Source organism: Salvelinus alpinus, chromosome 17, assembly GCF_045679555.1.
Source record: "Salvelinus alpinus chromosome 17, SLU_Salpinus.1, whole genome shotgun sequence".
NCBI classification, from domain to species: domain Eukaryota; kingdom Metazoa; phylum Chordata; class Actinopteri; order Salmoniformes; family Salmonidae; genus Salvelinus; species Salvelinus alpinus.
Genome location: NC_092102.1, coordinates 1,794,303 through 1,866,391, shown reverse-complemented (window position 1 = coordinate 1,866,391; position 72,089 = coordinate 1,794,303). Strand labels below are relative to the sequence as shown.

The 72,089-nt window shown below is 44.1% G+C and overlaps 2 protein-coding genes and 1 pseudogene across 4 annotated transcripts; 2 read left to right on the top strand and 1 right to left on the bottom strand.

The window, feature by feature from the left end:
- Positions 1 to 5,176: 5,176 nt before the first annotated feature.
- LOC139541949 (leucine-rich repeat-containing protein 3B-like) lies at positions 5,177 to 12,010 on the top strand. Its single transcript, XM_071346875.1, has 2 exons — positions 5,177 to 5,622; positions 9,896 to 12,010. Exon 2 carries the CDS (start codon positions 9,979 to 9,981, stop codon positions 10,774 to 10,776), a length of 798 nt encoding a protein of 265 aa, XP_071202976.1. The 5' UTR covers positions 5,177 to 5,622; positions 9,896 to 9,978; the 3' UTR covers positions 10,777 to 12,010.
- Positions 12,011 to 27,769: 15,759 nt separating this feature from the next.
- Positions 27,770 to 61,242, bottom strand: LOC139541947 (mediator of RNA polymerase II transcription subunit 24). Of its 3 annotated transcripts, none has more exons than XM_071346872.1 (26): positions 61,115 to 61,242; positions 60,232 to 60,362; positions 60,047 to 60,129; positions 50,452 to 50,490; positions 50,246 to 50,319; positions 49,716 to 49,939; positions 48,213 to 48,324; positions 47,957 to 48,107; positions 47,691 to 47,804; positions 47,502 to 47,555; positions 43,269 to 43,354; positions 43,084 to 43,170; positions 42,734 to 42,833; positions 42,292 to 42,434; positions 42,033 to 42,070; positions 41,827 to 41,909; positions 41,279 to 41,457; positions 40,887 to 40,986; positions 40,366 to 40,541; positions 37,940 to 38,204; positions 33,780 to 33,961; positions 30,660 to 30,753; positions 30,411 to 30,510; positions 28,866 to 28,946; positions 28,426 to 28,574; positions 27,770 to 28,238 (listed from the first exon to the last, which is right to left on the bottom strand). In XM_071346872.1, exons 2-26 carry the CDS (start codon positions 60,359 to 60,361, stop codon positions 28,122 to 28,124), a joined length of 2,961 nt encoding a protein of 986 aa, XP_071202973.1. In that variant the 5' UTR covers position 60,362; positions 61,115 to 61,242; the 3' UTR covers positions 27,770 to 28,121. The 3 variants fall into 3 exon arrangements, with proteins under 3 accessions (XP_071202973.1, XP_071202974.1, XP_071202975.1); XM_071346873.1 differs by having other exon boundaries at positions 47,508 to 47,555; XM_071346874.1 differs by having other exon boundaries at positions 43,269 to 43,351; positions 47,508 to 47,555.
- On the top strand, positions 36,173 to 36,938 carry LOC139543190 (cyclin-dependent kinase 5 activator 1-like; annotated as a pseudogene).
- Positions 61,243 to 72,089: the final 10,847 nt, after the last annotated feature.

Here is a 72,089-nt window from a genome sequence, read left to right as displayed (position 1 = left end):
GACAACAAACACATCCAGAGAGAGAGAGACAACAAACAGATCCAGAGAGAGAGGGACAACAAACAGATCCAGAGAGAGAGGGACAACAAACAGATCCAGAGAGAGAGGGACAACAAACAGATCCAGAGAGAGAGGGACAACAAACAGATCCAGAGAGAGAGGGACAACAAACAGATCCAGAGAGAGAGGGACAACAAACAGATCCAGAGAGAGAGAGACAACAAACAGATCCAGAGAGAGAGGGACAACAAACAGATCCAGAGAGAGAGGGACAACAAACAGATCCAGAGAGAGAGGGACAACAAACAGATCCAGAGAGAGAGGGACAACAAACAGATCCAGAGAGAGAGGGACAACAAACAGATCCAGAGAGAGAGAGACAACAAACAGATCCAGAGAGGGAGAGACAACAAACAGATCCAGAGAGGGAGAGACAACAAACAGATCCAGAGAGGGAGGGACAACAAACAGATCCAGAGAGGGAGGGAGGGACAACAAACAGATCCAGAGATAGAGGGACAACAAACAGATCCAGAGAGGGAGGGACAACAAACAGATCCAGAGAGAGAGGGACAACAAACAGATCCAGAGAGGGAGGGAGGGACAACAAACAGATCCAGAGAGAGAGGGACAACAAACAGATCCAGAGAGGGAGGGACAACACACAGATCCAGAGAGAGAGGGACAACAAACAGATCCAGAGAGAGAGGGACAACAAACAGATCCAGAGAGGGAGGGAGGGACAACAAACAGATCCAGAGAGAGAGAGACAACAAACAGATCCAGAGAGGGAGGGAGGGACAACAAACAGATCCAGAGAGAGAGAGACAACAAACAGATCCAGAGAGAGAGGGACAACAACCAGATCCAGAAAGAGAGGGACAACAAACACATCCAGAGAGAGAGGGACAACAAACAGATCCAGAGAGAGAGGGACAACAAACAGATCCAGAGAGAGAGGGACAACAAACAGATCCAGAGAGAGAGGGACAACAAACAGATCCAGAGAGAGAGAGACAACAAACAGATCCAGAGAGAGAGGGACAACAAACAGATCCAGAGAGAGAGGGACAACAAACAGATCCAGAGAGAGAGGGACAACAAACAGATCCAGAGAGAGAGGGACAACAAACAGATCCAGAGAGAGAGAGACAACAAACAGATCCAGAGAGAGAGAGACAACAAACAGATCCAGAGAGAGAGGGACAACAAACAGATCCAGAGAGAGAGGGACAACAAACAGATCCAGAGAGAGAGAGACAACAAACAGATCCAGAGAGGGAGGGACAACAAACAGATCCAGAGAGAGAGGGACAACAAACAGATCCAGAGAGGGAGGGACAACAAACAGATCCAGAGAGAGAGGGACAACAAACAGATCCAGAGAGAGAGGGACAACAAACAGATCCAGAGAGAGAGAGACAACAAACAGATCCAGAGAGGGAAAGTAGTCAAGTCGCTGCAGCAACTCCTGATTTAGGTGACAAAGACATTGGGCCCCGACAAGTGAAGCTGAATAGCTACCCACACTAAAGTTTTGGTACACAGAAAAGGGAATTTCAGCAATGCTGGTTTGAGAAATACAATTGGGTAGAGTACTCTGTCCACAAAAATGCAGCTTTTTGCTTTCCATGCAGAGTTTTTGGCAAAAACATTCAATTGGATTATTTTGTCAGTGATGGCTGCAAAAATTGGGAAAAAGCTTTGTTTATTTTCGGTAAACATGAAATGGCATGAACACACAGAGCCAGTGTTGTGGCATGGCAAAGCTACCAGGCAACTGGCAGTAATGGGAACATTGCTCAGATTTTAACATCTGCCCATGCTAGTGATATTGCAGAGAGAAGGAAGTATCTGAGGAGAAATGTTAGGAAGACAGGGACTCTCTTTCCGTGCCAATGATGAATCTAGTGAAAGCACAAATAGAGGGAACTTTCCTGAATGCATGGAGCTTTTGAAGGAGTTTGACCCTTTCCTGCAAAAGGTACAATACTCCATCAAATGCAACGTATCTCTCTCCAGAATCTCATAATGACATGATCGAATGCTGTGCTCAAGAGATTATGGACGCAATGGTCTCTGAGATGTCAACGTCTGGAATGTATGCCATTCTGGTGGATGAGGCCAGGGATGGGCAGTCTGAACAGTTGGCTCTGTGTGTATGTGACAGAGGGGACAGTTAAGGAGCGTTTACTAGCACTAGCAGAAGTCAAGTCATTTGATGACCAATCGATAGCAAATGAGTTGCAACAGCAGCTCCAAATGAGAGGGGTAGCAGGTCTAAAGTGGGTTGCACAGACCTATGATGGTGCTGCTGTCATGAGTGGGCCCAAAGGAGGTGTGCAAGCACATTTCAGAGTGCTGCATCCGGAGGCTATTTATGGACATTGCTATGCTCATGAGCTTAATTTGGTGTTGTGTCATACTTGCAGGGCTATTCCGGAGGCTTGCTGAGTTTTTCAGTTTCTTGGAGAATGTGTATTTGTTTATCAGTACATCCCTAGTTAACCACCACAAGTTCAAAGAAGCTCAGTCCAAACTTGGAAAAGCATCAGCTGAACTTGTACAGCTCTCAAACACTCGCTGGGCATTTCAGTTGCAGTCCTGGACACTTTAACTGCTATTTTTGATTGTCTATCTGCCATTGGATCCCCCATGGCTGTTTGTCTAAGAGCCACACAGATGCATTTGCCACAGAACTTTATGACAGAACCAAAGCACTCTGTGAAATTCACAATATTCCAGAGGCAGATGCAGCAAGAAAGTGCAAACAAAGGAAAAATGGGAGATTTTGTGGTGGAGACCTCCTTGGGTTTAGGCACAGAATTGTCATGTTCCCAAACAATGAAAACAGAGTTGTTGCTCCCCTGCTTGGACAGGATGGTTTGTGAGCTTGACCAGCGATTCTCGACTGTAGATGCTGGTCTGCTCAAAGGCATACAGGCATGCAGCCCCAACTCAAACTTCCTAGACATGCTTAACTGAGTTTGCCAAGCACTACGGTATTGATATTAAAACAGAAGAGATGTTGGCGGCCAGAAACTTTCTTGCCCGGAAAAGAGAGGCTGGACGTCCTCCCAAAGATATGCTTGCTGTGCATAACCTCCTGGATGGTGAAGTGTTTCCTTCTCTGAAGGAAATCATTCAGGTTGTCCTCACAGTTCCTGTGATCAGCTGCTCCTGTGAAAGGTCCTTTAGTGCCGGCTGCACTCCTGGTTGCGTAAGACAATGGGTCAGAAAAGGCTTGCAAGTCTTGCAGCCATGTCCATTGAGGGTGAAGTGCTTGGGGAAATAAGCCACAATAGTGTTATTGACCACTTTGCCACCTTTAAAAATAGGAGGTACACTTTGATGCGTCCTCCCACAAAATAAGCATCAAAAGAGAGAAGCAGGAGGAGCAGTTCTGTAATATAGGTTGTAATATTTGTTTAGGATCTTACTTTTTTATCAGATTTTATTCCTAATTTTTATGTTTTTTTAAATGTTATTTAGCTCATTAGTTGAATTTAGTTTTGCCCCATTGTGGATGATACTGTTTAAGATGTTCCATGTGTCTGAATTGGGCTAATTATTATTATTGGGTTAATTTTGAGCAACAATTAACAAAAGGGTGAAATTTAAATAAAGATGTTTTTCTACTGGTATAATATGACCTGCATGTCTTTACATTTTTCTCTCTCTCTCAAAATAACATCCAAATAGTATTTTTTGTGCCTTTTGTTGGTGTTGGATGGATGGGGACAAAGTGGACTTTAATTTCTTTATTTGGATAGAATTGAAGTAAGTCATATTAGATCAGTGTCTAACACAAACTATGAGACAGGTATACTTTTAGCCAACCTTGACCAAAAATAAGCTTATTTTGATCGATTATACACCCGTTGTTACACTAAAAATACATGACGAAAAGACGTTTTGGGGGCTTTAAAACAAATCCTGGGGGAGTATGCCCAGACCCCCCTAAAAGAGGCTTAGCCCCCCTATCCATGAATCTCTAGTGACGTCCCTGATACATGGAATTGGGTGCCATCTGGGACGCCGTCCCGATCGTCTCTCGACGATGAGAAACTAGTCACATTTTCTGCTCTTTCAGCTTCATATGCTTCATGATCCAGCCTCAATGATGTGTCCAATACATCACAATAGCAACTGTAGTCTCCCCGGGGGATTAAATACAAATGAAGTCCATTCTTGATCTATTTCACAAACACAAATACATTCAGTCCATTATTCAGTCACACACACATTCTGTCATTAACATTGATTTGGTGGTTTGAGGGGACATTGTGGGGAAGTTAGTTTCTATTGATTTAAATTCCATTTAATACCTTCTGACTGCTTGCTTGGCAGCCACTCTCGGGCCCCAGCCTATGTCTGTTATCACGGTGTGCTTTTGATTGGACGGCGTCCTTATCGGTTGGCAGCAGGCAGGAAGAGACCCCGGACACAGCCAAATATCCACAGCCCTGGCAGCGGCAACGCAGTACTGAAACAACAACCTGCAGATCAAACATGATTAGTCAACCCCACTTTCTTAAAGGTGCAATCTGCAGTTCAAACGATGACAAAGCAGGTGCCTCGACACTGTTTTGGTAAATAGCTGGGGCTGGAGAAATGTTACCACTCTCAAATTCATAGGTGGAGCTATAGATGCAAGGACTGAATCGAAATGACAGTTCGAACCATGTTTTGCTACGCTGTTTGTTTACAATGACATTGTTTATAGTTATTGGAGTAAAGCAAGCTACATGGAGAATGTAAGGTAGTTAACTGACTGGTGATGCTCTCTCGTCCTCTTCCTTACTGCCTCCCAAATGGCTCCATTTTCCCTATACACTGAGTGTAGAAAACATTAGGAACAAATTCCTAATATTGATGAGAGACAACAGTTGAAATAAGCTCTTGAGGCATGTATAAATTATAGTATTCAAGAATCAATGGCTGTGTGTATGTGTGCAGTGTGTTCTAATACAACTCCCATATCAACGGTGTCATAACTCTTCTGAGAATGTTGAATAATCTCAGTTTACTATAGAGAATATATGGGAGCACAGGTGGGGTACTTGAAATCGGTAAAGCTGTTGGTCAAAATACAAGCTTTTGGAAGACGAGTTATAATACCAAACAAATGGAGTTTCATTATTATGTAGGGAAAATGATTTCAGATGTCAGTAGCCTATGTCCTTTCCGTGTGTAAATGCATTGCGCTCCGTGGCTGCCGCTTGCACTATCATTATTTGTCGTAATTGGCAGGATCACACACTTGGATGAAGCCATTCATAGGCGGCCTCACCTTGCGCGTCGTGTCCCTGCCAATTTCCGATTGCTACGGCAGTGTTGCTTAGTTTTCTGGTTGCGTGGAAACTAAAAGGCTGCATTGAGCGAGCACCCAAGTTAAGGTACATTACTGTGTGCTGTGCGCACCGTTGTCAGTGTGGTTCTTCGCACAAGTTGGCCGAATTGCAACAGAGGACCTCATTGATGCGATCGAAAATATCGGCGAATTGCAGTTCGGAGTGGAATGAATTCTGATATATTTTGACCATTTGAAACTGTCTTGAAACTAAAGTGATTATGTTGTGTGCCACCCGCCATGCGAAGGAGAGGAAGAATGCTAAAGACGTAAGTGATGCTTGTGCATGTTCTTATTCAAAATGCATGCATTTTACTGTGACATCAATATACAGACATTAACATCTACTTTTAAATACAGTATGCAGTGTCTTGTAGGCTATTTATTTGAGCTACACTTAGCCTATAACGGGAAATAAATAACCGCGGCGTATTTAATGCATTCAGGCTCAGAAAAGTATTGTTTAAGAATCAACCAAACAGTATTAGCTTATCAAAAAGCTATAAATTCCTCAAGAGGCATTGGTGACACGCTTTTTGCTTACAATGACATTTCTGAATATTAAAGCAGAGAAAAGGAGTAGGTCAAGTATTTGTGAGTGTGTAAATAACAGTAAAGAATAGCTTAATAATATCCTAAGTGGTAATCATGTCATTATTTATGATTAAGTCATTTTATGTATGAATGTATTGTATGTCTGAATACCCTTCAAAGTGAACGATTTAATAAAAAACGTGATCAATCCTTAAATAATTCCTTCATTGCTTTCATTTGAATTGATAAAACATTTCAAAGGCAGGGGTAAACGTTCAAAATGTAAATTCATTCCTGCAGCTGTACATTATTATATGGACTAATACATCTAAATTATGCTCTGCTTAATCTGCGATTATAATTTTTTTTAAACTATTCAATTACTTATATGTATGGTACCCATTGATTCTTGAAGAATATAACTTATAAATGCCTCAAGCTTACCCCATCACAACCCAAAATATAAGCTTGTTTTACTCCATTGTTTGTAAACAATGTAATAAAAAAAACACTAACTTTATAGCCCTATACTTGTATATATAATAGCAAGTATGGTCAGTCCTTGTATCCATAGGTATGTCTATGAATTTGTGAGTGGTTACATTTCTCCAGCCTTATCCCTTAGCTGTTTACTTAAACAGTAGCGTGGTGACTCTTTATCATAGTTTGAACTGCATATTGCCCCTTTAATGAAAACGTGTCTTCCTGTTTCTCTACCAGAATATATTATTCTGTAAATAAATGCACGAGAGCTTCCAATGGAAATCAGGCAGGCATTCAACAACCATCTGAGGCCCTAATCAGACACAAATGTTTTCCTAATTTGGGTGGATAGGGACCCGAAGAGTGGTGTTGGAAGAGCATGGTAATAAGGTTAGACTCATATCAAAGTGTCTGCATCTCAAAATAACATATTGATATTTCCCTCAAAGCTGGTTCTCTCTCTCTCTCTCTCATGACCTGCTTAGACTGGTTCGGCCTATCATTGGTTGTCTGGGCAGAAAGATAATACAATTAACAATCACCCCAAATCATACATGAACACCTTTGACAACCCTTTGCGTTGAGGACTTCGTAGTTTAATTCCTCAAGGATTATTATGTTGATTAATAATGAAAAGGGAACCTATATCTCATTCGGCTCAAGCTGTTGTTTGGCTGAGTGACGGAGCAAATTTAGGACCTGTTTAAATGATTGCTCTTGCGCACTTGGCGCCTGAGATGTGTTATTGTACTATTGACTGCAGTCAATTTATGAACTGCCAAAACTGACCTGTGGGCTCTTGTCTTGTCAAATGAAATGATGAATCAACGATGTTTCCACTTCACTTCAACCAAAAAACATTCGATGTGATGACGTTGAATTACATTTCCGTAACTTAGCAGACGCTCGTATCTAAAACGAATTACAAGAGCAGTTAGGGTTAAGTGCCTTGCTCAAGGGCACACTGACCGATTGTCCACATTTTTTCCTCACCAAACTTTGGACCTAAATCCAATGGCATGGTGACAATTTCTGCTGATTTAACGTTGAAGTCACCTTAGTTGACAATTCAACCATATGTAAATCAAAACTAGACGTTGAAATGACGTCTGTGCCCAGTGGGTTGTGGACAGAATGAACTTAACCTGACTTATTGATCTATTGATTTAAAGTCCCAGTGGAGTCAAGAACGGGATTTACCTGTGTTTATAGATCTATTTCCACACTGAGGTTGAAAGTGAAAATGATGATAAGGCCCTTTTAGTGTAAGAGCTGTTTGAAAAATTGTTTTGGTGGGAGGGAATTTTGACCATCCATGGTGACATCACCATGTGTTAAATTAGTTAACAGACCAATAAGAAAGAGTTCCAAAAGTCACTGCCAATTATTTGATATTGAGATAAACGGATTGGACCTTTAATGAGGTTGTTGTTGCTCTCTTTCTCTCCTGTTGTCCCATAGCTTCATCCCGCACTCACTCTTATCTCCCCCATCACCATATCCATCCCTCTGTCATCCATCCTCCACCTTTCACTGACAGCTATCCTCCTCAGCCCATGACATGCAAATATTTCCCTCTTTCCGCTATACATTTCATTCATCTCTCTTCAGTGTTCCTTCCTCTGTGTTCTTCTCCGTTGTCATTGTAATGTTACCTCCTCTCCTCAGATCTCTCCCTCTCTCTATGTCATTCTCTCTCTTTGGACTCTCACAACTCTGTCCTCATGTGTCCAATTTCCTTGGGTCTCCATACCTCCGCCCCCTCCCTCCCCCAGTCAGTGAAATGTCAGGGCAACATGGAGCATGATGGGAAAACGACCACTTGTCTTACACAGGAACAGCGTGTTACAACCCCATTCAATTTAGGCAGCCTTTTCATATCCTTGGTCATTTGGTGTTATCTGTAGTCAGTGCTGTTCCACTATATCATACCCTTTCAATAAGTGCAGACTGCAGAGTAAAATACGTTGGGCTTCTTTGTTTAGCACTAAGGAAGATTTGGGGATAATCATGTGAGTTGGTCTTTGTGAGGAGGAAGTACAGGGCAGGGCTGATAGGGCCTTGATCTACTCTGGGTGCTTTGGGTATATCTCTCTTTCTCCCCAGACTCATTACAAGGGCTATTGCCCTGGCATTCCTTCAACTGGTCTGGTCTATTGCGATGAGTCTTATTAGGATGCGTCCCTCAGGCGGCTCCCTCCGTCATGTGATACTAAGAGGTACTTAGAGATCGATTTCATTTTTTTAATCTGGGTAAGTGGATCTTGCCCGGGTCTCCGGCCATTTTGAAGAACCGGCCAAAGTCAGAGAGTTTAAGTTCTATTGTTTTTACAGGAGAGGATGTGGCTGCTAGCGCCACATGCTAAGGCTGTCTTGATTGCCGTTGATGCTGTTTTAGCATTAAGCTTTACAATGGTGTTGGATGGCCAACATACAATGACGTTCCATTGACATTACGTTTGTTTTTCCCTAAGAGGATTAGTAATGGGATAGCAGATGGTTGGTGTTCAGGAATTAATGAAGTGTGTTAAGGTGGGAGGACAGACTATTTTTAGAGGCTTACATGCAAAATAAAAAGTGTAAATTACAGGACACACAAACAAGTTGTCACCTCAGTGTTACTTGCACTTCAGACAAAATGACCCTGGTTCCGAGCGCATAAGCAGTTGATTGATTAGCCTCATGAACACAGTGGGGGCACTGAATGACCAAATGGCCAAACGGCTCTGACAATGTTACTAAATACGGTAAACAATTTCGTCATCGCACAAAGAACATACAAAGCTCAAAGAGAATGATAGATTCTGGAGTCCTTGTTGGTAGAATGTTAGAGGTATAGTACAAACGGCATTCCCATTGTTTATAATACAATGTGGCGGGTATTTTTGTGAAATATGTCTAAGGACGAAGACATTTTGTTCATCTCCCTGTCACTGTGGTGCAGACATGGATTATGTTAATGGTATCAGCAGCTCTGCACTGAAATAGGCCAGCACTGCAGGGATGTCAATTATCATAGACTCACGGTGACACCAAAGCTCTCTTTGCTTGATGCTTGTTTTTGCCAGTGTGATTTTTGATTTTGATCCTCGTCCTTTCCCTAAAGCTAGAAGTATAAACACGGTCTAGTCAACCAACTGTGCTGAAACAAGACTGCGAGATCCCCTCTGCCTCTTCACCGCGGGGCTAGTTATCCTGCATCTGTGTATGAAATAACTTTCTTGAGCACATCTACTTTTAACATTTTTACATTTACATTTTAGTCATTTAGCAGATTCTCTTATCCAAACTGACATAAAGGTGCAATAAGGGTTCCTTGCTCAAGGGCACGTCAACAGATTTTTCACCTAGTCAGCTCGGGATTCGAACCAGCAACCTTTCGGTTACTGGCCAAACACTATTTATCATAGATTTTTTGCATGGTTGGTGATAAATTGCAGCTACTCGAGGGTGTTCATTTGTACCTCTCCTGTCAGTAGGTTGTGTTGTCTCCCTCCACCAATCCTGCTTCCTGTTTCTCTATAGGCTTGACAGCTATTGGGGAGGTTGACACTGGCTCCGCCCCTTCTCCCAGGTTGGTCTTCTCTGGAACATGCCCATATCGCACCATGCCCCTTCTGGAGAGTGGCTGGCTACTGCGCCACTCGGTGGTCATGTGTCTGCTGCTGCACAGCCTGGTGCTGATGACCTTCTGCTTCCACCACGCCGCCACCAGCTGCTCCCAGGGCTGCTACTGCTCTGAGAGCGACGGCCGTGGCAAGACGGTGCGCTGCAGCAACCTGCGTCTCACGGAGATCCCCCAGGACCTGCCCAATGACACGCAACGCATCTACCTGGACTTCAACCTGCTCACTGTGGTCCCCAGCAACGCCTTCTGGGACCTGCCCATGCTCAGCGAGCTGGACCTTTCAAACAATGAGCTGGCCCAGCTGGAGCCAGGGGCCTTCAGGGGCCTGGGGCCCTCGCTCACCTTTCTGGACCTGTCCTCCAACAAGCTGGTCAACTTTAACCCAGAGGCTTTCGAGGGGCTGCGGGCGCGCACCAACCTGACCAACAACCCGTGGCACTGCGACTGCAACCTGCAGCTGGCCATGCCCCTCATCGACCTGGAGCCCCTGTCGCTGACGGGCATCGTGTGCGAGACGTCAGAGCCGCCCGACGTGGGGGCAGAGGGCGTGCCCTTCCTGCTGGCCCAGGACCTGGACCTGTGCGTGGTGATGAAGAAGACCACGGACGTGGCCATGCTGGTCACAATGTTCGGATGGTTCACCATGGTCATCTCCTACCTGGTCTACTACGTCCGGAACAACACAGAGGACGCCCGCCGCCACCTGGAGTACCTCAAGTCTCTGCCCACCAAGCAGGAACAGTCCGAGGCCTCTTCTACCATCAGCACTGTCGTATAGCCCAGGGCCAGGAGAACCCCGAGGGGAGCTAAGGCTGGAGGGATAAGCCTGGAGGGCTAAGACAGGTGGTTATAGGGCCGTATGTGGAGGCGAAAGCAACCGCACACCTGTTTAGGCGAGGTGCTGGCTAGCAGAGTAGAACACTTCAAAAAGAAAGGAGAGCCGCACACTCGTATAGAGCCGTAAACTAGCTATAGGGCCGTAACCTAGCTGCACCCACAACCCCAGGCCATTCAGTGCAAGCCAAGGACAGTTCTGCCTGGCTGTTACGTGGGTGCCACAGCGGCTACAGGATTTGTGCCCATGTATGCAGGAAGCCTGTCCAGACCTGAGCACCATCCAGTACGTAATCCAGATGAATAATTCAACCAGAAGTGGCCCGTGAAAAGTTTCTGTTGGCTGAGTGGATAGTCTGTCTGGGATTTAAAATGGATTAAATGGGATTCATCCAGTGGTGCATGCACCTTGATGCACTCTTATCAAAAGGGGGCCACTCAAGGGGCCTGTGATGGGTCCTTTGGACACGTCAAACAGCAATAACAACAGTATAGCAACAAGCAGCAACACAAACTCTATTAACAACTCTGTCACTCATATCCTTCCATGTAGTATTATTGTTTTACGTACAACATCCATGCAGTATACAGAGTCTCTACACAGGGAAATGTGGTTATTTTCAATTAAATCATGTATTTTATGGGTTTCATTTTTTAAAATTATTGTTGGTTCTAAATTTGATTGGTCTATTTCTACCTCAAGAAATTCAGCAAATGTATGTGCATGTGTGAACTAGACCATCAATTGAATCTGCCTATACTGTATTCAGGCCAATGTACTAGAATCTGCCTATACTGTATTCAGGCCACTGTACTAGAATCTGCCTATACTGTATTCAGGCCACTGTACTAGAATATGATGCACATTAATAATGAATCAATGAAACACTCATACCGGTAAAAGGCTTAGAGATCTGATTGATGTACTGTACTGTGCATCATTTTACACACATGCATGCTCGCTCGCACACACACACACGCACACACACACACATTAAACAGTACACCTACAAGCTGCATTTCTGTTATGTACTTTGCAGTGGAAGGTCTGTACAGGAAACCCCTCCTAGCTGTACTGTAAGATCCTTTATTATTCTCACCAAGACAAAGAAACCGCCATCCCTACGTACTACGACACAATGATCCTTCATGCATAAATAATCCCTGCTGTGTTCCTACTGTGTTCCTTTTAGTTCGCTTCTGTTTCCTCTTGTTCCTCGTGATGCTTCAAAAACTGTGGTGCGAGTCCGCCGGGACTAAAATTGTCCGAAAGAGCTCATACTCACACTCATTAGATAGAATATTTGAAAACAAAGGCTTACATTTTTTTTTAAATAATTGAATGTTTCGATTTAAAAAAAATATTCAGCAGAACATGGTGGGTTCCAAGAAACAGAAAGAAATGAGATATGAGATTGTACTTTATTCATCCCCAAAGGAATTAAATTAGCTTGTCATACCCTGGTGGGAAAAAAGCTTCTGGGACACTCAGGTAGTCCTCGTGAGAAAGTTTGGGAACCTCTGAGGTAGTGGTAGTCCATCCCTCTGTGGGGAGGGAAACACCATGACTGACTTATCATTACCTAGGGGTGAAGGGCGTAGTCAGTCTGCCGGTAGCTGAAAATACACAAACGTCACACTACTGGCAGCCATGACATTAGTGGTCACATGATCAGGAAAACATCCCAGACATATAACAAATAAAAGGAGAAAAGGAATAGGAAGATTTAGACTATTGGGACGTCTCCTGCCCTCGTCTTCCCCCTAGTGTCTCTGAGAGGTGACCTGGGGTCATGGTGGGAGCCAAGCTGTCTGCCGAGGCCATTCCCCTGGGTTTTCTCAAACTGCATTGCAGGGTTCCATGTCCTGCCGGTCCATTTGCTGCCACGGTAGATATGAATTGCCTAATAAGACAGACTCGAGCATGCATGTCCATTTCCCCTCAGTGTATTCTGATAGGAGAGGAAAGAGAAGAGAGGTAATAGGGAAAGGGGAGTGAAGTAGAGTGAAATAAAACAAAATGAACAAGACAGCAGTGAGCTCCCGAGTGGCGCAGTGGTCTAAGACACTGCATCTCAGTGCTAGAGGTGTCACTACAGACCCTGGTTCGATCCCGGGTTGTATCACAACCAGCCGCGATCGGGAGTAGTATAGGGCAGCGCACAATTGGCTCAGCGCCGTCCGGGTTAGGGGAGGGTTTGGCTGGGGTAGGCCATCATTGTAAATAAGACTTAACTGACTTGCCTAGCTAATTAAAGGTACATTAAAAAAAAATACACCAAGAGAGAAAACTCCTTATTCATTCTTGTTCCGAGGGCAGCTCTGCCTCCAGAGCAGATTGGTTGAATGAAAGCTCAACAATCAGCACACTGAGATTGAAATAAACAATTTGCCACACACAAGGACAGGTTGCCACACACAAGGACGCTAGTTAAAAGCCCACCCCAACCCCTAACCCTAAACTTAACCAAATGAAGTTACCTGCCCTCGAGGCAGATGGAATAAGGAAAACTCCAATCTGCATTTAATAACTTTATGATTACTAGGCAGGTTACAAAGGACACAAAATACTGTACATACGTTAATCTCTTATTAGAACAAGTAAAGGAACACGTAAAATGCTGCATTTGTGTCTATTCTACATGAATTGGTGAGATTCAACACAGGACACGATGATGAATAATGAAATTGGCTGTTAGAGCAGTATACCCTACAACTGGGTTTGTCAACAAGGGTATCCCTGCATCAAAAATACAAAATGCCTCCAGAGCAGAGCACGTCGATAAACTATGTATGGTGGCCATAAAAAGACTTGAGAGAAAGTCTGGGAAGGAATCCATCAACTTGGGTGACCCAGTTCTGGTGGTGAGGAGGGAAAAGCGTGACCACCTGGCCCTCTCCGTGTTGCCTGGCCAGGAGATGACCTGCCTGGGTAGAGCTCTCTCCGAGTGACCTTCAGCTGCCCAGCAGAGCGGCCGCCATCCATTGTCACATCCTTCTAACTCTTCCCTAGTCCCCAAGGCAACACCTCAGCTTTAAGGGTCCTCTCTCTCCGGTAGCTTGTTCATCCATTTCGCATCCTCTTACTATAGAGGGTCATCTCAAGGACACTCTTAAGACAATCTTTAATAAGTGCCTTTGTCATTTCTTTGTTGTGATGCGAGCACATGTAGTATATTCTCTTAGGCATCAGCGTTTCTCCGCATCACTGCTCCTCCTGGCTGCTTTACAGGGCAGTATTATTGATCCTAACAGAGCTTACCTCAAGGAAGCCCAAATACAGCAGGAGGTTCAACAGCACTGAAATATAAAGGGTGAGCCTCCCTCGCTGACATTTCCTACCACACACACAGCTGGATGGCCTGTCCCGCCCTCCCCAGTAAGCATGCTTGTCTGTCTGTGTGTGTGTGTGTGTGTGTGGGGGGGGGGGGGGGGGGGTAGAGGAGAAATAAATTCTGTGTGTGTGACACAAATGAGTGCGTGACACAAATTAGTTCTGTGTTGTGTATTTGTGTATCTGCATGTATTTCTTTGTGAGTATGTGGGGCGGCACACGTGTAATGTAACACCCCCTGTTCCCTAGCTGTCGCTGTGGTTAATTTAAATGTACATTTCAGGCCAGCTCAGCTCACCTTGCCCGCCCGCTACCCCCAGACACGTCACACTGGTGTGAGCATTACAACTGCTGGGTAATGGGACACAAAGTGGGGGATAGGGTGACACATCCAATCCCACAGAGCGCAGCTCCGCAGCCCCACTTGGCATTGGGTTGCAGATTAAAATGTGTCCAGCGGGGGCCTGGTAGCACGGGGGCTCACAGTGAGGGCTTGGATGGACAGATTGTTTCCTCTTCCGGCCTGAAGTGAAGACTATTGATGAACAGTGAGTGAGGATGTGCCTGGGTACAAATCAATAGTGTAAAGTTTATTCCTGTCCTTGTCTGCTTTCCTTCGCCTACAGCACCAGTCAAAAGTTTGGACACACCTAATCCTTAAAGGTTTCTCCTTTTATTTTTTACTATTTTCTACATTGTGTAATAATAGTGAAGACATCAGAACTATGAAATAACACATATGGAATCTTGTAGTAACCAAAAAAAAGTGCTAAACATATCAAAATATATTTTATATTTGAGATTCTTCAAAGTAGCCACCCTTTGCCTTGATGACAGCTTTGCACACTCTTGGCATTCTCTCACCGAAGTTGCGTAGGAAACGCCTGTAAAAATGGGCAAACCTGAGGAACTGCTGGACCTGCTTGAGTTTTATTATAATTCATTTATTTCACCTTTATTTAACCAGGTAAGCTAGTTGAGAACAAGTTCTCATTTACATCTGTGACCTGGCCAAGATAAAGCAAAGCGACAAAAATAACACTGAGTTATACATGGAATAAACAAGCGCACAGTCAATAACACAATAGAAAAAAAATAAAGTCTATATACAGTGTGTGCAAATGGCATGAGGAGGTAAGGCAATAAATAGGCCATAGTAGCAAAGTAACTGCAATTTAGCAGATTACCACTGGAGTGATAGATGAGCAGATGATGATGTGCAAATAGTGATACTGGTGTGCAAAAGAGCATAAAAGTAAATAAAAACAATATGGGGATGAGGTAGGTAGATTGGGTGGGCTATTTACAGATGGACTATCTACAGCTGCAGCGATCGGTTAGCTGCTCAGATAGTTGATGTTTAAAGTTAGTGAGGGAAATGTAAGTCTCCAACTTCAGCAACACTGAACTCTGTCTGCGAAGTAGTTGGTGAACCAGGCGAGGCAGTCACTTGAGAAACCAAGGCTATTGAGTCTGGTAGAGATAGAGATAATGTGACCCAGGAAGGAAACTTGGAACTCACACTTCTCTATCTTGACATATAGTTGGCTCTGCAGGAGGCGTCTCAGGACTTGGCGGACATGCAGTATGTGTTCCGGAAGGATTTTGGAGAAGTCCAGGATGTCATCGAGGTAAACAAAGACGAACAGATTCAACACATCCCTAAGAGTGTTATTGAGCAATACTTAAAAGACTGCCAGTGAGTTCGATAATCCGAAGGGCATGAGTAAATACTCATAGTAACCACTGGTGGTGTTAAAGCCAGTTTTCCACTCATCTCCCTCCCTGATTCTCACCAGATTGTAAGCATTGCGGAGGTCCAGTTTGGTGAAGAATTTGGCTCCTTGAGCCAACTCCAAGGCGGCGGACATCAGGGGTAGGGGGTAACGATTCTTGATCGTAATCCAGTTCAGCCCTCTGTAATCGATGCAAGGATGCAGGCCTCCACCCTTCTTACCCACGAAGAAGCAAGCACCAGCTGGGTAATGTAGAGGGGTGAATGAAAGCTGCCTCCAGCGACTCCCGGGTGCATTTGTCCATGACTGCTGCTTCAGTGGTCGAGAGGGAGTACAGACGGTCTCGGGGAGGTGTGGAGCCGGGTAGGAGTTATATGGCACAGTCGTATGGACGATGGTGGGGAAGGGTGGTGGCTTGCCTCTTACTGAAGGCTTCCCTGAGGTCTAAGTATTTGGGAGGGATAGCGGAGAAGTCTTGGTCTTCAATGGATGCAGGAGAACACGGCAAGGCTCTTGGTGGGGATCTTAGACATTTAGTCTGGCAGTCCTTGCCCCAGTCTAGTAGGTGTCCTGCGGACCAGGAGAATAGTGGGTTATGTAGCGCTAGCCAGGGGTACCCTAGAATGAGGGGGTTCTCAGGAGCAGTGATCAAAAGAAAACTCAAACTCTGAGTGGTTCACACCGAGCTGCAGTAGAATTGGCTTGGTCTGATATTCCACCTGACCAGAGCCAATGGGCCATCCGTCGAGGGCTCGAATCTGTAGGGGATTTCTAATTCTCTGGCGAAGTCCTGATCAATGAAATTATCTGCAGCCCCGGAGTCGACGAAGGCTTAAATCTGGTGCTGACGGTTGTACCAGTGGATGATTGCGGGTAGTGACAGACGGTGACAGGGTAGCCAGGGGGTAACTGCACAGTTCGTCAGGGTCTCCCCTTGTCCTGGCGAGCCCTGGCGTTTCCCATCTGCTCTGGGCATGTGGCACAGAGATGGCCAAGACCTCCGCAGTAGAGGCATCAGCCTTCGTTCATGCGCCTGTCACATACCTGTGGGCTCAGACGTGTGTGTCCCAGCTGCATGGGCTTCTCAATGCTAGGGTCGGGGGGTTCCTGGAGTGGTGTCAAAAAGGCACTGTCTCACGCTCTCTAGGAGGCGGTTGTCGATACTGATTGCAAGCGTTATCAGGGACTCGAGGTCCTCTCCCTGTTCCCAAGAGGCCAGTTCATCCTTGATGGAGTAAGACAAACCCTGGTGGAAAGCGGTGACCAGGGCCTACGTATTCCACCCATTTTCGGTGGCGATGGTGCAGAACTCAATGGCGAAGTCAGCCTCTGGTCTGGCCCCTTGGCGGGTGTTGAACAGTCGGCTGGCCGCTTCTCATCCGTCGACTGGCTGGTCGAAGACTCGTCGCAGCTCGGCAATAAAGGCTAATATGGAGCTACGTGGTGGCTGCTGTGTGGAACCCCTTGCTTCCTCCTGGGTGGCCGTCATACCGCTCGGGGGCAGGGATCTTGGGTTCCCAGTGCAGGTTCCCTGGAGGAACTACGGCAACGGCTATAGCACTGGGCGAGGTTGGACTGTGGTTGGAGGGAGTCGGTAAGTGCCCGGAGGGTCTCTGATATTTTGGAGAGTTGTTCTTGCTGCCGCTCCAGCAGTGCTCCTTGGTGGGTTTCAACATTCTTGATCTGGGCTATCTCTGCTGGGTCCATGTTTAGGCAGAAGCTTGCTGTGACGTGGTAAGGTTGGACCCAAATGCAGAGAAGAGACAGACGAGGAATCAGTGGTTAAGGATAAACATAATACTTTACTGAGAAACGGTAGTCGCAGAATCACAGTACACTTAATAATATATCTTTTTTTTAAGTCTCGACAACTCAATCAGGAAAACAATTCCAGCTTCTGCAAAGGACAACAGAAAACACACTTTGGACACACCTGAGTGTCGTTAATGTCTCTAGGGCGGTCTCTGTCCTCCTCTGGTGACAGGTGGAACCATGACTCTTTTCTCTTCCCATTTCCTTACTCTCTCTCTGTTCTATTGGTGGACAACAGCTCCCCCTGTCCCCGAGGAGTATGTGTAAAATGAGGGCAGAGTAAAAAGACTTCCCCAGTTTTGATCAACATTTCCAAACCCCAACTGTGTGATCATCTAAGCCAAACACCGACACTTACAACTATACCAGTCATGTTGCTCACAGCAGGGTCAATTTCGCAACTAGATAGATAGCAATTCATTTTGATCAGTTTCAACAAGGCTTTCGCCAGGTTATGCCACAGTCTACTCAGATGAAGTTGCACATACAGCATACAGTATAAATGCATGAAAAATATGGGTCAGTTGAATGTTTTTGAGGGAAAAGAGGAAGGAAGAGTGGGGATAAACCATCTGCTTCAGAACAGACCGATTCAAGGTCTACTAAAAGGATGACATTTGATCAGAATAGCGAAGCCCATGGGTAGTGCCTGCCATGTTGTCTCCCATTTCAAGAAGTCGATGCCATCGTTTTGCCCAATACACTCCACAGTAACCAATTCTTCTTGCTCAACTCCTCCATGCCTCCCCAGCAAACCGGGAATATTCCCAGAACATTAGCTAAGATTCCCATGAAGTTTTAGTTAGGGTTTTATCTCACATTAGGATGATAACACCCCCCCCAAAATTTTTTTTTTACATTTTTGGGGTTTTAAATGAAATATCCTTGGAATATTCTCCTAACATTCACTAAAATGTTGTGCACAACATCTGTAACAGCCATCACAGAACATTCCCCAAAAGATCTCATTAGGTATCCAGGTAATGTAATACGTAGGAGGTTGGTGGCACCTTAATTGGGGAGGACAGGCTCGTGGTAACGGCTGAAGTGGAATGGTATCAAATACACGAAACACGCGGTTCCCATGTGTATGATGCCATTCCATTCACTCCTTTCCAGACATTATTATGAGCTGTCCTCACCTCAGCTGCCTCCACTGGTGTAATAACACAATGTACCAGCACAATTGTCCTAGAAAAGCCATAATGACAAAGCAAAAACAGATTTTTAGAAATTTGAGTGACCATCGGGTGCTTGGTCACCTCCCTGACCAAGGCCCTTCTCACCAGATTGCTCAGTTTGCCCGGGAATCTTGGTGGTTCCAAACTTCTTTGCTTTAAGAATGATGGAGGCCATTGTTTTTTGGGGGGACCTTCAATGCTGCAGATATTTTTTGATACCCTTCCCCAGATCTGAGCCTTGACAAAATCCTGTCTCGTAGCTCTACAGACAATTCCTTCGACCTCATGGTTTGGTTTTTGCTCTGACATGCACTGTCAGCTGTGGGACCTTATGTAGACAGGTGTGTGCCTTTCCAAATCATTTCCAATCAATTGAATTTACCGCAGGTGGACTCCAATCAAGTCGTAGAAACATCTCAAGGATGATCAATGGAAACAATGAATTTCGAGTCTCATAACAAAGGGTCTGAATACTTATGTAAATAAGGTATTTGTGTTTTTTATTTTTAATACATTTGCAAAAAAATACGAAAAACCTGTTTTTGGGGTATTGTGTTAAAAATTATTTAATCCATTTTAGAATAAGGCTGTAACGTAACAAAATCTGGAAAAATTCAAGGGGTCTGAATATTTTCAGAATGTGCTGTATAGACACACATGACATTATACACTGAGTTTACCAACATTAGGAACGACTTCAGGATTTCCATTCTTTTCAGCCTATGCTCTGTGCCACTAGGGTGCTTCTTTTGTCAGTATATAGCCATGGCAGTATGATCAATCAGGAATTACACGCTTTCTTTCTAGCCTACTTAGACATAAGTAACCCAGGGATATACTGGTAACTGAGTTGTTCATCATCAGTTCAACCATCCTCTTTACATGCTGCATACTTCTGGACCATGTCAAGTGCTTCAAAGTAGGAATTACTATGGGAGTGTTTTATTAAAAGTACATTTTTACACGTTACATTTTTTTACAGTAAGTCTAAATTCTGAATTTCTGACTGGACATCTGAACAAAATAAAGACATCCTGTCTTTTAGTAGTGTACTGCATCAGCCTCAATTTCTCAAGGTTTTTTTTTTTCTCTCAAAATAATCCCACATGGTTAAAGAATATGTGAGAATGAACCTGCAGTCTTTGGAAATGCAAACAGATCATTAACCAATCTGCACCACCAGGGAATAACTGTGACCTCATGTTTTTCTAATATGCTCAATCAGGACACAGAACGCAATTTCGTAGTTATTAAAATGTTCCCGTCCTCTTCATATGCTGTGTACTTGTAACACTGTATTTTATGATTTTGCTCTTTGCTATTGCGCTTCTTTTGTTGTTTTCAATAAAAATTGGTCAATCACAGTAAGGTACTTAATTGTTACCCATAAATTATTTGTGGCTCTATTCAATCTGTAACTCTGAAGAGTTACAGACTGCGCAATAGAAATTTAAAGGTAATTTCCGGTTGAGCCGAAATATGCAGCATCTACCATGAATGCAGTCTACGCAAACACGGGGACGTTGCCTTTAAATTTCAATCACGCTGTAACGCTGAATTCCTGCAATACGGATTAAATAAATCCCTTGATATTGAGATAGAAACAGATGCATTGGATCTTTAAATCAATAAAATATTATTGAATTGAACCTGAGTAGTTTTTTGTATATTTATTGTGTCCTCATTTTTCAGAATGGGTTTGCGTGCAGTTGTATGTATTTTGATTGAAAGTGATAAAAGGTCAAATTATTTTCTTATTTACTTTGAAGGTTCTGTGCCTGTATTTAAGAAGCATATGAATACACAGGAATACAAGTTATTTAAAGGAAGCTCTATCCAACTAAAAATCACATTTCACAAGACTGTGATGAAGAAAGAAAATCCTCAAATATAGTGTTACAAGTACACAGCTGTAACGGCTTTCTTCCTGGGATGAAGGAGAGGACCAAAACGCAGCGCGGCTAGTGTTCAACATGTTTAATAAAGAATAAGTGAACACTACAAACAGCAAAACAATAAATGTAAAAACCGAAAAACAGTCCTATCTGTTGCAGAACACAAAGACAGAAGACAACCACCCACAATCCCCAACACAAAACAAGCCACCTATATATGATTCTCAATCAGGGACAACGATTGACAGCTGCCTCTGATTGAGAACCATAGTAGGCTGAACACAGAAACAGACAAACTAGACATACAACATAAAATGCCCACCCAGCTCACGTCCTGACCAACACTAAAACAAGCAACACACATAAGAACTATGGTCAGGACGTGACAGTACCACCCCCCTGAGGTGCGGACTCCGAACGCACCCCTAAACCTCAAGGGTAGGGTCTGGGTGGGCATCTGTCCGCGGTGGCGGCTCCGGCGCAGGACGAGGACACCACTCCACCATTGTCTTTGTCCCCCTCCTTAGCGTCCTTTGAGTGGCGACCCTCGCCCCCGACCTTGACTTAGGAATCCTCACCAAGGTCCCCACATAATTGATGAGACAGCTCAGGACAGAGAGGTAGCTCAGGACAGAGATGTAGCTCAGGACAGAGAGGTAGCTCAGGACAGAGAGGTAGCTCAAGACAGAGGGGTAGCTCAGGACAGAGGGGCAACTCCGGACTGAAGGGCAGCTCCGGACAGAGAGGCAGCTCCGGACTAATGGCAGCTCATGACTGGAAGGCAGCTCATGACTGGAAGGTAGCTCATGACTGGAAGGCAGCTCATGACTGGAGGGCAGCTCATGACTGGAGGGCAGCTCATGACTGGAGGGCAGCTCATGACTGGAGGGCAGCTCATGACTGGAGGGCAGCTCATGACTGGCGGGCAGCTCATGACTGACGGGCAGCTCATGACTGACGGGCAGCTCATGACTGGAAGGCAGCTCATGACTGGAGGGCAGCTCATGACTGGAGGGCAGCTCATGACTGACTGGCGGCTCTGGCGGCTCCTGACTGGCTGGCGGCTCTGGCGGCTCCTGACTGGCTGGCGGCTCTGGCGGCTCCTGACTGGCTGGCGGCTCTGGCGGCTCCTGAGTGGCTGGCGGCTCTGGCGGCTCCTGACTGGCTGGCGGCTCTGGCGGCTCCTGACTGGCTGGCGGCTCTGGCGGCTCCTGACTGGCTGGCGGCTCTGGCGGCTCCTGACTGGCTGGCGGTTCTGGCGGCTCCTGACTGGCTGGCGGCTCTGGCGGCTCCTGACTGACGGACGGCTCTAACGGCTCGGGACAGACGGGCGGCTCTGAAGGCTCGGGACAGACGGATGGCTCAGATGGCGCTGGGCAGACGGATGGCTCAGATGGCGCTGGGCAGACGGATGGCTCAGATGGCGCTGGGCAGACGGATGGCTCAGATGGCGCTGGGCAGACGGATGGATCAGATGGCGCTGGGCAGACGGATGGCTCAGATGGCGCTGGGCAGACGGATGGCTCAGATGGCGCTGGGCAGACGGATGGCTCAGACGGCGCTGGGCAGACGGATGGCTCAGACGGCGCTGGGCAGGTAGGCAGCTCAGACAGCGCTAGACAGACGAGCTGTGCAGGCGGCGTTGGGCAGACGTCCGACTCTGACCTGCTGAGGCGCACAGTAGGCCTGGTGCGTGGTGCCGGAACTGGTGGTACCGGACTGGAGACACGCACCTCAAAGGTAGTGTGGGGAGCAGGAACAGGGCACACTGGACTCTCGATGCGCACTATAGGCCTGGTGCGTGGTACCGGAACTGGATGTACTGGGCTGGAGACACGCACCACAGGGAGAGTGCGTGGAGGAGGAACAGGGCTCTGGAGACGCACTGGAAGCCTGGTGCGTGGTGTAGGCACTGGTGGTACAGGGCTGGGGCGGGAAGGTGGCGCCGGATATACCGGACCGTGCAGGCGTACTGGCTCCCTTGAGCACCGAGCCTGCCCAACCTTACCTGGTTGAATGCTCCCCGTAGCCCGTCCAGTGCGGGGAGGTGGAATAACCCGCACCGGGCTATGCACACGTACAGGAGACACCGTGCGCTCTTCTGCATAACACGATGTCTGCCCGTACTCCCGCTCTCCACGGTAAGCATGGGAAGGGGGCGTAGGTTTCCTACCTGCCTTCGCCACACTACCCTTTATCCCCCCCCCCCCCAATAAATGTTTGGGTGAGCCTCTCGGGCTTCCAGCCGCTCTGCCTTGCTAGCGCCTCATAATGCCGCCTCTCCACTTTCGCTGCCTCCAGCTCCGCTTTGGGGCGCCGACACTCCTCTGGCTCTGCCCAGGGTCCTTTACCGTCTAGGATTTCCTCCCATGTCCATTCCTCCTGGTACCGCTGCTGCTGTCGCTGCTGCCCGTTTCCACGCTGCTTGGTCCGGGTTAGGTGGGTGATTCTGTAACGGCTTTCTTCCTGGGATGAAGGAGAGGACCAAAACGCAGCGCGGCTAGTGTTCAACATAATTTAATAAAGAATAAGTGAACACTACAAACAACAAAACAATAAATGTAAAAACCGAAAAACAGTCCTATCTGGTGCAGAACACAAAGACAGAAGACAACCACCCACAATCCCCAACACAAAACAAGCCACCTATATATGATTCTCAATCAGGGACAACGATTGACAGCTGCCTCTGATTGAGAACCATATTAGGCTGAACACAGAAACAGACAAACTAGACACACAACATAAAATGCCCACCCAGCTCACGTCCTGACCAACACTAAAACAAGCAACACACATAAGAACTATGGTCAGGACGTGACAACAGCAGATGAGGATGGGAGAGGATGGAGGATGGGAACAACAACCAATTTTGGTTTGCTGGATCTTATCTAACCAACATCAGAGTCAAAGGATATTACACCAAATTATGTCACATACAGTTGAAATCGGAAGTTTACACACACTCAATTAGTATTTGGTAGCACTGCCTTTAAATTGTTTAACTTGGGTCAAACGTTACACACACCTTAGCCAAATACATTTAAACTCAGCTTTTATTTCAGCTTTCATCACATTCCCAGTGGGTCAGAAGTTTATATACACTCAATTAGTATTTGGTAGCACTGCCTTTAAATTGTTTAACTTGGGTCAAACGTTTCGGGCAGCCTTCCACAAGCTTCCCACAATAAGTTGGGTGCATTTTGGCCCATTCCTCCTGACAGAGCTGGTGTAACTGAGTCAGGTTTTTAGGCCTCCTTGCTCGTACACGCTTTTTCAGTTCTGCCCACACATTTTCCATGGGATTGAGGTCAGGGCTTTGTGATGGCCACTCCAATACCTTGACTTTGTTGTCCTTAAGCCATTTTCCCACAACTTTGGAAGTATGCTTGGGGCCATTTTCCATTTGGAAGACCCATTCGCGACCAAGCTTTAACTTCCTGACTGATGTCTTGAGATGTTGCTTCAATATCTCCACATAATTTTCCTCACTCATGATGCCATCTATTTTGCGAAGGGCACAAGTCCCTCCTGCAGCAAAGCACCCCCACAACATGATGCTGCCACCCCTGTGCTTCATGTTTGGGATGGTGTTCTTTGGCTTACAAGCCTCCCCCTTTTTCCTCCAAACATAACAATGGTCATTATGGCCAAACAGTTCTATTTTTGTTTCATCAGACCAGAGGACATTTCTCCAAAAAGTACGATCTTTGTCCCCATGTGCAGTTACAAATCGTAGTCTGGCTTTTTTATGGCGGTTTTGGAGCAGTGGCGTCTTCCTAGCTGAGCGTCCTTTCAGGTTATGTCGATATAGGACTTGTTTACCTGTGGATATAGATACTTTTGTACCTGTTTCCTCCAGCATCTTCATAAGGTCCTTTGCTGTTGTTCTGGGATTCATTTGCACTTTTCGCACCAAAGTACATTCATCTCTAGGAGACAGAACGCGTCTCCTTCCTGAGCGGTATGACTGCTGCGTGGACCCATGGTGTTCATACTTGCGTACTATTGTTTGTACAGATGAATGTGGTACCTCTAGGAAATTGCTCCCAAGGGTGAATCAGACTTGTGGAGGTCTACAATTTTTTCTGAGGTCTTGGCTGATTTCTTTTGATTTTCCCATGATGTCAAGCAAAGAGGCACTGAGTTTGAAGGTAGGCCTTGAAATACATCCACAGGTACATCTCCTATTGACTCAAATTATGTCAATTAGCCTATCAGAAGCTTCTAAAACCATGACATAATTTTCTGGAATAATCCAAGCTGTTTAAAGGCACAGTCAACTTAGTGTATGTAAACTTCTGACCCACTGAAATTGTGACACAGTGAATTATAAGTTAAATAATCTGTCTGTAAACAATTGTTGGAAAAATCTATTGTGTCATGCACAAAGTCGATGTCCTAACCGACTTGCCAAAATTATAGTTTGTTAAAAAGAAATTTGTGGAATAGTTGAAAAACTAGTTTTAATGACTCCAACCTAAGTGTATGTACTTCTGACTTCAACTGTACATCATTCCAATTGGGGTGTATGTTGTTGTATCTTCCAGCACAGAGCAGTAGCTCCCCTATCTACTCCGTCTTTACCGTAAGACTGCAGGAAAGCACATTCTAATTCTCACAGAATATGTCACAGAGATCAAAGTTTATGTGGCTGTAGGAATTGAAAATTCCTAAGTTAAAGAAAACCTGAATCCCAACATTTGAGTTTTTGATTACAAACTGGTTGGACCATTTTTTCACGTTACTTGTGTTGCTATCAGGGAGCACATTGTATAGGCCTACTGGGAGACCAATGTTTCTATACCCAGACCCTATGTCCTGGGGGCCATCGTGTACATCAAGCTGCTTCACCCTGCATACACTCAAACAGGGGAGAAATGGCAACCTCTCCATGCTGCACACTTCCTGTAGAGTTGTATCCACCAAGATTACCCATTTACTGTAAGTACATCAAGTGTAACCAGTCCTTTGATGTGTGATGAGTGACCTTGCCTAAGAAACTAAAGATTCATGGTAGCTCCCGGAGCTAAAACCCTAGACAATAGCTTGGTGTGCTAACACAGTCTTGAATGGAATGGTATCAACCATTCTTCTGATTTCATTTATTCAAATCCAGCCAATGCTATGAGCTTGTCCTTCCCAATTAAGGTGCCGGCCTCCTGTGCTACCAACCATGGCCAGATGTAACGATCCACAATGACTTATCAAGGGGTTAGTTTTAGTGACAAAGCATGAAGATACATGCTTTTGTCACTTCTAGATTAGACTACTGCAATGCTCTATTTTCCGGCTACCCGGATAAAGCACTAAATAAACTTCAGTTGGTGCTAAACACGGCTGCTAGAATCTTGACACGAACCAAAGAATGTGATCATATTACTCCAGTGATAGCCTCTCTACACTGGCTTCCTGTAAAGGATAAGGCTGATATCAAGGTTTTACTGCTGTTCACCAAAGCATTACAAGCATTACATTACAATACTCCTACCTATCTCTCCAATTTGGTCCTGCCGTACATACCTACACGTACGCTACGGTCACAAGACGCAGGCCTCCTTATAGTCATTAGAATTTACAAGCTAACAGCTGATGACAGGGATTTCTCCTATAGAGCTCCATTTTTATGGAATGATCTGCCTATCCATGTGAGAGACGCAGACTCTGTCTAGACCTTTAAGTCTTTATTGAAGACTCATCTCTTCAGTAGGTCCTATGATTGAGTGTAGTCTGGCCCAGGGGCGTGAAGGTGAACGGAAAGGCATTGGAGCAACGAACCGCCCTTGCTGTCTCTGCCTGGCCGGTTCCCCTCTCTCCACTGGGAATCTCTGCCTCTGACCCTATTACGGGGGCTGAGTCACTGGCTTACTAGTAGTGCTCTTCCATCCCGTCCCTGGGATGGGTGCATCACTTGAGTGAGTTGAGTCACTGATGTGATCTTCCTGTCCAGGTTGGCGCCCCCCGCGGGTTCATGCAGAGGGGGAGATCTTCGTGGGCTATACTCGGCCTTGTCTCAGGGTAGTAAGTTGGTGGTTGAAGATATCCCTCTAGTGGTATGGAGGCTGTACTTTGGCAAAGTGGGTGGGGTTATATCCTGCCTGGTTGGCCCTGTCCGGGGGTATCGCCGGACGGGGCCACAGTGTCTTCCGACACCTCCGGTCTCAGCCTATAGTATTTATGCTGCAATAGTTTGTGTAGGGGGGGCTATGGTCAGTCTGTTATATCTGGAGTATTTCTCCTGTCTTATCCGGTGTCCTGTGTGAATCTAAGTATGCTCCCTCTAATTCTCTCCCTCCCGGAGGACCTGAGCCCTTGGACCATGCCTCGGGACTACCTGGCCAGATGACTCCTTGCTGTCCCCAGTCCACCTGGCCGTGCTGCTGCTCCAGTTTCAACTGTTCTGCCTGCGGCTATGGAACCCTGACCTATTCACCGGATGTGCTACCTTGTCCCGGACCTGCTGTTTTCGACTCTCTCTCTCTACCGCACCTGCTGTCTCTAACGGCTATGAAAAGCCAACTGACATTTACTCCTGAGGTGCTGACCTGTTGCACCCTCTACACACCACTGTGATTATTAATAATTAGACCCTGCTGATCATCTATGAAAGTTTGAACATCTTGGCCATGTACTGTTGTAATCTCAACCTGGCACAGCCAGAAGAGGACTGGCCACCCCTCAGAGCCTGGTTCCTCTCTAGGTTTCTTCCTTTTCTAAGGAGTTTTTCCTCACCACCGTACTTCTACATCTGCATTGCTTGCTGTTTGGGGTTGTAGGCTGGGTTTCTGCATAGCACTGTGACATCGGCTGTCATAAAATTTTTGTTATAGCCAGTCAAGGCAGGACGTCACTAACAATGATACTGGTAACCTATTACTCTCTTACGAGTGCTGAAGGTCAATTAACTTATATTCAACTTTGTGTTTACGTGAAAATAGAAATCTGAAAAATATCAGCATAAATTAACATCCAAAAGTACTTACATTTTACATGATTCTTTATTATAAAAAGACATTATGTACATTGTATCGATAGGATGCCAGGGGAGTAAAACTGATATAGCAACCATAGAGATCAAAATGAAAGAAAAACTACATTCGAATGAATGATGGATGCAACCATGGTTTAATAACAGAACTATTTGGTCACCAACTCAGGAGTATGCTGAAACAGGCATTTCTATGCCAGGGTGATGAAACTAAGATAGCAGGGGCCAAGTTTAGAGGAGCAAAAATTTAAGTGGAAGTTGGGTTCGGCCCTGAGTGACTGGTGGAATAGAATCCATGGAGAAGGCGGCGGTGAGTTCCCGTGCAGTGGACACCACTAGGGGTCTATAAGGCTGAGATGGCCTTGGCTGCCACCCTCCTCCCCAGGGGCAGAGTCAAGTCTGTAATTCCCAAGACCACCTTGGGCTTGGCCAGCGCAGGAAGTTTCACCAGCTCTGAGACCTGGGGACAGAGACACACATCAACAGCTGTGGCATTCCACATTCTTCAACACCACTAAAACCCATCATGGCAGTAATCTAACTTGTATTCCGTAAACATCTCATGGTGGAGGTCACAATTACTATCAAAGTGGTTCATCACCAACAGCCATCACACGGATAACCCTAGCTTCCCTCTCACTACTCACCATGGTGAAAGGCATGAACTGCAGAATGCTTCCGCGGCTGCCCTGCTCCAGACACTCCACACACTCCTCCATGAAGCTCTGCACGAACTGGGTGTGTGGCCCTGCCGTCTTGGAGCCCAGGATGGATGAGATCAGCAGGAAGAGGTTGGCTTCAGAGGAAAAGAGCATGGCAGATGTAAGAGAGAGGGACAACTAGAGACAAGGGGACAGATTTATTAAGCATTTTTTTTTTTTTTTTTAATTAAACAGAAGTTAGAATTAAATCGTAAAATGATCATTACATAAAGGCACATTTAAAATTGTGAAAATATCAAAAGCGGGGAAAACTATCAATTGCTTAGTAAGAGAACATGCCCTGGTAAGCCATACTGGTAAGCCATACTGGTAAACCATGATGCCTGCGAGGTGCTAAAGGTTTAAGACCGGTGCGTGGTTCTAACCTAGGACGCGGTTGAGAGGGTCCCTCATGTTGACCGTGTGGAGCTGGGAGGCCGACAGGGAGGTGGACATGGACCGGTCACCTAACACAACCACAGGAGACAAGGTAAAGATCAAAGGTCATTATAGTGACAATCAATAGGAAAGGAGAAGGGGAAAAGGTCTTCAATAGCAAAGTCAAGAGAGTAGGGGGTTATAGGCAGCCAAGGTTAAAGACCCCATATGGAAGTTGTGTCAATGTATCAATACACGTCACTGCTCTGATAACTTCCTTATTCAAAGGCTATCTCCTTACGTCTCAAATCCATAACCTCCTGCTCTAAGTTGGCACTGGTCCACTTCCCTTAATGGATTTCAAAAGGAAAGGACGGGAGTCAGAAAAGGAGGGTGTAAAAGGACCGGTGTCAGAAATGAAAGGAAGGACTGGGGGAGGGGAAATGGGGATACCTAGTCAGTTGTACAACTGAATGCCTTCAACTGAAATGTGTCTTCAGCATTTAACCCTCTGAATCAGAGAGGTGCGGGGGCTGTATTAAATCGACATCCTCGTCTTCGGCGCCCGGGGAACAGTGGGTTAACTGCCTTGTTCAGGGGCAGAACGACTGATTTTTACCTTGTCAGCTCGGGGATTCGATCCAGCAACCTTTTGGTTATGGCCCAATAATCTAAGCACTAGGCTACCTGCCGCCCTGGTGTAGGAGACAAAGGGTAAAAAGGACTGGTGAAATGAGTCTTTAAAAGGACACTCCTTCCTATTTCAGGGAAATGGCAGAGGAAGACAAATGTCTAAATAACTGTTCTCCATCCACTACTCTACACATTACATCCCACTTCAGTTAAAGTGTGCGTTTGCCCAAAATGTCCCTCTACACCCCCTTTTTGCACATTGGGTTTCTACCAGACACTAATTAGTTTAATTACACTAGTGGTGTTTTTACTAATGCACCCATCACCCTAGTGACATGAATTGTTTCAATGTTACAAAAGCCTTGATGAACCATGAGCCATGCAAGCGTCAACTTGTTGACAAAGTGAGTTCCCGAAGACAGTATTTCACAAAAGTCTTACACTGCTTGGAAGGCTCAGGCGCAAGCTCATTTGCGTTTGCCTGTCATTTGGTTGAGAGAACTTGTGTCTACTTGCTGTTGACGGGGGTTCAAAACCTTACTCTGTCTTAACCTTCATAGAATCTGGGTGAAGGCATTCATCCCGAGGCAATTGGGATGTCACATGAAAAGATCGTATATTCACAACGTCACAGTAAAAAGCCACGTAAGAAATAAAAAGAGACTTTTGACATTTGCGCTCTCCTGCAGTGAGCAGAATATAACAATAATACTATCAACTATTATCGTTATATGCAGGGCTGCATTCAGCAGGCACAACGTTGTGGAACATTTCAAACAGAAATATATTATGCTGGGAACAAACACGCCTCTCTGACAAGAATAAGGAACCATATCAGCTCTATTCATAACATTTTTACGTACAACGTTTGTCCACTGAACCTGCCGCTGACGTACTTTCTTCGACACCAGAAAACTGACCTGGACTAGAAAGGACCACCGGCTCGTCCTCGTTGGAGCTGAGCAGACGCATGAGCTTGGAGGGTTGCGTGTCGTCCAGAGGGAACAAGCTACTGTAGTCCTGGGGTTAACAAGAGGCATGTTAGACTACATTACCCATAGCACTGAGGAAACATGACAATATAGTTTGTGTGCGCATAAAGTGTGTTGTAACTTCATTAAATGTAAGTTTAAATAAATTGTGATTTGATTTTTGGTCTGTGTTGTTACCTCGATATCCTCCCGTTGCCTCTTGCGTTGTCGAGCTGAGGCCTGGCCTTTGTGGTGAGTGGAGAAGGAACTGAGAGCACACCATACAGACAGCCTGGAGAACAAGAGGACAAGACTGTCAACAATGGAACTGCCAAAACCAACAGTAAAGATGCAGAGATGAGGAATATATTTGTTAAAATAAGATTCAGGAAAAGATAACCAATGTATTCAGTAATTCATTACATGTATACTGTACAGGGAAGATACATAACTAGGGCCTGCTTCACAGGCAAAGATTAAGCCTAGTCCTGGGGCCGTATCCACAAAGCATCTCAGAAAAGGTCCTAGGAATACTGTTAAAACCTGTTTTAAGACCATAACAAAAACTCCCAGCTCAGAGTAGGGTTTAATTCAGTCAAAATTGTGATAACTGAAAAATCTGGATAATGCCCTTTTAGTGTAATAGCGGTTTGAAAAGACCGCCTGAAATTTGCACCAGTTTTGGTGGGATTAAATTTACCTATTTTGGTGACATCCCCAGGCAGTAAATTAAATAAGCCAATAAGAAAGAGATTTCCGACCTCTGCCAATAACAGCCAGTTCAGTTCCCTTGCTCACTCAGACCACTCCCATATAGTCATATCTAAATTCTTGCTTTGTTACTTTGACCATTTTAATTTAAAACAATCATAGTAAGGTACTTAAAAGGGAGTGTAGCACCCATTTCTCAATGCCAGAAACACATATAATAGTAACTTAGAGCACCGCAAGAAAACATTCTCAAATTACAATCACTTGTTATATACCATAATGATGTTCTAAAAGTTGGGTTTGAGATTTTCCAACTTCGGAAACAAGCCAACACCCCGCCGACAGCATCACACAATGAATGAAAAAACACTATACATGTGAGAATGAGGCGTCTACTCGTCAAGCATCTCAAACAGCCAGAAGCACCAGCAGAGACCGAGCATTATCATGGGCTTCAGTGAGCATGGAAGTGTACCGGGTCAATGAAAGGGCTAGCTTGCTATCTCTATGCCAACTTTAGCTAGCTATAGCGCATTTAGCTCATGTCTTCCATCTAAATAACACAGTTTAAAATGTAAACATGACTGCTAACTGTTGGTGGCTAACTGCTGATGCTGCCATACTATAGATAGGCGCGTACAATGGGAAAGAGTCGTTTTGGCCGCGATGGAGGTCACTAGGCAGGTTTCCATGTAATTCAGCCGTTCTGTGGCTCAGGAGAAGTTTTATATACAGCCCACCGAGTGTGGGCTCAACTGAAATGCCAGACTTCGGCCATGGATTCGATAACAGAAGCGTATGGTGAAAGCTTATGGTGAAAAATTGCAAGATTATGTTATAATACTTTAATTGCATCAAATGGTTGTTTTATGCAACAGAATAGAGGATTCTTATAACTATTGTATATGTGTGTTCTACTGAGGATGGACCTCTGGGAGATAACACTGACAGGAGATTTACAATGTCTTTTGGGTGATAAAACCTAGAGATATCACATTCCAGAGCATGAGTTAATGTTTCTGTTATATGGTACCAGGGAGAGATGAGCCCAGGGGCAGACCCTGGTCTGTACAATGAAAGATACCTGAATTATAAGTATCTGTCATACAAATCTTAACCTTGTGACCCATTCTATACATCTGTTGTTCGTCATGTAGGTTGAAAGGGGTGTAGGGCTTCAGGGCTTTCTGGCAGTCAGTTCCCCCCCCCCCCCTCATTCGGGAGCATAAATTGTACAATTATAAACCAACAAATACTTCAAGTTAGAACCCATGTACTGTATATTAGTTAATATACAGCACCAACACCATAAATATCTGTTAGGGTCCATTATCTGCTACGTTAACTTTTACCCAGAAATTATTTGACATTGAGATAAAAACAGCTGCATTGGACCTTTTTAAGCCACTGCTCAGACAAACTGAGCCAGGAGTAAAATCAATTCATAAAAGTTTCTCAGCTGGTAATCACAACAGGTACCACAAAGCAAAGACGGTGATGACGCTCATTAACATTGTTGCACATGGGGAATAACCAATCGTGATGAGGCACCGCCAGCTGTGAACTCTTACAGCATGCTTCAGACAACCACGGTGAATGTGACTGTACATTAAAATGTTGCAATGGTGAAACATTTGACAGAATTTTCCCCGTTGCCTAATATATTAGCACGCATAACCGTTTTCTAACCAATTCTGATGGTTGTTAAAAGCAGAATTTTTATAACATCACTGTTATATCAACACACTCGTCATTCCCGTTTAACAACTAAATCGCTTTGGCACAGTAGGCGTCAAGTCACGAATGTTGCATAAAACGTTTGAAAGGTCTATCATTTTCATCGAACACAATCAACGTTAACATAGGCCCTAGATGCCTTCAATTGCTTAATTTATTGTCACGGCCAATTTAGGCATCTTTTTTAAAAACTAAGATGTAGGTTATTTATTAGCCGAGTGGTTATAAGTCTATATAGGCACCTCGTGAAATTATTGTCAAAAGCGCTGAATGTAGGTCTAGATTTATTTTTATTTAACCTTTATCTAGGCAAGTCAGATAAGAACAAATTCGTATTTACAATGACGGCAAAATCTGGACGATGCTGGGCCAATTATGCCCCGCCCTATGGGACTCCCAATCACGGCCGGATGCGATACTGCCTGGATTCGAATCAGGGACAGTAGTGACGCCTCTTGCACTGAGATGCAGTGCCTTAGACTGCTGCGCCACTCGGGAGACGCAATTTATGGATTGATCATATAGAAATATCAAAAGTCACTCAACAACTCCAAAGCAAATTGCATGTGGCGCAGGAACCACTTAAATCACTGCCCTTTATCATTAACAAGTTACCTGGTGGTTACACTTAAGTGGTTAGGACAGCTCATGAGGTCTAAAAAGCATGCTCAATGAGGAATCTCAATTGAAAGTGATTTTTTGTCCAGGACTAGGCTTAAAATCAGTGTTCTGGAAACTGGCCCCTTCAGTCACCTATTAAGCCAGGTAGCTAGCAATATACAGTCCCTATGACTTAGCTAGCTAGCACATGGCACAGACATCACATAGTCACTGAGAACCAGAGAGACTACACTAGGAGGACTGTCTTACTTGGCCAAGGCCTTGCCGGGCGGGTCTGCCAGGCTGTGCCAGTGGGCTGAGTCTGTGAGCAGGTTGGGCAGGATGTGGCCCAGCAGGGTGAGAGTGATCTGCTGGGTGTCCAGGCAGAAGATGCTGTAGAGCAGTTCCACCACCCGGTTGGCCCACTCCTGGCGAGTCTCCTTCAGCAGCTCCTGAGTCACACACAGAAATTAGGAATGGATTGCTACACACCCTATACCCTCCATACTCAACTGGCGGACTGGATCTGGACTCGGTCGGGCTTCGACCCCTGGTATCATATAAACACACATAAGACATGGAAGAATGTACATAGTTGCAGGAAATTAGCTTTAAAAAAACAGCAAAACAAATCTCTGCCCCATGTGAAATGTGTAGAATTGTGGGAAATTAACTTTAAAACAGCAAAATTCTCTCCGCCAACAAGAGGGGTGTGAACAGTTTGGGGTCACATGGGTTGCGAGGTGGGGGTTTGTTATTACGCCGATAAATTACATTATCCATCCGGACCTTTCCCACCTAGGAAATGTCTGTTACCGGACCTTCTCAAATAGTAGTTGAGTATCCCTGCCCTATACAGTTAGAGTAAATGCTCACATACACACAACTTGAATATTCAAATCACTATTGAGTAGTCAGATTTGGGGGGAAAAGTGACGTTTTTTTTTTATGTAAAGGTTTGGTCTAAATTGAAAAACAGCCATGTGACTTTTGTTACATGCAAGGATATACCATCACATTACAGTTTTTAAATAAAAACACATTGAAATGTAGTTATTTGAGATTGAGCAACTGCGGCTTTAGACAACAGGTGGCTTTGTTTACAATAAGGCTGCATCTTTTTGGCGGTTTTAGTGAGCACAAAGTGATCGTCATTTTCTTTCTCTCATGTTGCGTTTCACATGAAGAGGCAAATGTAATTTGGTAGCGCGCATTTATCCCTCTCTGGCCTGACGCACTACAACTGTTTGCCATTTCCCCCACTTCAAATAGAGCGATTATTATCTGACACAGATCCAAATTCAGCAAACCAATTATAGTCCAGTATGAAGATGCACAGAAACTGCTCCACCAATAGAAATCCCCGATCACGCATGTAGGCGATGTCATGGCCACGTTAGCTAGCTAAGCTCATGCGCAGAAAAACGTTGTCAGGTATAACGGTCTGTCGCGCGAAACTGCGCATGTGCAGTGCATCAAATCAAGGCACCCCTTCGATATAAAGCTGTTTTTGATGAAAATGAAAAGGTGTCAGTTACAACCTTGTGAAAGTGACAACAATTTCAGCTAATTAAGACATTGGCTCGAATCTAGGTTTTGCATTTAGACTGAGAAAATTAACATCTAAGGAAAATGTTTCACTTCCCCATTGACTTTCCAAACCCAAGTCTGGTCGGACGAGTCTGCTTCCCATGCGTTCCCAGAAGTCTCGCGAAGTTGCGTCACTGGGTTTAGAAACTGGGGGCAATATTTTATTCGTACTTGTTCTCAACTAGCCTACCTGGTTAAATAAAGGTGAAATAAAATACGCTGCCGACTGAAATGCAACGCTATAGGCTTGCTAGTGTAACAGTATAACTTTAGTACGTCCCCTCGCCCCGACACGGGCGCGAACCAGGGACCCTCTGCACACATCAACAACGGTCACCCACGAAGCATCGTTACCCATCGCGCCACAAAGGCCGCGGCTCTTGCAGAGCAAGGGGAAACCCTACTTAAGTCTCAGAGCAAGTGACGTAACTGATTGAAATGCTAGTAGCGCGTACCCGCTAACTAGCTAGCCATTTCACATCCGTTACACTAGCACTGGCAGCCACCCAAAAGTCATTTAGTTAACCAAGACAGGAACATAGCAAAATGAGGCAAGAACACATGGCGTACAAAAATTATTATTTTCAGACAGTGCGACATGACGTTAAAAGGTTTTTATCATAGCGAACATCGGCTTCATCTTTCACAGCAACGCTATACCATGCTCCTTTATTACGACGGGACGCTCGATTTCAGAACCCTGGACAGCAGTTGATGTACACAACAATAACAGCCTTAAACTCAATGCTTACAGAGAAAGAAAAACAACCCGTCTGTCTTTTAAAATCAACAAAGAAACGACTGATACATCTTTGGATTTTTTACATCGACTTGAAATCAGTAAGTAAAATGAAAAATCACAACCAAGACATCTTAAAATCAAATCAATAAACACACAAACCTATTGTCGATGCACAATGCTGTTGAATGTGGGAAAATGTAGTCCGGCTATACATTTCATTTTGCAAAAATGTACCATTTAGTTTTCCACAGGCATTATTGGCGCTTATGATGAGAGCTAAGTTCCGAGAGAGAACCTACTCGAAAGGTCTCCTGATCACTACCCAGTCACCATGGGAAATGTGTATTCTCTCTCGCCCAGCTATCAGAAGGCGGCTGGAGATGGGCCCGCAACGTTGGGCAACGACACAACAGTTCAGAACAGCAAGAACGCCAGAGTGAAGAACCTGAAGGATCGCTTGCTCATCAAAATAAAGCGAAAGAAGGGCTCCAAGGCGACGCAGCCTAACGGGAACAACCAGAACAGTGTGACCCACCTCAACAATGAGCACCTGGGGAAGTCTCAATCCCGCACCAACCTGTACACCCACACCCAGGACCAGAGCACCCCAGACCTCGTCAAGAGCTCTGACAACGCCTCCTAGCCGGACAAGAAGGCCCCCCTGACGCGCCCAAGAGGGTGATGGTCCAGGCCTTCACCGGCGAGCTGCTGCGCTTCCTGTCCCTAACGACCTAGGGCTGTGGCTGCAGAGCGTAGCCCGCTTCCTGCTCAACCACGGCTGGGGGAACCAGAGCATCCTCACCCCAGCCAATGTGGTGTTTGTCTACATGCTGTGCCGCAAGGTGGTCTCCTCCGAGGCAGTCACCGAGCACCAGCTGCAGGCCATGGTGATCACCTGCCTCTACCTGACCTGCTTCTACATGGGAAACGAGAACTCCTACCCACTGAGACCCTTCCTGGTGGAGAGCTCCAGGGATATCTTCTGGGAGAGCTGCCTGTCCATCATCAACCTAATGAGTGCCAACATGCTCCAGATGAGCACGGACCTGCATTATTTCTTCCAGCTGAAGAACGAGAGCCAGATAGAAGATGAGTAGCCGCTTACTCAACATTAGCTCATCTGATGTTGTAACTTTAGCTACCGTGAACATTAGCTGTCTGACTTTATTAGCCAGCTAATTTTCACACCATAAACTCAATTATTTAAATCCGTTAAGCTGGCTAATGTTGCTCAACATTTCTCTGGCTAGCTAATGGAGAATTCGATCCAGCTAGCAAGATACTTAATGCTAACAATACTTCTTCCACCACACTTTCTCCCTCACCTCAAACTTTCCAAATGCCAGTTTTCAGTTATAGCTCATGAAGTACGCTTCATCACCTTGTCACCCCCGTCTCTGTGGTCAGGCTTCTCACGTAACGTTACCTCTTCATTATCATTCAGGGGACGCGCTGCTGTAACTGAAAAGGCAGATTGCCACTCTCCGCTGTCTTTCCAGAGCGTGCGCTGATGCTGTAACTAGCAAATTGGCTGTCTCTTCTCTCTTCAGTCACGTGCTGCATTCTGTTATGTGAACGATTGGCTGAATCTTGGATACAGCCAGTATTGCTCCCAACGTGCATCACTCGTTCACTTACAGCCAGTAGTGATCCAAAGCCCCCCCCCCCCAACTTCTCATCGGATCTACATGAATCACGTAGGTCACCTATTTTGGATTCAAAACGGCAAATTTTGCAGAAAGGTGACTAGTTTGCATCCCTGTTCTTTCCATTTGATTTGTAAATTAAGTGCATCTGCATTAGTCAAAACTAGTTTAGATATGCTTGCTAATAGGCCATTTGATTACCAGGGAATTACTAGAAATTAGAAGTAGAAAAAAAATACATCTAATTCATATTGTGCTATAAGACATTAAGCATAAAAATGTTTAACTAGTACTATATCTTTGATAAATCTTGTAGGCGTGAAAACACATCAAAAGAAATCGTAGCCAATAGTCACCTTGCAAGGTTTCCAAAAGACCAAAGTACAGTAACTCCACTGTTGTATAGGTCAACCGCCCCTTTACCCCCACCCCATCTCATAACATTCACTAACCTTGACCAGGTTGTTGGTGAACCAGAACACCCCTCCTGTGTGCAGCAGGCTCTCAAAGAGGTGTAGCGCGCCGCTGTCCACCCAGCCCTTCCACAGCACCGAGCGGAATTGCTTGCGGAGGGCCTCGTGGATGGGCTCCTTGGCCGAGAGCAGGTTGCGGTAGGGGATGGGCTCCTGGCCCTCCATGGGCGGCCGCAGGGCCAGGCCTGTCTGCTGGAACACGTCAGCACACATGTTCTCCAGGATGGAACTCATGATCACCACCCTGAGGGAGAGATGAAGGGTTAATGGGCTTGTGCTTACGTGATTTTCAGTCTGGTTGCTATACACTGGTGGTGAATTATGGGAGATGCCTGATTACAATGTGAAACGGGTTGAACACTAAGGAAGGTGATACAAACCATTAAATCTGTCGTCATCATCGTCGGCTGACCCACCTTTTAAAACGTCAGTGTCAACTAGAATTTGTCTGGTTGATTAGACATCTGCTCAGTGGCTAAATAATCAGGCTAATGCTTTGGTTGTTGAAAACCATTGTCCAGCGGCAGTGCATGTGTAGAGCGAGCTGTGTGCGTGTCAGACCCTGGTTAAAATACTATTTCAAATATATCAATTACTTTCACATACTTTTCAAAGTAAGTATTGTGTTGTTATATTTGAAAAGACAAGTAGTTGAATATTGGAATGCATTTGGAAATACACTTGGACAGTATTGGCATATATTTGAAAATATACTCCCATACATTTAACAAGGGTTTTGAAAATATTATTTGAAATAAGTATTTGAAAATAGTAGGCTATTTATAGGACATTTGAAAATTCTTCCAATATAAAAGTAGTTGATTCAGCCCAGATAAGAAAACACTAATAAACAGAAAATAAGTATTTAAATAACAAATACATGTACAGTGCCTTCGGAAAGTATTCAGACCCCTTGACTTTTCCACATTGTTACGTTACAGCCTTATTTTAAAATGGATTAAAATGTTCCCCCCCCCCTCAATCTACACACAATTCACCACAATGACAAAGCAAAACAACTTTTTTTTTGTTGAAATGTTTGCTAATTTATTAAAAAGAGAAGTACTCAGACACTTTGTTGAAGCACCTTTGGCAGTGATTACAGCCTCGAGTCTTCTTGGGTATAACGCTACAAGCTTGGCACACCTGTATTTGGGGAGTTTCTGCAATTATTCTCTGCAGATCCTCTCAAGCTCTGTCAGGTTGGATGGGGAGCGTTGCTGCACAGCTATTTTCAGGTCCCTCCAGAGATGTTCGATCGGGTTCAAGTTCAGGCTCTGGCTGGGCCACTCAAGGACATTGTCCCGAAGCCACTCCTGCTTTGTCTTGGCTGTGTGCTTAGGGTCGTTGTCCTGTTGGAAGATGAACCTTGACCCCAGTCTGAGGTCCTGAGTGCTCTGGAGCAGGTTTTCATTAAGGATCTCTGTACTTTGCTCCATTCATCTTTCCCTCGATCCTGACTAGTCTCCCAGTCCCTGCCGCTGAAAAACATACCCACAGCATGATGCTGCTGCCGCCACCATGATTCACAGTAGGGATGATGCCAGGTTTCCTCCAGACGTGACGCTTGTCATTCAGGCCAAAGAGTTCAATCTTGGTTTCATCAAACCAGAGAATCTTGTTTCTCATGGTCAGTCTTTAGGTGAATTTGGACAAACTCCAAGCGGGCTGTCATGCACCTTTTAATGAGGATTGGCTTCCGTCTGGCTACACTACCATGAAGGCCTGATTGGTGGAGTGCTGCAGAGATGGTTGTCCTTCTGGAAAGTTCTCCCATCTCCACAGAGGAACTCTAGAACTCTGTCAGAGTGACCATCGGGTTCTTGGACACCTCCCTGACCAAGGCCCTTCTACCCCGACTGCTCAATTTGGCCGTGAGGCCAGCTCTAGAAAGAATCTTGGTGGTGATGGAGGCCACTGTGTTCTTGGGGACCTTCAATGCTACAGAAATGTGTTGGTACCCTTCCCCAGATCTGTGCCTCGACACAATCCTGTCTCAGAGCTCTACGGACAATTCCATCGACCTCAAGGCTTGGTTTCTGCTCTGACATGCACTATCAACTGCAGGAACTTATATAGACAGGTGTGTGCCTTTCCAAATCATGTCCAATCAATTGAATTTACCACAGGTGGACTCCAATCAAGTTGTAGAAAGGATGATCAATGGAAACAGGATGCACCTGAGCTCAATTTCGACTCTCATAGCAAGGAGTCTGAATACATACGCAAATATGCTTTTTTGTGTGCAAAGTTTACTTTGTCATTATGGGGTAGTGTGTAGATTGCTGAGGATTTGTATTTATTTAATCCATTTTAGAATAAGGCTGTAAAACGTAACAAAATGTGGAAAAAGTCAATGTGTCTGAATACTTTCAGTATTTGACACCCAAGTTTAGTGTGTGTACCGTTCATTGTAGAACTGCAGCGTGTTCTCCCCATACAGCGGGGTCATGAGCTGGCGGATCATGGTCTGGGGCTTCTCCCGCTCATCCAGCCCCAGCATCCTCACATGGGCTACCAGCCAGGCCACAGCACAGATAGCCATGCTGCATACCTTGCCCTTGATGTTGTCTGTTATCTTCTACACTCGGGAGGGGAGTGGGGTGAGCGAGAGAGAGAAGAGGAGAAAGAAAAAGGAGAAGAGGTGAAGATGAGTGAGTGTGTGTGAACTCTGCGCATGCTTCCGGGCCACTTGTACGACAAATTAATTCACTTTATGAATGGTTTAAATGAGGAAGAGACCAAAAATTAAATACATGCAAGCTCTAACCATTACGTCAGCAGAGCCATTTAGACCTACACGCTATGACCAATCATTTCCCACTATGTCAAGAGCAAGTTCACTTCTGTGATTCAACAGTTCACTGTCTACGTAGTATTGAGCTCAAAGCAGGACAAAATAGACGACACATAATACGGGACTCACCTGTACAGCCTCCACAGACAGCACGCCATTCTCCCAGGCATTCAACACCTCCAAGATGGCCGCCGGTGTGCTGAGGCAAATCTCGTGCCACTTCATCTGACTGACACAGTGGTATATAAATCGGTACGGCTTCAAGAAAACAATGCCAATAAATAGATTTATGGATGGATAAGAGATGGTGCAGAAAGGACTCCAGTTTAAAGAATGTTTCTTTTTCCCCCACTGGTATAAATTATGCGCCTCAAAGAGAAATTTGAACATGGCGGACAACATTTCAACCATAGCCTGGACTTCTTCCTCTGTTCTTTTTTTAACCCAGCAGCAGAGAAACACTGAGTTCCAGTCTGATTCTGACCCTAGAGTGAAAAGATAGTAAGTACGCCATCACTCACACTAGCTTCATCTCAGAGGAGTTGTTGAGGAGGGCCACTAGGCTCTCCACCTTGCCAGACTCGGGCCTGAAGCAGGGGTGGTCTGGGTTCAGGGTCTTGCCCTCTTCTGGCATGCAGGTCTGCAGCCACGTCTCAAAGAACGGGGTCTCCCCCGAGGGGCTGGGATCCGAGAGGATCACCTGGAGGGGTCACAACAGAGTCATATGATATAATAATATGGAGCGGGGGATATTTCTTAAATACTTTTTTGTTTTATTTAAATATGATATAAATCTATATGAGGGACAGGTTCTGACCATGAAACGTATGTAACATGAGTCATTTTACCCATCATAGAAATGTGGCAAAGACATCACAGCTGTGCCATGCAGAAAGCTATTGTGTGTTTTGGCCACCTAGTGGGAGCTGTGCTGAAAGAGCAGGACAATGATGAAAAATCTACAGGAGAAGTGAGCCTGACCCTAGTTCAGCTCTCCTGCTCTGAGACCCTTTCTGAATACGGACCTAGATCACTTATAGATAGCGTTAGTACTAGGTCTGAGACCAACCTCTGATCCGTAGGTCTGCACCACGTGACACAGCATGAGGAAGGATATGTCAAACAGCAGGGCTCGCACTGAGGCCGACTTGGCTGCAACAAGGTAGAAAAAAACAAGACTCAATGTCAAAATCAAATCCGTTTCAAAAAGTCCCACACTCGTAATGTTAAATGTTCTTCAAAAAGTCCCATACTCAGCAACACTCATGTACTCACATCCTTCTCCACTGATGTGCTTCGGAAACTCATTCAGCCTGAGAAGCAAAGACAGAGCATCAATAAATAATTGCCTTTAAACACATACATCATGTATATTTTTTCCCCATCATGTATATTTTTCCCCATCATGTATATTTTTGCCCTTTAGAAAAAAACTCCACAGTAATATGGTTGGAGTCTGTCAATAAATTGTATTGAACAGTCCTGATGGACTGTTGGGCACACTGTAGCTAAAGTGGCTTGATGCGCGTCTCACTTGATGAACTTCCGGGCGAAGGACTTGAGTTTTCCCGTGGCTGCGGCCGCAGCCAGGAGGAGGTCCAGGCTCTTCCCAGAGAGCATGTGTCCCAGCACCCCCAGAAGGCCCTCTGGAGACTTGGAGTGGTCTGCGTCCACCGTCTAACACAAAAGGAGAAGACAGACATAGAACAGGTGTGATATGGGTGACTTGGAAGTTGTTTAGCAAAAGTTGGAGCTCCGCGATAGCTTTATAATGAGGTGAACTAACTGTCTTTACATCAGTACTTACTCAGGGATATAGTAAAGGATAAAAGTCAGCATCATGTTCATTAGGGTACACTGTAGCTAAACATTTTGAAATGGAAAACGACAACAAGCGTTTCTATTAGACAAGTTGGAATAGAACCTCCCCCCCCGACTGTAAAGCTAGGTAGGGTTGGCATGGGGAGAATGAGGACCTTGAGGATGTTGGTGACAGTGGGCTCGGCTCGCAGGATGAGGCCTGGGTTGGGCTGGATGTTGGCGTTTTCTGCAGTCTTCAGCCGTGGAGCATACTCCCTGTCCTCAGCCCTCAAGAAAAAGTTACACACAAGAGGAGATAGTGAAAGAAAAGGGAGAGAGAGAGGAGAGTGAAAGAAGGAGAGCAAGACACCGACAGACAAGCAAAGAGGGAAAGAATAGTGTAGTGATAGGAAAGAGTGAGAGGAGACAGAATGAAAGATATTAGTGACAAACTTGATGTATTTATACTGTATCATTCTCTTTCAGTGATGTTACACATATGAAGGGGCAGGATGGCTACCCGTACCGTTTAGAAGTGAGGTTGGTCGTGTTGGAGTCCGACAGGAGAGACAGCTTATTGCACTCCTGCAGTAGCATACTTAGACAGTCGCAGCTGGAAAAAAACAAACATGGAGTAAAAAGCTTGTCAGCGTGTTATAAACATGCTTATAACATAATGCTTCCTCTGTTCCGTTTTCCATTATCACTCACTTGCATCTCTGGTCCGCCTTGTCCAGCAGCGGTGTGAGCTTCAGCAGGTACTCAAAGGCAATGTTCACGTCATCCATGAAGTCCTGCTGCAGATTGACCATAATGCATGTCAAGACAGAGACTAGACCAGCACTCTTCACTATCCTACATTCAGATCATTCAGGGGGTGATTAATATGGAGTATTATACCATGGTATTGTTGAATACTCGTTTCTGATTGGCTTAAAAGGGCATTTTAGCAAATTCATCAGCAACCCCTTCATAATCAGAACAAGACTTGAGTGAGATCAAAACATGAGTTTTACTATGACTTTGGCAGTGCATTGCTGGAAAAACCAAGTTTCGGCGCTGGGAAGTAACATTTTAAAGGCCCATCTCTTGGCAACAAAGAGAAAATGTTGCAGTTTAAGCTAATGTGCTGCAATTCTTCACATTCTGCCATTAGGCAGAGAGAAAACGTTGCAGTTTTAAAGCTTAAATTACAGTGCATTTATGTAGAAAAAAACAAAAAAATAGGGGATACAAGTATTGAATTGACAAATGGATAATTCGTGAAATACTAATATCACCGAGCTTCCCAGGCCCATGTTTACCAGGACTAAGAACATAAATTGTAGATTAATAATGACAGCGTTGTATTGTATTACACACTTTAAACTTATCCCACGGATCCCTTTGCCAAAGGTTGTTTAATCTGCTGTTAGTAATATTCAACAGTGATGCCAACTTCCACACATTGGGCCCTCTTCACACGCCACGTCTCTTATTTCTAACACATTGGAAAAAGTAGGCCAACTGCTTTTATTTTCGGATTAACATACAGTGTATATTCAGTGCGTTAACTTTTCAACTGAAACTCACAATTTTTTCGAAATCACAAGCTTTTTTAAAAATGAAAGCAGCCACGGCAGACTGGACAGGCACGTTCGTTCGCCACTGATCAAAGTTTATGACCTAAATTATCTTAATTTCTTATGGCTGCAGAGGCAGTATTGAGTAGCTTGGATGAAAGGTGCACAGAGGTGCCCATATTAAACGGCCTGCTCCTCAGTCCCAGTTGCTAATATATGCATATTATTATTCATATTGGATAGAAAACACTGAAATTTCTAAAACTGTTTGAATTATGTCTGTGAGTATAACAGAACTCATATGGCAGGCAAAAACCTGAGAAGTTCCACTTCCTGTTTGAATTTTTTCCGAGGTGGCAGATTTTCAACCAAGCTCTCAATGAAATTACAGCGAGATATGGATGAGTTTTCACTTCCTACGGCTTCCACTAGATGTCAGTCAACAGAACTTTGTCTGATGACTAATGTGAAGGGGGGCCGAAGGAGACAGGAATGAGTAATCACACATTCACCATGCGCCTTCACATGAGGACGTCCGTTCCACCGCTCTTCTGAAGTCAATCTAATTCTCCGGTTGGAACGTTATTCAAGATGCATGTTAACAACATTCTAAAGATTGATTCAGTACATCGTTTGACATTTTTCTACTGACTGTTACGGAACTTTTGGACATTTCGTGACGTTATAGTGGAGGCGCTTTGTGACTTTGGAATTGTTTACCAAAGGCGCTAATCAAAGTAGCTAATTGGACATAAATAACGGACATTATCGAACAAATCAAGCATTTATTGTGGACCTGGGATTCCTAGGACTGCATTCTGATGAAGTTCATCAAAGGTAAGGAAACATTTATCATGTATTTTCTGGTTTCTGTTGACCCCAACATGGTGGCTAATTTGGCTATTGTTCTGAGCTCCGTCTCAGATTATTGCATGATTTGCTTTTTCTGTAATAAAAAAAATAATAATCTGACACAGCAGTTGCATTAAGGAGAGGTATATCTATAATTCCATGTGTATAACTTGTATTATCATCTACATTTATGATGAGTATTTCTGTTGAAATGATGTGGCTATGCAAAATCACTTGATGTTTTTGGAACTAGTGAATGTAACGCGCCAACGTAAACTCAGATTTTTTGATAAATATGAACTTTATCAAACAAAACATGCATGTATTGTGTAACATGAAGTCCTATGAGTGTCATCTGATGAAGATAATCAAAGGTTAGTGATTAATTCTCTCTATTTCTGCTTTTTCTGACTGCCATCTTTCGCTGGAAAAATGGCTGTGCTTATTGTGGTTTGATGGTGACCTAACATAAATCGTTTGTAGTGCTTTCGCTGAAAAGCATATTTGAAATCTGACACTTGTGGGAGTAACAACAAGAACACCTTTAAAATGATATTTACATTTACATTTAAGTCATTTAGCAGACGCTCTTATCCAGAGCGACTTACAAATTGGTACAAATCATCCACCTTATGATATCCTGATATAAGACACATGTATGTTTGAGGAATTTTAATATGAGATTTGTTGTTTGAATTTGGCGCCCTGCACTTTCTCTGGCTGCTGTCATATCAATCCCGGTAGCGGGATGCAGCCATAAGAAGTTAAGAGAAGCAAGGCTACATTATTCACCCCCTGTGCTCATTCGCAATTCAGCACTAGGTCCATTAGGCTGTAACAAGGAAAAGGCAGCATTGAGCAGGAATTCTGGTAGTGAGCCGACTTGTATAACTGTATGATGAACATTATTTTGCTCTAACAGATTGTGAACCCACATGTGTAACTGATTCTAGTGGGGACAGCAATACATTGAAATATAATTTGGGGTTGGGTGTAGGGGCAGCCTGTGTCATCTGGTCTTCAGGAGATTATATTATCCGTAACAGACTCATTAGTGTCCTCATCTCAGCAAGAACACTACTGTTAATCCCCATACTTGAATTATTTCACTTCTAACCAATTTTGCTGGTGCAATTAGGTTATTTGAAATCTAATGCCAACTTGTGTCCTTGAAAATATAGAAATATTTTTGGGGGAGTGCTGGACAGTGATGAATATAGACGGTAAGAATATGAGAATAGGCTATATTGAAATGCCCCTTATCCTATTTTGTCATTTTTGTACTGTGCACAAGCTGCTGGGCAGAAATGGTAGGCATAAATTATAAGAGCTTGCTGATGTAGGCAAGATGGAAAGGTTTTGCAAATCAGCCTCAACCACCTGAAGATTGATATTGATTAGATTTTTCTTGAATGTTGGATAATTTGTCAGATGAACATATTCAAAGCCCCAGTATTTGGGAAACATAGATCAGGGACGGCCAACCCCCTCGGAGAGCTACCTCTCGGCAGGATTCTTTTTTCCTACGGTACTATTTTAAAAAGGGATAGTTCACCATATTTCCATGCTTTTCTTATGGACAAGGAGAGACCGCAATCCATCCTATGGTTAGCCACTTCAACCAAACCATTAATATTAGCATTTTCTAACCAAAAACCAACATAATTCAATGTTCCCCAGAGAGCACACTCTAAATTTCATGCCCAAATCACTTCAAACCAAGTCGGTGTGTTTTAAGTGTATATTCAACTTTAAAAGAATCCTAAATACACTTGACCTGTGATTTTTAAAACATTTGATTCCACCCTGGTCATGTGCCATGTGAAAATATGAATTGCAGGAAATTAGCTTTAAAACTGTATTTTTCCTGGGACGGGACGCCCATACTCCCACATTCAGGAGAGATCTCACTCCAAGGTATCTTCAAAAGATGTCAGCCCTGTATTCAATAACGTTTGTAGTTTCATTAATTTATTTATCTGGCTGCAGACTCCCCGCAGTACCTCCCCTGTTCTAGAACGTGCATTATTTCCCTACAATAGACAGCAGAATTCAATGGCTACGAAGTTCATTCTTACATGTTCGATGTTTGAGCTGCTTTTGAAAGCAAAAAAAGTCTAATTGAAAACATTATTGGCATTGCTTAATTCGATCTTCATAATAGCAAGCTAGAACAGATGGCTTGGTTAACCAAGCTAGCAAGTCTGTTCGGTTACCAAGGCAACTACTCTATCCCATAAACTTGCTAGCTACTTCAGTGAGCTTCGGGAAACACATTTCTACCAGCAAATGTGTTCAATTATAGCCTTGGTATAAAAGGGATAATCAACTCGGGGCTCTGTGCGTTCTCAGGAAAATAATGCAACTCCGTGCATGGTTAGTTGTCGTCTATTATTTTCCACAGAATGCATAGCCCCTCGTTGATTATCTCTTTCATATTTCCAAATGTGTATTACTGGTAAATAAACTTGAAACAGATCTTATAACCATTGATTGTTATGGATGTAAAGAGAATAACTCCGTACTATACCTGTACCTTCTCACCCTGGGGATACTTCTTTAGCCTGAGGAGAACCTGGGGGATCTAGAGATGAGAGGATCGTCAGTAAGATGGTGACATCTCATGGGCTCCAATGAAAAGAAAACGTTCAAATGCTTGCGCCAAGGACCATAAAACATTTATATACTGTAACTATCCGGCATTCATTGTGAGAAGCACCTTAAGGAAGGTGAAGGCGGTCCACTTGAGCTCCTCGGTGCCCTCTGGTGACTCGATGAGGCCAGTGAAACACGCCTTCCAGATCTCCAACACAAAGAGTGGCGCGGGGATACGCTGCACAGGGGAATGAGCCAGGCTTGGGGGTCAATATTCCATTTCAATTCGGGAAGTAAACCGATTTACAATTTCCCTCAACTAAAAGTGAAACTCAAAGTGAAAGTTGCATACGCTTTGCATACGTTAACTCTAGACCAATTAAGGCTCACCTGCATCCTCTTGATCATCATGAGCTGCTCCACCAGTGGCTGAGTCTCCCCTGTCAGGTTCATGGTTCCTTCCAGCATGATGAAGGCGTGGACAGACGGGAACAACGAGTGTTGCGGAGGGTCTGACTGTTCAGACAGAATCGTAGGAATGCTGAGGGGGAAGATTGGTCAGATGATTATAAAAAACAGCCATCGTGGCTTCAATTATTGTTTACAAAGGCCATTGGCTTGTACCCCGTAAGTGCTACATTCTCACCTCTTCACCAATGAAATGCACTCCTCCAGCTTGCCTCTCAGTGTCTGATTGGTCAGACTGTTGAGCCCCTCTGTCACTTTGAGCAAAGCTTGCTCCACATTGGTCCAGGAAGCTTTGGAAACATATCATATGATGTGGAGTCAAACATACCAATGAAATTCATTCAAATCAAATGCTACAACAATATTAATATATTGTTATTTCAGTTTTATCCAAATAATATGCAGCTAACTACATGTAAACTCAGGAAAAAAAGAAAAGTCCTCTCACTGTCAACTGCGTTTATTTTCAGACTTAACATGTGTAAATATAGGTAACAAGATTCATCAACAGACAAACTGAACAAGTTACACAGACATGTGACTAACAGAAATGGAATAATGTGTTCCTTAACCATAGGTGGGGGGGGGGGGTCAAAATCAAAAGTAACAGTCAGTATCTGGTGTGGCCACCAGCTGCATTAAGTACTGCAGTGCATCTCCTCCTCATGGACTGCACCAGAACACTGACATTGCTGTCTTGCAGGAAATCATGCACAGAACGAGCAGTATGGCTGGTGGCATTGTCATGCTGAAGGGTCAAGTCAGGATGAGCCTGCAGGAAGGGTACCACATGAGGGAGGTCTTTCCTGTAACGCACAGCATTGAGATTGCAGGCAATGACAAGCTCATGCCTTCGACGACAAATGCGAATCCGACCAACACCCCATGTGAGACAAAACCGCGACTCGTCAGTGAAGAGCAATTTTGCCAGTCCTGTCTGGTCCAACGACGGTGGGTTTGTGTCCATAGGGGACGTTGTTGCGGGTAATGTCTGGTGAGGACCTGCCTTACAATAGGCCTAAAAGCCCTCAGTCCAGCCTCTCAGCCTACTGCGGACAGTCTGAGCACTGACAGAGGGAATGTGCGTTCCTGGTGTAACTCGGGCAGTTGCTGTTGCCATCCTGTACCTGTCCCGCAGGTGTGATGTTCGGATGTACCGATCCTGTGCAGCTGTTGTTACACGTGGCCTGCCACTGCGAGGACGATCAGCTGTTTGTCCCTTCTTCCCCGTAGCGCTGTCTTAGGTGTCTCACAGTACAGACATTGCAATTTATTGCCCTGACCACATCTGCTGTCCTCATGCCTTCTTGCAGTATGCTTAAGGCATGTTCATGCAGATGAGCAGGGACCCTGGGCATATTTATTTTGGTATTTTTCAGAGTCAGTAGAAAGGCCTCTTTAGTGTCCTACGTTTTCATAACTGTGACCTTAATTGCCTACTGTCTGTAAGCTGTTAGTGTCTTAACAACCGTTCCACAGGTGCATGTTCATTAATTGTTCATGGTTCATTGAACAGGCATGGGAAACAGTGTTTAAACCCTTTACAATGAAGATCTGTGAAGTTATTTGGATTTTTATGAATTATCTTTGAAAGAAAGGGTCCTGAAAAAGGGACATTTCTTTTTTTGCTGAGTTTAGTTATAGGAAAACCTCTTAGAAGATTCTGTATCCCCTGACTGACCTTGGTCCTCCAGGCGAGCGATGTGGACTAGGGCCCTGTTCTTCTGGCTGTTCACCAAATCCCTCAACCTCTCCAGGCAGGCCCTCAGGTTGGCTTCTGTGCTGGCCGACGGCCCCAGCTCCCTGAGCCTCTCGCAGTAGCAGGCGCAGCCCGTCAGGAGCCACACTACCACACCCAGCAGGGCCCGGCACAGCCCGATGCACTCCTCCGCCTTCCCGTGGCAGCTGGGATGGAGGGTGGGTGGGGGTAGAATAGATGTTTGGGATTATTCTGGGGTATTATCTTTCAAAGTGAAAGATGACTTGATGTCAGAAATGCACTCACTCTGACGCTCTGAGATAATCATTCAACCGGCAGACTCATAACTATTAGTGCTTCAACCATATTTAATAACAAAAAAAGAAAGTTGCATCTCTTTCTCGGCAGAGCCTGGATGAAACATTTTCTAGGGCTAACACCATTGTCAAATTTAAAGGAAGGAAGAATATAACAGGACAGGAGTGGGACGGGATAAAGCAAGTGTGTAGTACCTGAGACGGTGGCAGAACATGTCCATTATCTCCAACAGGGACTTGACGCAGAGCTCTCTGGAGAAGTCATCAAACTTCAGGAACAAAAAGGAGCATGTCAGACAAGTTCTCATCCGATGAAAGCATGCATGTCTGGTAGCAGTCAGACAGTTGTTATTGGCAGTCAGACAGTTGTTATTAGTGACAGAAAGAGGAACCCAACTCACCTTACTGATGGCTAAGAGTACACTTGAATAAGAGACCATCTGAGGAAATACAATGGTTTCTATTAATAATAATTAATTTCTATTAATAAATAATCAAGCACCTTTTGTCACTTTTCACCAGCAAATCTCAAGTCTTTCCTACCATGGGAAGAATATGCAGAATAACTCTTCAATAATCCAACAACCAAAGACAGATCTTACATTAGTCAAGCAATATGAAACAAATGTGAGATGTTTCATGCTTTTATGAAAATGTGAACTTAATACACTTGTACTGTTTGGGGCCCTGCACATTTTCAGATATGGAGCCATCGCAGAAACATTCTCCATTCCGCCATAACGAAAACATTTATTGTGTGTCATATCTCCCGAACCAAACATGATAACACAGAAAGGGTGAGGTCTGCAACTATGTTTTGTTGGTCAATGATTCCAACGGTGCCATGTACACCAGAAACAGTTCTGATTGTTATATAAAATGGTAAAGAGCCATGGTAAGCAACGGGAAGAATTCCAATAAAAACACATTCTGACAACGTACGCAAAATAATATTATTTCAGCTGTTGTCTTGCCGCTGCTGTTGTGAAAGTGGATACTGTGTAAATTCAAGGAACACAGGAAGGCCTATGAAAATATCTGGACATAGATTTTATAATATTAATTTGGGTAGATGCTAATATGTGTCCTATTTCACAACGTGTTTTTTGCATCTCACTCCCCATGAGACACCCTCGGAGAGTGGGGTAACGGCCAGGGTCTGCAATTATTAATAGTGACTCTGGCGCAATTAAGGTTAATTGCCTTGCTCAAGGGCACGTCGACCGATTTTGCACCTTGTCGACTCGGGGATTCGAACTAGCAACCGTTCAGTTATTGGCCAAACGCTCTAACCGCTAGAGAGAAACCCCACGCCACGGAACGGGCAGTATGGGCTGTGGGTGGGGTCAGCCTGGTCCGACCCTGCCCACCACACGTGTTCATTTGAGGAAGCTTTCCAGACAGACAAGCGATGGGCAGAGCGGGGTTCGTATGTAGCTCAGTGGGCATGTTTAGTACAAAACTGTTTTGGTACAGTGCAGATAGAAATGTTATTAATAGAACTGACATGATTGATTCTAATCAGAGGCATGTTTGTTCTACATAATACATTTCTATGCATCTAAACGTTTGCCAAAGTTGTGTCCCTCCTGCTGAACACTAGCCACAATAACGATTAGCCACAAAAGTAGAATTTGCAGTTTGCCTTTAAAAAAACTCCCTCATTGAAAGCAAAGCAAACAAATACACAGGGAAATCATGCCATATTTGGACTAGATTGGAATGTTGTTACATCATTTAAAATGAAATACAATGATTCATTAGTTGGACCAAAAAACTGTTGAAATCCAACTGTGGAAGTATTAAACTGCATAATTGCATTGGGGGCATACTTCTACGCACTATAAAGCCTTAGCTACGGATTGTGCACCCATGAAATGGGGTATCAGCGTACTCAGTGACATCCACAGAAAACAATTCTCAAGAGTATAAACAAATATTAGCGTCTTAGCTCTTATTGCAGAACAATGACTGTGGAAAATCACCTTCAAAGTCAGTATAGTGTGTGCATTGGACAATCATATTGCACTGTACAGTCTAACCCAGGGTTTCCCAAACTCGGTCCTGGGGCTCACCCTGGGTGTACGTTTAGTTTTTTTGCCCTAGTACTACACACAGCTGATTCAAATAACCAACTCATCATCAAGCATTGATTATTTGATTCAGCTGTGTAGTGCTAGGTTAAAACATTTGCACCCAGGGGGGGCCCCAGGACCGGGTTTGGGAAACCCTGGCCTAACCTATAGATTATGCCCCCATGAAATGGTGTATCAGCCTACTCAGTGACACCCACAGAACACAACTACAGTGCATTCTGAGATTATTCAGATCAACTTTTATCACATTACAGCCTTATTCTAAAATGGATTAAATCGTTCCCCCCCCCCCCTCTCATTAATCTACACACTATACCCCATAATGACAAAGTGAAAACAGGTTTAGAAATGTTTGCAAATCTATTAAAAATAAAAAACCTTATTTACATAAGTATTCAGACCATTTGCTATGAGACTCGAAATTGAGCTCAGATGCATCCTGTTTCCAATGATCATCCTTGAGATGTTTCTACAACTTGATTGGAAAAACCAAGCCATGAGGTCGAAGGAATTGTCCGCAGAGCTCCGAGAAAGGATTGTGTCGAGGCACAGATCTGGGGAAGGGTACCAAAACATTTCTGCAGCATTGAAGGACCCCAAGAGCACAGTGGCCTCCATTTTTAAATGGAAGAAGTTTGGAACCACCAAGACTCTTCCTAGAGCTGGCCGTCCAGCTAAACTGAGCAATCAAGGGAGAAGGACCTTGGTCAGGGAGGTGTCCAAAAACCCGATGGTCACTGACAGAGCTCCTCTGTGGAGATGGGAGAACCTTCCAGAAGGACAACAACCATAAGCACACAACCACGACAACGCAGGAGTTGCTTTGGGACAAGGCTCCTTGAATCTCCTTGAGTGGCCCAGCCAAAGCCCGGACTTGAACCTGATCGAAAATCTTCGGAGAGACCTGAAAATAGCTGTGCAGCGACGGTCCCCATCCAACCTGACAGAACTTGAGACAATCTGCTGAGAAGAATGGGAGAACCTCCCCAAATACAGGTGTGCCAAGCTTGTAGCATCATACCCAAGACTTGAGACTAGAGCTCGACCGATTAATCGGAATGGCCGATTAATTAGGGCCGATTTTAATCGGAAATCTTTTTTTTTTTACACCTTTATTTAACTAGGCAAGTCAGTTAAGAATACATTCTTATTTTCAATGACGGCCTAGGAACGATGGGTTACCTGCCTTGTTCAGGGGCAGAACGACAGATTTTTACCTTGTCAGCTCAGGGATTCAATCTTGCAACAGTTAACTAGTCCAACGCTCTAACCACCTGCCTCACGAGGAGCCTGCCTGTTACGCGAATGCAGTAAGAAGCCAAGGTAAGTTGCTAGCTAGCATTACACTTATCTTATAAAAAAAAAATCTATCAATCATAAATCACTAGTTCTAACTACACATGGTTGATGATATTATTAGTTTATCTAGCGTGCCCTGCGTTGCATATAATTGATGCGGTGCGCATTCGCGAAAAAGGACTGTCGTTGCTCCAACGTGTACCTAAACATCAATGCCTTTCTTAAAGTCAACACACAGAAGTATATATTTTTAAACCTGCATATTTAGCTAAAAGAAATCCAGGTTAGCAGGCAATATTAACCAGGTGAATTTGTGTCACTTCTCTTGCGTTCATTGCATGCAGAGTCAGGGTATATGCAACAGTTTGGGCCGCCTGGCTCATTGCGAAATAATTTGCCAGAATTTTACGTAATTATGACATAACATTGAAGGTTGTGCAATGTAACAGCAATATTTAGACTTATGGATGCCACCCGTTAGATAAAATACGGAACGGTTCCGTATTTCACTGAAAGAATAAACGTTTTGTTTGAGATGATAGTTTCCGGATTCGACCATATTAATGACCTACGGCTCGTATTTCTGTGTGTTATTATGTTATAATTAAGTCTATGATTTGATAGACCAGTCTGACTGAGCGATGGAAGGCACCAGCAGGCTCGTAAGCATTCATTCAAACAGCACTTTCGTGCGTTTTTCCAGCAGCTCTTTGCAATGCTTCAAGCATTGCGCTGTTTATGACTTCAAGCCTATCAACTCCCGAGATTAGGCTGGTGTAACCAATGTGAAATGGCTAGCTAGTTAACGGGGTGTGCGCTAATAGCGTTTCAAACGTCACTCGCTCTGAGATTTGGAGTAGTTGTTCCCTTTGCTCTGCATGGGTAACGCTGCTTCAAGGGTGGCTGTTGTCGATGTGTTCCTGGTTCAAGCCCAGGTAGCGGCGAGGAGAGGGATGGAAGCTATACTGTTACACTGGCAATACTAAAGTGCCTATAAGCACATCCAATAGTCAAAGGTACATGAAATACAAATCGTAGAGAGAGAAATAGTCCTATAATTCCTATAATAACTACAACCTAAAACTTCTTACCTGGGAATATGGAAGACTCATGTTAAAAGGAACCACCAGCTTTCATATGTTCTCATGTTCTGAGCAAGGAATTTAAACGGTAGCTTTCTTACATGGCACATATTGCACTTTTACTTTCTTCTCCAACACTTTGTTTATGCATTATTTAAACCAAATTGAACATGTTTCACTAAATTGATTTTATTGATGTATTATATTAAAGTTAAAATAAGTGTTCATTCAGTATTGTTGTAATTGTCATTATTACAAATAAAATAGGCCGATTAAATCGGTAGCGGCTTTTTTGGTCCTCCAATAATCGGTATCGTGTTGAAAAATCATAATCGGTCGACCTCTACTTGAGGCTGTAATGTTTTCTGCCCCTCCCAAAAGATAAGAATTTGTAGATTATTGGCCCTCTTTCTGAGATTCACCGACAAACAGGACCACACCTGTCCTGCTGAGGAGTGACGGACTCCATCCTAGCTGGAGGGGTGCTCTCATCTTATCTATGAACATAGAGCCCCGTCTAACTCCTCTAGCGCTACAAAGAGGTAGCCTGCCAGCTTAGTGAACTCTGTCTGCCACTAGCACACAGTCAGTGTAGTCAGCTCAGCTATCCCCATTGAGACCATGTTTGTGCCTCGATCTAGGTTGAGCAAAACATACGTGATCGCCTTAACAATATCACTGGAATAAAGACCTCCCTTCGTCATTATTGAAAGAGATTGATCTCACATCTCAAAATAGGGTTAATTAATGTTAGATCCTTCACTTCCAAGGCACTTGTAGACAATGAACTAATCACTAATCATAATCTTGAAGTGACTGGCTTGGCTGAGAGATGGCCCAAGCCTGATGAATGTACGGTGTTAAAATGAGGCCTCTCCGCCTGGTTACACTAGTGACCATATCCCCCGTGCATCCCGCAAAGGCGGAGGTGTTGCTAACACTTATGAGAGCAAATTGCAATTTACAGAAAAAAAAGACTGTCTTTTGAGCTTCTAGTCATGAAATCTATACAGCCTAGTCAATCACTTTTGGGCCGTGTACAACGTTCCTCACTGAATTCCCTGAATACCTAAATCAGACATTGTAGTCATGCCAGATATTCACATTTTTGATGACTTCAATAGTCACATGGAAAAGTCCACAGACCCACTCCAAAAGTCTTTCAGAGCCATCATCGACTCAGTGGGTTTTGTCCAACATGTCTCCTGACCTACTCACTGCCACACTCTGGTCATAGTTTTGTCCCGTGGAATAAATGTTGTGGATCTTAATGTTTTTCCTCATAATCCTGGACTATCGGACCACCATTTTATTACATTTGCAATCGCAACAAATAATCTGCCCAGACCCCAACCAAGGATAATCAAAAGCCGTGCTATAAATTCTCAGACAACCCAAAGATTCCTAGATGCCCTTCCAGACTCCCTCCACCTACCCAAGGACATCGACGTACACAAATCGGTTAACCACTTAACTGAGGATCTTAATTTAACCTTGCGTAATACCCTAGATGCAGTCGCACCCCTAAAAACAAAACATTGGTCACAAGAAATTTGCTCCCTGGTATACAGAAAATACCCGAGCCCTGAAGAAAGCTTCCCAAAAAATTGGAACGGTGATTGCGCTCCACCATTTCCGTTCCAACTAACTTGGATAGACAGTACCGTGCAATATCGAAGTCAGTCGTAGCCTTAACAGTTGCTTAACACTGCTGCTCGATCATCCTATTTTTCCAACCTAATTGAGGAGAATAAGAACAATCCAAAATCTATTTTTGATCCTGTCGCAAAGCTAACTAAAAAGCAGCATTCAACAGAGGTTAGCTTTCACTTCAGCAGTGATAAATTCAAACTTCGAGGAAAAGATCATGATCATTAAAAAACTAATTACTCCAAAGCTCAGTTGTGCTGAAAGAGCTACTTCCTGTGCTTGGCCCTCCTGTTGAAGAATAAAAATAGCTCCCTATCGACCAGATGTGTACCAAACTCACTAAAAGTGGCAGTATTAAAGCCTCTTGAAAAAGCCAAACCTTGACCCGGAAAATATAAAAAAAACTAAAAATCGGCCTATATCAAATCTCCCATTCCTCTCAATACTTTTTAAAAAGCTTTTGCGCAGCAACTCACTGCCTTCCTGAAGACAAATAATGTATACGAAATGCTTCAGTCTGGTTTTAGACCCCATCATAGCACTGAGACTGCCGTCGTAAAGGTGGTAAATCGGTCCTCGTGCTCCTAGACCTTAGTGCTGCTTTTGACACCCTCGATCACCACATTCTTTTGAAGAGATTGGAAACCCAAATTGGTCTACACGGACAAGTTCTTGCCTAGTTCAGATCTCATCTGTCGGAAAGATAGCGGTTTGTCTCTGTAGATGGTTAGTCCTCTGACAACTCAATTGTAAGTTTCGGCGTTCCTCAAGGTACCGTATTAGGACCAATATTGTTTTCACTATATATTCTAACTCTTGGTAATGTCATTCGGAAACACAATGTCAACATTCACTGCTATGCCGACTACACCCAGCTGTACATTTCGATGAAACATGGTGAAGCCCCAAAATGCCTACCCCGAAAGCCTGTGTCTCAGACATAAGGAAGTGGATGGCGGCAAATGTTTCACTTTTAAACTTGGACAAAACAGAGATGCTAGTTCTAGGTCCCAAGAAACAAAGATCTGCTGTTCAATCTGACAATTAATATTGATGGTTGTACAGTCGTCTCAAATAAACCTGAAGGACCTCGCCTTTACTCTGGACCCTGATCTCTCTTTTGACAATCATATCAAGAATATTTCAAGGACAGCATTTCTCCATCTTTGTAAAATTGCAAAAATCTGAAACTTTTTGTCAAAAAAATTATGCAGAAAAGCTAATCCATGCTTTTGTCACTTCTAGATTAGGTTACTGCAATGCTCTACTCTCGGCTACCCGGACAAAGCACTAAAAAACCTCAGGTAGTGCTAAACACGGCTGCTAGAACCTTAACCAGGACCAAAATATTTGATCACATTACTCCAGTGCTAGCCTCTCTACATTGGCTTCCTGTTAAGGCTACGACTGACTTCAAGGTTTTACTGCTAACCTACAAAGCATTACATGGGCTTGCTCCGACCCATCTCTCCGATTTGGTCCTGCCGTACATACATAGACGTATGCTATGGTGACAAGACGCAGGCCTCTGTCCCTAGAATTTCTAAGCAAACAGCTGGAGGCAGGGCTTTCTCCTATAGAGCTCAATTTTTATAGAATGATCTGCCTATCCATGTGAGAGACGCAGACTCGGTCTCGACCTTTAAGTCCTTACAGAAGACTCATCTCTTCAGTAGGTCCTATGATTGAGTGTAGTCTGGCCCAGGGTTGTGAAGGTGAACGGCAAGACACCGGAATCACGAACTGCCCTTGCCGTTTCTGCCTGGCCGGCTCCTCTCTCCACGGGGATTCTCTGCCTCTGACCCTATTACGGGGGCTGAGTCACTGGCTTACTAGTAGTGCTCTTCCATCCAGTCCCTAGGAGGGGTGCATCACTTGAGTGAGTTGAGTCACAGACGTGATCTTCCTGTCCGGTTTTGCTCCCCCTCTGGCTTGTGCGGTGGAGGAGATCTTTGTGGGCTATACTCAGCCTTGTCGCAGGGTAGTCAGTTGGTGGTCCGTTGATATCCCGCTAGTGGTGTGGGGGCTGTGCTTTGGCAAAGTGGGTGTGGTTGTATCCTGCCTGGTTGGCCCTGTCTGGGGGTATATCGTCAGTGTCCCCTGACCCACTGCATGTCTCAGTCTCCAGTATCTATGCTGCAATAGTCTATGTGCCAGGGGGCAAGGGTCAGTCTGTTATATTTGGTGTAATTCTCCTTTCTTATCTGGTGTCCTGTGTGAATTTAAGTATGCTCCCTCTAATTCTGTCTCTCTCCCTCTCGGAGAACATGAGCCCTAGGATCATGGCTCAGGACTACCTGGCCTGATGACACCTTGCTGTCCCCAGTCCACCTGGTCGTGCTGCTGCTCCAGTTTCAACTGTTCTGCCTGCGGCTAGGGAACCCTGACCTGTTCACCGGATGTGCTACCTTGTCCCGGACCTGCTGTTTTCAACTCCCTCTCTCTACCGCATCTGCGGTCTAACTCAATGCTCAGCTATGAAAAGCCAATTGACATTTAAACCTGAGGTACTGACCTGTTGCCCTCGACAACCACTGTGACTTTTATTTGACCCTGCCGGTCATCTATGAACATCTTGAAGAACAATCTGGCCTTAAAATGGCAATGTACTCTTATAACCACCACCCGGCACAGCCAGAAGAGGACTGGCCACACCTCAGAGTCTGGTTCACCTCTAGGTTTATTCCTAGGTTCAAGCCTTTCTATCTAGCTGGCTAGACATCTGATTGAAATATCACAGACTATTTATTCATTCTCCGTGAGTCAAAGGGTTTTTGTTTGGGGGATTTCTGTTGACACGGCAGAGTTTCCCGTTGGACAAGGTGGCGAATGAATGCGCTGCTAACAAGGCAAAGCTGGGGGAGCTGACAAGTATAACGAGCATACATGAATCATTCACAGAGTTAGGCGCGATTAGAACGCCAATCAAGAAGCCTTGAGCAACACTGGGAATGCAATAAGTGCGTAAACGACAATGAACAAAATAAACTAAGGTGCGTAAACGGCATTTACCCACCACTACATCCCTGGTTGGGTCTGGCAAAACCCATTCATAAACATCAATATCCCGCCAGGCAAGATTTAATCTATATTTGCCTGGCATTTTAGCCATCAATGTGACGTTTGGCGGCGCCTAATCAGTCAGTTCTGTACCTGCCTGTGAGTGGCAGTGTGGGTGGAATGAGCGAGCTCGCTTGGCAACCAGAGCGCAAAACACGAACTAATAAAACTCGGTAGTCTGCCTGGAAATAAATTCGCTAGACCAAGGCATTTCTAATATTAACGCATTTCCTAATTTTCTGTTCTCCTCTCATTTTAATTCAAGTGCCAACTTGAGAAAATGTCTGATTTAAGGTATTCCAGTACTTGAATTTCAGAGTGTCAAACTCGAGTACCTTAAGCACCTTGTGTGAACCCTACACACAGTATCCACATTCAAAGGCAGGGGAGACGACGACAGCAATAGTCAACGGTATGCCACAGAAATAATATTCTATTGCATACATTTCTTTCCATGGCAGTCCACCATTATATAATAATCTGACCTGTTTATGATGTAGTACATGGCACCATTGTAATCCTTGACCATCAAAACATAGGGTTAGACATTACACGTTCTATGTTTTCATGTTTGGTTCAGGAGATATGACGCAAAATACATTATTTGGTTATGGTGAAATGGAAAATGGCCGCTATGAGTCGTTTTTGCGATGGCTCCATATCTGAAAATGTTAAGGACCTCAAACAGTACAGGTGAACCAAGTTTCATGCTTTTATCAAAAAGTTATAATTTCCACATATCGTCTGGAATATGTGTGTATTTTGAGGTTGTATATGGTAAAATATGTTTTTCAAAATGTGAACCTTACCTGGGAACTGATGGCATACTTGAGGTAGGACAAGATGAGCGGGTTGGGAGAAGGCCCAATCATTGCCTGCTCCATGAGAGCCTCTGGAACATAGGGAAATACAACAATAATGAAATCATACACATTCATTGTTTACTTTCCACTTCCCAAGCATTTACATGGATGATCAACATAAATCAGCTGACCTGCCAAGTTGAGGTAGTCCCATGTGGCTCCCTTTGGGAAGTTCTTTTTGATGTTGATGGCCCATTGATAGTCGCTCCAGCGCTCCTTCCAAGCCTGGAGGATGGCTTGTTTCAAATTGACCACCTTCATACTGACAAGTGCCACACACATTATCTATCAACCACATGCCTTACATGGAATTCAAGAGTTCGTTTTTTTGCATATGTCAATGTCATAAGCTCCATGATGTACGTTTTTCTTGGTGAAACTGGCAACAAAGTTGTGCATAGTCGACACTGCTGGCTCGCGACTTAGATGCTATGCATGTACCTCTGGTTCTCTGGTTTATTTATCTCTGGTTTATGCGTCGGACCGCAATGATGCTTGTAGTGCAGATCCGACACGCATGCATGAACCAGAACCAGCCTGGCTTTAAAGTGTTAAAGTTGTTTATTCGTATTTTGGAGAAATTACACCCTGCCCACACAGATAATTTGTCCGCGCTCAACCAACATCGTTGTTTTGGTGAGAAGTAACAAAAGTATTGAAGAAATCTGGAAAGGATATGTCAAAGAATACCCATGAACCGGGCATAACTACTACATACACACTCTACCGTACCGGATGAGACTTTCTAGCTCGTGTATTGTTTTCCCCCGTGTAGACTATGTTTGCAAGACAGTTGTTGACGAATTATAATGTACATTTGAGAAATATAATTATCTACCAAAAACATGACAAGCTAGCAATCTGTCTTCCTCAGCAAAGTGGCTAGCTAGCTACAGCTAGCTGTCTGTCTGTGCAGGCAGGGTGAAGTTAAACGAGAGCCCTGTCGTATTCAATATGAATACTATGATATACGTAACGTTAGATAGATAAACTACCAGTTAAATTAATACTCACATGAAACGTCGAGAATGTATAAATGTAACGTTAGCCTAACGTGGTACTCAGTCAGATTTATAAGACAATGAACGCCATCTTTTTCTCTTTTTTTTGTATTATAACAACATCGTTAGCATTGATTGGTCAAGAGAAACAGTTCTGAGTAAACAGCAAGCCCATTGGTTTCTTTCGTTCAAACCTGTCGTCACCACTTTTTGCCGCTAGATGTCACCACATTCCCACCTACAGTACCAGTCAAAATTTTGGTCACCGGTTCGTTCAAGGGTTTTTCTTAATTGTACTATTTTCTACAATGTAGAATAATAGTGAAGACATCAAAACTATGAAATAACACATATGGAATCATGCTCTTTTGCACACCAGTATTTCTAGTTGCACATCCTCATCTGCACATCTGTCACTCCAGTGTTATTTGCTAAATTATAATTACTTCGCCACTATGGCCTATTTATTGCCTTACCTCCTTACTTCATTTGCACACACTGTATACATATTTTCTACTGTGTTATTGACTGTACGTTTGTTTATCCCATGTGTAACTTTGTGTTGTTGTTTTTGTCGCACTGCTTTGCTTTATCTTGGCCAGGTCGCAGTTGTAAATGACAACTTTTTCTCAACTGGCCTACCTGGTTAAATAAAGGTGAAATAAAAATAAAACAATTTGTTAATAAACAAATCAAAATAGATTTTAGATTTTAGATTATTCAAAGTAGCCACCCTTTGCCTTGATGACAGCTTTGCACACGCTTGGCATTCTCTCAACCAGTATGATGAGGTAGTCACCTGGAATGCATTTCAATGCCTTATTAAAAGTTCATTTGTGGAATTTCTTTCCTTTCCTAATGCGTTTGAGCCAATCTGTTGTGTTGTGACAAGATAGGGGTGGTATACAGGAGATAGCCAAGATCAAGTCCATATTATGGTCAGAACAGCTCAAATAAGCAAAGAGAAACGACAGTCCATCATTACTTTAAGACATGAAGGTCAGTCAATGTGGAACATTTCAAGAACATTGAAAATTTCTTCAAGTGCATTTGCAAAAACCATCAAGCGCAATGATGAAACTGGCTCTCATAAGGACCGCCACATGAAAGGAAGACCCAGAGTTACCTCTGCTGCAGAGGATAAGTTCATTAGAGTTACCAGCCTCAGAAATTCCAGCCCAAATAAATTAGTTCAAGTAACAGACACATTTCAACATCAAGTGTTCAGAGGAGATTGCGTGAATCAGGCCTTCGTGGTTGAATTGCTGCAAAGAAACAACTAATAAAGGACACCAATAAGAAGAAGAGACTTGCTTGGGCCAAGAAACATGAGCAATGGACATTAGACCTGTGGAAATCTCTCCTTTGGTCTAATGAGTCCAAATTTAGATTTTTGATTCCAACCGCCGTGTCTTTGTGAGACGCAGAGTAGGTGAACAAATGATCTCTGCATGTGTAGTTCCCACCATGAAGGATGGAGGAGGAGGTGTGATGGTGTGGGGGTGCTTTGCTGGTGACACTGTCAGTGATTTATTTAGAATTCAAGGCACACTTAACCAGCATGGTTACCACAGCATTCTGCAGCGATACGCCATCCCATCTGGTTTGCGATTAGCGGGACTATCATTTGTTTTTCAATAGGATAATGACCCAACACACCTCTAGGCTATGTAAGGGCTATTTGATCAAGAAGGAGAGTGATGGAGTGCTGAATCAGATGACCTGGCCTCCACAGTCACCCGACCTCAACACAACTGAGATGGTTTGGGATGAGTTGGACTGCAGAGTGAAGGAAAAGCAGCAAACAAGTGCTCAGCATATGTGGGAACTCCTTCAAGACTGTTGGAAAAGCATTCCAGGTGAAGCTGGTTGAGAGAATGCCAAGTGTGGAAAGCTGTCATCAAGACAAAGGGTGGCTACTTTGAAGAATCTAAAATATATACTTATTTGGTTATTACATGATTCCATGTGTTATTTCATAGTTTTGAGGTCTTCCCTATTTTTCTACAATGTAGAAAATAGTAAAAATAAAGAAAAACCCTTGAATGAGTATGTGTGTCCAAACCTTTGACTGGTACTGTATGTTGGATGAGCTCCTTGCCACAGAACAATTACATTTTTTGGTTTGGCTGAGAGCTTAGAGTAACAAATCACATAGACTTAGACAATTCTAGTGCCAAAAAGCCCATTTTAGCATGGGCAGCGCCATTGAGGAATTTCACATGTTGAAGTAGTCAACTGAGTGGGACTTCCTATGGGTTAAAGAAAGGATCACATAATTCCATCCAGTTCACCAGGAGAGGTCAGCCAATGAATTATACTCGTGAACAAACATTCCAACCATTACTGCATGTGTCAGTAAATCGCCAACTCATAGCAGTAATGGAGGAAGATAATGGACTACTTCAAAATGGAGATGGGCTCAATGGGGCTGCACGTGTTCTCACAGGCGCCACAATAGGAAAGATACAGAGATGTGTCATCTGTCTATGTCTATGACAAATCCTCACAGAGAATACAGTGGGTTAGGTGTAAATTAACAAACAAAGATGATATGGATACACAATTACTAATTTAATGGTAACATATCACACTAAAAAGGCCACAATAGGCCTACTAGTTCTGAGACATTAACCGAAATGTTGGTTATTTTTTTGTTTTTTAAACAACTAATAGACAGACCGATTCAATTATTCGAATTCCATGTTGTTCTGTTTTTTTTCTGAGCTCAATGTACACATTGCACCGTTTCTCAAGAGATAAATCAGTTACAGCCTGAACTGTGCGATGTAGTATGGAGTTGTAGTTTCCAACAGGACCGACATTGTACATAGTGTAATGGTTCAAAAGTGGTAATTAACTACAATGACCATAATCCATTAAGCATCTACTTGTCCGGTCTGTGTTTCTTTTACGCCTGCTACAGAAGAGACAGAAGAATGCATTATTGTGAGGGGGATGTAGAGAGCAGCTGTTGCTTCGTGAGCAGTGGAGGCTGGTGGGAGGAGCTATAGGAGGATGGGCTTATTGTAATGGCTGGAATGGAATGAATGGAACGGTATCAAACACATCAAACATATGGAAACCACGTTTGACTCTGTTCCATCGATTCCATTCCAGCCATTACAATGAGCCCATCCTCCTATAGCTCCTCCCACCAGCCTCCACTGTTCACAGTGTATCTCTACCTGAAAATACATGATCTAAGTGATTGATAGTTGGTATTCAACAATCATAAAAGTATACCTTATTTACTTTGAAGAACTTCAAAATAGTGATTTTGTCAGAGCATAGGCAGCAGCTCTATAGAGATGATATGATGACTTGGAATGAAATAATAAAGTCATCAGATAAAACAAATGTAATATACACAACAACTGAAATATTATATTAGCGTAAAGTAATGTGAAAAAATGATGGTTAATACGCAGTAATGATAAGCAGTAATGGGCTGTCAACACCATCATGGGACTTGAATACATGTTTTTATTCTGTGTTGTTACAGCATTCAACCCACATAATGCCAGTGGTGTAAATAACTTTAAAAAAAATACTTTAAAGTACTACTTAAGTAATTTTTTGAGGTATCTATACTTTACTTTACTATTTAAATTTTTAACAACTTTTACTTTTACTTCACTACATTCATGAAGAAAACAATGTACAATGTACAATGTACCTGGTCACCCCTATTGCCTCTGATCTGGCGGGCTCACTAAACACAAATGCTTTGTTTGTAAATTTTGTCTGAATGTTGGAGTGTTAAATAATAAAAATAAAAATAAATGGTGCCATCTGGTTTGTTTAGTATATGGAATTTGAAATGATTTATACTTTTACTTTACTTTCAATACTTAAGTATATTTTAGCAATTACATTTACTTTTGATACTTAGGTATATGTAAAACCATACGTGTTATTATCTGATATCTTACATAATGTAACTATTTAATTTACCACAGTAGATTACCAAAGAGTGAATGAATGACGTGAGAAAGAATGGAATTCTTATGTAATAGGGACATTCAGTTTTGGGGTTCTCAGTAAGGTCCTTGTCTGTAGTAGTGGGGACCTGTCACTGTGTGTCTCCAGTTTCACTTGTCTTTGTCAGCAGCAATGTCCTCTGTCCTCTGTGTGCCCATCTCAGACTCCATATTAGTTCTGTCAGTGGCCCATCCCTAAGGGCCCGTAGTTACCATACAAACCATTGGAGTTGAGAGGTAGTGTAGTGCATTGCATTAAATTCAGAACTCCCTGGTTAAATGCAGGACTCTTCGGTTATTGTTGTGCCTGGCTTAAAGTGGCATAGCCATAGACAATGTCAGGTTGGGCGAGATGCTGTCTCCCCCTAACACCCCACGCCTCCAACCCAGCCTGTCTTTGTGTGGACGTTCTGTTCCCCAGAGCCCCCCTCCACAATGGCTCCCATTCTGCCTGACACAGGAGACTTTGTCTGGGCCGGAGCAGGGCCTGTGTCCACTGGGGACACAGTGATGTCAGTGATAGAGTAACCTAAGTTATCAGCCGTAAAAGAAACGCCAGAGCAGCGTTTCTTCCTTTCTGGTCTTGACGAAATAAGAAAATTGTCGGTGGAGGTTTTCTTCTGCACTGTTGAACTAATCCAGTAAATGTGGAGGAGGAGTTAAGATATAGTGTCACCTTGTTAAAACATCACTAGGGTAGGGGGCACTATTTTCACCTCCGGATGAAAAGCGTGCCCAAAATAAACTGCCTGCTTCTCAGGCCTAGAAGCTAGGATATGCATATAATTGGTAGATTTGGACAGAAAACACTCTAAAGTTTCCAAAACTGTTAAAATAATGTCTGTGAGTATAACAGAACTGATATGGCAGGCAAAAGCCTGAGAAAAATCCATCCAGGAAGTGGGATTTTTTTATTTTTGTAGTTTTCTATTGAATGCCATTACAGTATCCACTGACTTAGGACTCAAATTGCACTTCATATGGCTTCCACTAGATATCAACAGTCTTTGGAAATTGTTTCAGGCTTGTATTCTGAAAAATGAGGGAGTAAGACCACTGAATGAGTGGACACTGCAGTGTCCCAGAGGTTTTTCATGCACACGACCGAGAGCGGGCCTTTCTTGTTTTCCTTTTATATTGACAAAGCTTTTGTCCGGTTGAAATATTATTGATTATTATGACTAAAAACAACCTGAGGATTGATTATAAACATCGTTTGACATGTTTCTACGAACTTTACTGATACTTTTCGGATTTTTCGTCTGCCTGTTGTGATTGCCTTTGAGTCTGTGGATTACTGAACAAAACGCACGAGCAAAACTGATGTTTTTGGATATAAAGATGGACTTTATCAAACAAAACAAACATTTATTGAGTAAATGGGAGTCTTGTGAGTGCAACCATATGAAGATCATCAAAGGTAAGTGATTCATTGTATTGCTATTTCTGACTTTTGTAACTCCTCTACTTGGCTGGAAACTGTTTGTAATGATTTGTCCGCTGGGCGTTGTTCTCAGATAATCGCATTGTATGCTTTCGCCGTAAAGCCTTTTTGAAATCTGACACCGTGGTTGGATTAACAAGAAGTTAATCTTTAAACCGATGTATAACACTTGTATGTTTTATGAATTTTTATAATGAGTATTTCTGTTTTTGAATTTGGCGCTCTGCAATTTCACTGGATGTTGGCCAGGTGGGACAGGTCCCACACCCCCTAGAGAGGTTTTAACATCCAAAAGCGGAAGTCGTGCCACAGGCCCTCGTTCCATTTCCCCTGAAAAACGGATGCATCCGGTTGTTTCAGACCCTGCAGAGGATGGTTATAAAGAGACAGTACTCTTGCTGGCATGGATGGAGAGACAGGAGGATGGAAGGAGGGATAGAGAGATGAGAATCCCATCCCTGCTCTCTCCCAGTTAAAGGGCTATTAGAGCAGGTGATGACGGAGGCCAGTCCACTCACCAGACAGACCAAAAAGCTGCTGGTCTTTTCTCATGACTTCACCACACAGGGCACTATTCTAGGCTCTAATAGAGCTAACTAAGGTTACTCAAGAAGCCATTGATACTGGATTTCATTGTGATGAAGTTGGCCAATGCTTCTCATGTTGGAAGAAATGACTCATGTTTTGCTACCTTGGTGCAAAGCCACTGGATTCAGGGCTGCTGTATGTTTACCACTTAGTAATGTTTCCTGTGTCAAGGTTAAATGTGATAAAAAATTGGACTCGAGAAACTCTTTACATAATTATAATAATCCAGTTTGCCTTGTGGCATCTAATACTCCCCTCACAAGGTGGAGGATTTGCAGTTGAATCATTTATTTATTACTGTATTACTTTCAAAGCGGAGGTATGCTGATTCAATAGCTAAAGACCTCCAGGCTAAAAGTCTATCGCTGAGTGATATAATCTCAATAACTAATAGTAAGAACCTTTGAGAGGTGAAAGTGACCGGAGAGCCACACAGCTTGACGGCAGCCCCTTCAACACGACTGCACATTGTTTTACTGTCACCAAAAGCCCACAGAGAGCATGGCTGGCTATACAGTACTGTACCAAACTCTCTGGCACCCATAGTCATACAGTCAGTCAGTCAGTCAGTCTCCTCTTTTCAAAGGAATTTTTGTGTTGTTGGGTTGTTCCTTATTTCATTTCATAGCATTTGAAACAAAGCCCACTGCTGGCCGGGAAGTGTGTGGACATGCTAACTTGGACTACAGAAGGGGCAGCCATTCCCTTGGGTGTCATGGGCGTCTCCCTCACTCTAAAAAGTGCATTAATGGTCAAAACCTGATGATATGACAACTATTGTAAAAATAAAAATATGTAGTTATTTGACAATATATTTTCTGGTTGCCTCAAAAAGCAGTGGAAAAATGTATAAAGGGTAGGCCCAGGAAGGCACAAATTGATGAGCGGGCCTCAGTGTTTGGGTTGTGTTTGGTTCTCCAGCTGCGGGCTATTTTTTGGGGGCCGGCGTGTCACGTGGCAGGGAGCAGCCTCCGTATGGTAGTTAACAGGTCTGATTTGCAGGGACTGTGGCATGGGTGTCAAGGGAGCAGGCCGGAGCAGTGGTGACACTCAGCCGAGGGGCTCAGACTGCTGCTAATAGACCATTATTGAATTCAAGCCTTTTCAGCTACAGGGTGTAGCGCTAGGAACATGCTGGAATCTGAAGAACTGTTTCCGTAGTTTCATTTTTTTTACTTACCTTTTGCCAAATATTAAGAACAAATAGAAGACATTCAACCTTTTTTCCTTGTAATATTCTGCTGTGTTAGAGATAGAGAATTGCAAATAAATTTAAAGGCAAACACCTGTCTATATAAGGTCCCACAGTTGACAGTGCATGTCAGAGTAAAAACCAAGCCATGAGGTCAAAGGAATTCTAATCTAATCATATCAAATTGAATTTGTCACTTGCGTCGAATACAACAGGTGTAGACCTTACAGTGAAATGCTTACTTACAAGCCCTTAGCCCTTAACCAACAATGCAGTTTTAAGAAAAATACGTGTTAAGTAAAAAATAGATAAGTAAAAAAATGTATAATTATAATTAAAGAGCAGCAGTAAAATATCAGTAGTGAGGGTATATACAGGTGGTACCGGTACAGAGTCAATGTGCGGGGGCACAAGTTAGTGAAGGTAATTGAGGTAATATGTACATGTTGGTAGATTTAAAGTGACTATGCATAGAAAATAAACAGAGAGTAGCAGCAGAGAAAAGAGGGTTCTGGGTAACCCTTTGATTAGCTGTTCAGGAGTCTTCTGTCTTGGGGGTAGAAGCTGTTAAGAAGAATTTTTAGGGTCTTCCTCTTACACCGCCTGGTATAGAGGTCCTGGATGGCAGGAAGCTTGGCCTCAGTGATGTACTGGCCGTACGCACTACCCTCTGTAGTGCCTTGCTGTCAGAGGCAGAGCAGTTGCCTTACCAGGCAGTGATGCAACCAGTCAGGATGCTCTCGATGGTGCAACTGTAGAACTTCTTGAGGATCTGAGGAGCCATGCCAAATCTTGTCATTCTCCAGCGGGGGAATAGGTTTTGTTGTGCCCTCTTCGTGACTGTCTTGGTGTCTTTGGACCATGATAGTTTGTTGGTGATGTGGACACCAAGGAACTTGAAGCTCTCAACCTGCTCCACTACAGCCCCGTTGATGAGAATGGGGGCGTGCTCGGTCCTCCTTTTCCTGTAGTCCACAATCATCTCCTTTGTCTTGATCACGTTGAGGGAGAGGTTGTTATCCTGGCACCACCCGGACAGGTCTCTGACCTCCTCCCTACAGGCTGTCTCATCGTTGTCAGTGATCAGGCCTACCACTATTGTGTCGTCAGCAAACTTAATGAAGGTGTTGAAGTCGTGCCTGGTCATGCGGTCATGGGTGCACAGGGAGTACAGGAGGGGACTGAACACGCACCCATGAGCGGCCCCCGTGTTGAGGATCAGCGTGGCAGATGTGTTATTACCTACCCTTAACATCTTGGGGCGGCCCATCAGGAAGTCCACGATCCGGTTGCAGAGGGAGGTGTTTAGTCCCAGGGTTCTTAGCTTAGTGATGAGCTTTGTGGGCACTATGTTGTTGAACTCTGAGCTGTAGTCAATAAATAGCATTCTCATGTAGGTGTTCCTTTTGTCCAGGTGGTAAAGGGCAATGTGGAGTAAAATAGACATTGCATCATCTGTGGATCTGTTGGGGCGGTATCCAAATTGGAGTGGGTCTATGGTTTCTAGGATGATGGTGTTGATGTGAGCCATGACCAGCTTTTCAAAGCACCTCATGGCTACAGACATGGGTGCTATGGGTCAGTAGTCATTTAGGCAGGTTACCTTAGTGTTCTTGGGCACAAGGACAATGGTGGCTGCTTGAAACATGTTGGTAATACAGACACAGTCAGGGACAGGTTGAAAATGTCAGTGAAGACACTTGCCAGATGGTCAGCGGATGCTCAGAATACACGTCCTGGTAATCTGTCTGGCCCTGCAGCCTTGTGAATGTTTACCTGTTTAAAGAGAGTGTGATCACACAGCCGTCCGGAACAGCTGATACTCTCATGCATTCTTCAGTGTTGCTTGCCTCGAAGCGAGCATAGAAGTAATCTAGCTCCTCTGGTAGGCTTGTGTCACTGGGCAGCTCGCTGCTGTGCTTCCCTTTGTAGTCTGCAATTGTTTGCATGCCCTGCCACGTCCGACGAGTGTCAGAGCCGGTGTAGTACGATTCAGTCTTAGTCCTGTCTTAACGCTTTGCCTGTTTGATGGTTTGTCGGAGGGCATAGCGGGATTTCTTATATGCGTCCGGGTTAGAGTCCTGCTCCTTGAAAGCGGCAGCTCTACCCTTTAGCTTAGTGCAGATGTTGCCTGTAATCCATGGCTTCTGGTTGGGGTATGTAAGTAGAGTCACTGTGGGTCGATGTCATCGATGCACTTATTGATGTAGCCAGTGACTGATGTGGTGTACTCCTCAATGCCATCGTAAGAATCCCGGAACATATTCCAGTCTGTGCTAGCAAAACAGTCCTGTAGCTTATCATCTGCGTCATCTGACCACTTGTTTATTGAGCGAGTCACTGGTACTTCCTGCTTTAGTTTTTGCTTGTAAGCAGGAATCAGGAGGATAGAATTATGGTCAGATTTGCCAAATGGAGGGTGAGGGAGAGCTTTGTACGTGTCTCTGTGTGTGGAGTAAAGGTGGTCTAGAGTTTTTTTCCCTCTGGTTGCACATTTAACATGCTGGTGGAAATGAGGTTAAACGGATTTAAGTTTCCCTGCATTAATGTCCCCGGCTGCTAGTAGTGCCGCATCTGGGTGAGCGTTTTCTTGTTTGCTTACGGCCTTATACAGCTCATTGAGTGCGGTCTTAGTGCCAGTATTGATTTGTGATTTATAGATAAAAACTCTCTTGGTTAATAATGTGGTCTACAGCTTATCATGAGATACTCTACCTCAGGCGAGCAAGACCTTGAGACTTCCTTAATATTAGATATTAGATTTCAGCACCAGCTGTTGTTTACAAATATACACAGACCGCCTCGACGTACGTCCCCGATATCTCACAGGCACCTCGACGTACGTCCCCGATATCTCAGTCTCTTTCTCATGCGAATGACTGGGATTTGGGCCTTGTCGGGCGTCTGAAGAAAGTCTTTCGCGTCCGACTCGTTAAAGAAAAAGTCTTCATCCAGTACGAGGTGAGTAATTGATGTCCTGAAATTCAGAAGATCTTTTTGGTCATAATCCATCCACCTGACAGGTATGGCATATCAAGAAGCTGATTAAACAGCATTACCATAACACAGGTGCAGCTTGTGCTGGGGACAATAAAAGGCCACTTTTGTCACAACACAATGCCACAGATGTTTTTTGGAAGCGTGCAATTGACATCATGACTGGAGGAATGTCTACCAGAGCTGCTGCCAGAGAATTGAATGTTCCTTTCTCTACTATAAGCTTTAGAGAATTTGGCAGGACATCCAACCGGCCTCACAACCACAGACCATGTGTAACCACGCCAGCCCAGGACCTCCACATCCGGCTTCTTCACCTGCGGGTTCATCTGACACCAGCCACCCAGACAGCTGATGAAACTGAGGAGTATTTCTGTCTGTAATAAACCCCCTTTGTGGGGAAAAACTCTTTCTGGTTGGCTCGTTCTGGCTCCCCAGTGGGTGCGCCTGGCTCCAAAGTGGGTGGGCCTATGCCCTTCCAGGCCCATCCATGGCTGCCTCTCTGCACAGTCATGCGGAATCTATAAATTAAGGCCTACTGGATTTATTTCAATTGATTGATTTTCTTATAAACTCAGAAAAAAAAGAAACATCCCTTCTTCAGGACCCTGTCTTTCAAAGATCATTCGTAAAAATCCAAATAACTTCACAGACCTTCATTGTAAAGGGTTTGAACACTGTTTCCCATGCTTGTTCAATGAACCTTACACAATTAATGAACATGCACCTGTGGAACGGTCGTTACGACACTAACAGCTTACAGACAGTAGGCAATTAAGGTCAC

Excerpts from the sequence above, each read along its gene's own strand:
- LOC139541949 (XM_071346875.1), top strand. The coding sequence starts at position 9,979 with ATGCCCCTTCTGGAGAGTGGCTGGCTACTGCGCCACTCGGTGGTCATG.
- LOC139541947 (XM_071346872.1), bottom strand. The coding sequence starts at position 60,361 with ATGAAGGTGGTCAATTTGAAACAAGCCATCCTCCAGGCTTGGAAGGAG. Across the intron at positions 42,071-42,291 it reads TTCGCCCGGAAGTTCATCAA|GCTGAATGAGTTTCCGAAGC; the intron begins GTGAGACGCGCA and ends TTTGCTTCTCAG. Across the intron at positions 28,239-28,425 it reads AGTTCATGCCTTTCACCATG|GTCTCAGAGCTGGTGAAACT; the intron begins GTGAGTAGTGAG and ends CTCTGTCCCCAG.